Source organism: Eleutherodactylus coqui, chromosome 6 (assembly GCF_035609145.1).
Source record: "Eleutherodactylus coqui strain aEleCoq1 chromosome 6, aEleCoq1.hap1, whole genome shotgun sequence".
In the NCBI taxonomy this organism is placed as follows: domain Eukaryota; kingdom Metazoa; phylum Chordata; class Amphibia; order Anura; family Eleutherodactylidae; genus Eleutherodactylus; species Eleutherodactylus coqui.
Window position 1 is genome coordinate 20,877,934 of NC_089842.1, and position 72,089 is coordinate 20,950,022.

At 45.1% G+C, this 72,089-nt stretch overlaps 1 protein-coding gene across 1 annotated transcript; it reads left to right on the forward strand.

Moving 5' to 3' along the window:
• Positions 1-21,872: 21,872 nt before the first annotated feature.
• Positions 21,873-55,225, forward strand: LOC136631928 (IgGFc-binding protein-like). The gene is made up of 20 exons (XM_066606421.1): positions 21,873-21,931; positions 29,958-31,190; positions 31,279-31,619; positions 31,719-32,292; positions 32,943-33,541; positions 33,649-34,216; positions 34,330-34,925; positions 37,517-38,096; positions 39,685-39,884; positions 40,266-40,407; positions 40,655-40,983; positions 45,753-46,329; positions 48,268-48,869; positions 49,103-49,670; positions 49,778-50,376; positions 50,467-51,040; positions 51,157-51,356; positions 53,233-53,604; positions 53,705-53,988; positions 54,883-55,225. The coding sequence occupies exons 1-20, from the start codon at positions 21,880-21,882 to the stop codon at positions 54,890-54,892; spliced, it is 9,000 nt and encodes a 2,999-aa protein (XP_066462518.1). The 5' UTR covers positions 21,873-21,879; the 3' UTR covers positions 54,893-55,225.
• The last annotated feature ends 16,864 nt before the right edge of the window (positions 55,226-72,089 follow it).

A 72,089-nucleotide genomic window follows, 5' to 3' on the forward strand; every position in this document is an offset into this window, starting at 1 on the left:
TTTGCTATGCGGACGGTTAACGTTTGAGCGTGCGGGTGCGTGGCGGCGTACTTGCGCTTGCGCTCGAACACTTGCGCAAGCGACGGCTGAACGGTGCGCTGAACTACACTGCTGGATGGGGCCGAGGACAGCGGAGATGAGGGTGTGGGTGTAGGCCATGAGGCGGTAGTGCCTGTGTCCTGAGAGGGGGGTTGCATCTCAGTGGCAGGTTGGGGCACAGGGGGAGAGGCAGGGGTGCAAACCGGAGGCGGTGAACGGCCTTCGTCCCACCTTGCGGGGTGCTTGGCCATCATATGTCTGCGCATGGTGGTGGTGGTGAGGCTGTTGGTGTTGGCTCCCCGGCTGAGCTTTGCGCAACAAAGGTTGCACACCACTGTTCGTCGGTCGTCAGGCGTCTCTGTGAAAAACTGCCAGACCTTAGAGCACCTCGGCCTCTGCAGGGTGGCATGGCGCGAGGGGGCGCTTTGGGAAACACTTGGTGGATTATTCGGTCTGGCCCTGCCTCTACCCCTGGCCACCGCACTGCCTCTTGCAACCTGCCCTGCTGATGCCCTTGACTCCCCCTCTGAAGACCTGTCCTCCTGAGTAAGCGTTGCACACCAGGTGGGGTCAGTCACCTCATCGTCCTGCTGCTCTTCCTCCGAATCCTCTGTGCGCTGCTCCCTCGGACTTACTGCCCTTACTACTACCTCACTGCAAGACAACTGTGTCTGATCGTCATCGTCCTCCTCACCCACAGAAAGTTGTTGAGACAGTTGGCGGAAGTCCCCAGCCTCTTCCCCCGGACCCCGGGAACTTTCGAATGGTTGGGCATCAGTGACGATAAACTCCTCTGGTGGGAGAGGAACCGCTGCTGCCCAATCTAAGCAGGGGCCCGAGAACAGTTCCTGGGAGTGTTCCCGCTCCTGAGCCGGTGTTATTGTAGTGGAGTGAGGAGGCTGGGAGGAAGGAGGAGCAGCAGACAGAGGATTCGGATTGGCAGCAGTGGACGGCGCAGAACTGCGGGTAGACGATAGGTTGCTCGAAGCACTTTCTGCCATCCAGGACAGGACCTGCTCACACTGCTCATTTTCTAATAACCGTCTCCCGCGTGGACCCATTAATTGGGCGATGAATGTGGGGACGCCAGAAACGTGCCTCTCTCCTAATCGCGCAGCAGTCGGCTGCGACACACCGGGATCAGGAGCTCGGGCTGTGCCCACACCCTGACTTGGCCCTCCGCGTCCTCGGCCGCGTCCACGTCCTCTAGGCCTACCCCTACCCCTCAGCATGCTGTATTACCAGTGATTTGATTTCACAGGCAGGAAATAAATTGGCGCAAGACTGCAGGCCAAATATAATTTTTGCCCTTTTTGGAAAACGAAAGGCCCCACTGCCTCTAGTGAATGAATTATCTAAGTTTAATAACTGTGCTGTGTCCCTGCTAATGTGTCACAGAACGTGAAGGTAGCAGAGTTATTATAACTCTTGGAGAGCAGGTATTTTTTTCCCAATTAAGGAAAGCCAATGGCGAAGCCAGCAGTAAAGCGTAGCTGGGTGCGTCTGATTTAGCAATGTTGTTCACGCAGCTCACACGTGTCCACCGCCCTTAGGACGGACAGAGGCTGGACAAATAGATTTGTTTTCAGTTTTTTTCCACCAAAAGGCAGCACTGCGTATATTCAATGAACATGAGAAGTTTAATAACTGTGCTGTGTCCCTGCTTATGTGTCACAGAACGTGAGGGTAGCAGAGTTATTATAACTCTTGGAGAGCAGGTATTTTTTTCCCAATTAAGGAAAGCAAATGGCGAAGCCAGCAGTAAAGCGTAGCTGGGTGCGTCTGATTTAGCAATGTTGTTCACGCAGCTCACACGTGTCCACCGCCCTTAGGACGGACAGAGGCTGGACAAATAGATTTGTTTTCAGTTTTTTTCCACCAAAAGGCAGCACTGCGTATATTCAATGAACATGAGAAGTGTAATAACTGTGCTGTGTCCCTGCTTATGTGTCACAGAACGTGAGGGTAGCAGAGTTATTATAACTCTTGGAGAGCAGGTATTTTTTTCCCAATTAAGGAAAGCAAATGGCGAAGCCAGCAGTAAAGCGTAGCTGGGTGCGTCTGATTTAGCAATGTTGTTCACGCAGCTCACACGTGTCCACCGCCCTTAGGACGGACAGAGGCTGGGCAAATAGATTTGTTTTCAGTTTTTTGGCACCAAAAGGCAGCACTGCGTATATTCAATGAATAACAACTGTGTTGTGGCCCTGCCTATACAATTCTTTCCCTGCAGTATCAATGGAGGGTGCAATGGTCTGCAGAGGCGATTTTGAGAAGCAAAAAAAAATGCAGCACAGCTAACAGCAGCCTGGACAGTACTGCACACGGATAAATATGGCCCTAGAAAGGACCGTTGAGGTTCTTGAAGGCTACACTCACTCCTAACACTCTCCCTGCCTATGCAGCACTTCTGTCCCTAATGCCAGGTGCAACGGTCTGCAGAGGCGATTTTGAGAAAAAAAAATTTGCCACTGCTAACAGCAGCCAACACACAGCTATCAGTGGCCCTAATAAGGACCTTTGGGGGGTCTTGAAGCCTACACTAACTACCAATTCTTTCCCTACAGCAGCTCCGGTACAAACAGCACTGTCCCTCATCTAACTCACACCGCATCTGAGGCGAACCGCGGGAGGGGCCGACTTTTATGTTCGGGTGACACCTGATCTTCCCAGCCACTCACTGCAGGGGGGTGGTATAGGGCTTGAACGTCACAGGGGGAAGTTGTAATGCCTTCCCTGTCTTTCAATTGGCCAGAAAAGCGCGCTAACGTCTCAGGGAAGGAAGTGAAAATAACCAGAACACCGCATGGTGTTCATTACGAATAACGAACATCCCGAACACCCTAATATTCGCACGAATATCAAGCTCGGAAGAACACGTTCGCTCATCTCTAATCATAAACTGAACATGAGTTAACAATGTGATGCAGCAGCCAAAAAGGCAAACACAATTCTGGGATGTATTAAGAGAAACATAGAGGTACCTCACGTGAGGTAATTATCCCCTCTACTCTTCCTTAGTCCGACCTCATCTGGAATACTGTGTCCAGTTGTGGGCACCCCACTTTCAAAAAGACATAGACAAACTGGAGCAAGTTCAGAGAAGAGTTACCAAGATGGTGAGCAGTCTGCAAATCATGTCCTATAAGGAACGGTTAAAGGATCTGGGAATGTTTAGCTTGCAAAAAAGAAGGCTGAGAGGAGACTTAATAGCTGTCTACAAATATCTGAAGGGCCATCACACTGCAGAGGGATCAGCCCTATTCTCATTTGCACAAGAAAAGACCAGAAGCAATGGGATGAAACTGAAAGGGAGGAGACACAAATTAGATACTAGAAAAACTTTCAGACAGTGAGGGTGATTGGAATGAGTGGAACCAGTTACCATGGGAGGTGGTGAGTTCTCCTTCAATGGAAGTGTTCAAACAGAGGCTGAACAAATATCTATCTGGGATGATTTAGTGATCCTGCACTAATCCGATGACCCTGGAGGTCACTTCCAACCCTACCATTCTATGATTTAATAGTTTTGCTGGGAATTAATACCCCTAATTGATTAGTGGCGTATAATTAAATATCTGGATATCTCACAGAAGGATATGCAGTAAGTAAGAAGGTTCACAATCTCAAACATGGACACACTGGCATGTATATGGGGAAAGATAAAGGCATAAGGAGAATGTTTTAACCCTTAATCTCCTCTCCTTTTGTGCTCCTGATGCTACAGGGTGGTCTAGGGGTCAATATTAAATAGTGATCATACAGAACGTATTACATTAGATTACTGTTGAATCCCATTTATATGAACAGAATGTGCAAAAAAAAAAATGGCATGTTGATCAGGTGATCCTTATTAATATGATCTAGTGGTTTGATAATATCATCCCTGGTGGTTCAGAGGTTTGATAATAACATTCTCGATGAGCCAGTAGTTTGATAATATCATCCATGTTTGACTGTTTGATAATATCATCAGTGGTCTTGTGGTTTCTTAACAACATCCCTGATGATTTAGTAGTCTGATTATATTAGTAGTTGGATAGTATAATCCATGATGGTCTAGTGATTGAACAATAATAGAGATGAGCGAACGTACTCGTCCGAGCTTGATATTCGTGCGAATATTAGGGTGTTCGGGATGCTCGTTACTCTTAACGAGCACCACGCGGTGTTCGGGTTACTTTCACTTTCCTCTGTGAGACGTTAGCGCGCTTTTCTGGCCAATTGAAAGACAGGGAAGGCATTACAACTTCCTCCTGCAACGTTTAAGCCCTATACCACCCCCCTGCTGTGAGTGGCTGGGGAGATAAGGTGTCACCCGAGTATTGAAATCTGCCCTTCCCACGGCTCGCTACGGATGTATTCTGACATTAGTTCAGGGAAAGTGGTATCGTGTTGGAGCTGCTATAGGGAGAGTGTTAGGTGTATTGTAGGCTTCAAGAACCCCAACGGTCCTTCTAAAGGCCATAAATCGTCTCTATATGCGCTCAGTGGGGCCGGCGGCAGCAGCGCCGACCCCATTGAGAACATATAGAAGACAAATCCTTCTTTTCTGCCACAGCTGTAACAGCTGTAGCAGAGAAGAACGATGTTTGCCCATTGAATTCAATGGAACCAGCAATACAGCAGGTTCCACTGAATGCAATGGGCTGCCGGCGATCGCAGGATGAATGGTCGGGAAGGGGTTAAATATATAACCCCTTCCCTGCAATTCATCCAGAAATGTGATACACTAAAAATATATACCGGCGTATAAGGCGACGGGGCGTATAAGACGACCCCCCAACTGTCACCTTATACGCCGGCAATACAGTGGAGCAAAGAATAAAAAGCATTACTCACTTCTTCAGACGATCTGCGCCGCTCCTGTAGACTGTCACTCCTTCCTGGTGTTCTGCGGTGCTCCTGCAGGCTCTTGCTCCCTCCTGGTTCCCGGCAGAGCATTGCTTTCTCTACGAAAGGCTTTAAATCCACGCCTCCAGAAACACGTGCCTTCAGCCAATCACAGCCAATGACAGTGATGTCATTGAATTGCTGTGATTGGCTGTGTTTCTGGAGGCGGGGATTTCAAGCCTTTCATAAAGAAAGCTTTAGTCCGTGGACCAGGAAGGAGTGACAGTCTGCAGGAGCGGCGCAGATCGTCTGAAGAAGTAAGTAATGCTTTTTATTCTTTGCTCCACTGTATTGCCGGCGTATAAGGTGACAGTTGGGGGGTTGTCTTATACGCCCCGTCGCCTTATACGCCGGTATATATTTTTAGTGTATCACATTTCTGGATGAATTGCAGGGAAGGGGTTATATATTTAACCCCTTCCCGACCATTCATTCTGCGATCGCCGGCAACCCATTGCATTCAGTGGAACCTGCTGTATTGCTGGTTCCATTGAATTCAATGGGCAAACATCGTTCTTCTCTGCTACAGCTGTTACAGCTGTGCCAGAGGAGAACGATCTTTACGCTGACAGTGCGGGGGGGGGGCCCACTCTTGCCGCTATTGTGGCTTAATAGTGGGACCTGTGAACTTGAGATGCAGCCCAACATGTAGCCCCTCGCCTGCCCTATCCGCTTCTGTGTCGTTCCCATCACTTTCTTGAATTGCCCAGATTTTCACACATGAAAACCTTAGCGAGCATCGGCGAAATACAAAAATGCTCCGGTCGCCCATTGACTTCAATGGGGTTCGTTACTCGAAACGAACCCTCGAGCATTGCGAAAATTTTGTGCCGAGTAACGAGCACCCGAGCATTTTGGTGTTCGCTCATCTCTAAACAATAACATCCCTGGTGGTCAAATAGTTTCTGCTGGTAATTTCTTCCACTGATTGCTTGCAGGTTCCTGCTCCCAATAGGAGATTTCATCTCTCTCCATTGAGATCCAGGCTCGCTGCTATTGGTTGTGCATTTCTTACTTCTTTACCATTCTGGGCTGCTTTTGAATATGATTTGGGTCATTATCCTGTCCATAGAACATTTTCCCAGAAGGGTTCTGATTTGTCAGTCACTCTCTTTTATGCCTTTCTTTAAGCAGTCAGGTCCTCCTTCGCATTCACTCATGGAGCCCTGCTTTCTTCAGTGTGAATTCATATGGGACTGGGTGAAGCCGTGACTCCAGATGTTTCCAGCTCATGCTGAAGCTCTTTGCATGTTGTACATGGTTTCTTTGCCACATTTGAAACCAACTTTTGTTGAATTCTCCCATCAATTTTCCTCTTTCTACCAAGTCCTGAAGGTTTTTTGACTATTCCACGAGTGGCAAACTTCTAATGAATACAACTGGGCTTTGTAAGTATCAAAGCAGCCATCCATAGCATAATTGCAGTAATGTGAGCACTGACAAGGTGGGGACAGGTTAGTTTAATTTCTATGTAACTAATCAATCCGTTGGGGCTCAAACCCAGGACCTTCTGGACAACTTTGGACAAATTCCCCTGCAAACTCTAACCTTGTTTCTATGTTCCTCTTAATCAAGTTCCAGCCTCCTGGTTCTGACCCCACTTCTGTCTTGATTGGACTTCCTATCAAAAAAGTTAGGGTGCTACTCTGTCAGTGCATGATTATTCTGCTCCACAGTGTTTGTTCCAGCTTCCCTTCTGCCTGCTATTGCTACAAGATTACTCATTGCTGAGTCCTGGCTTTCTATCCTGATTATGTTACCCGCCTCATCCCTTGTACTGTATACTGTGATTACCCGTTGCTGGCTCCTGGCTTTCTCTCCTGACTATGTTACCTGCCTCATCCCTTGTACTGCATACCGTGATTACCTGTTGCTGACTCCTGGCTTTCCATCTGACTACTCTCCAGTCCTGTGACTGCTACACCTGAGGTTCAACCTTAGTTTCTGAACAGCTACACAATCACAAGTCAGTCTGATTTTGTGGCTATTAATTGTGTCCTGGTATTGTGTTTTCTATTTTGTATCCTTTTTTCCTGTTCACTTTTTCTTTTCTTCTTTTTTGTGTCTTGTATTTTTTTATCAGACACCTGAGTTTCTATATATGTGAGGAGGGTCACTAAGCACTTTATTTTAGAAGATATCTGACATTGTGTACTTAAAGGGGTTGTCCCGCGAAAGCAAGTGGGTCTATACACTTCTGTATGGCCATATTAATGCACTTTGTAATGTACATTGTGCATTAATTATGAGCCATACAGAAGTTATCAGAAGTTTTTCACTTACCTGCTCCGTTGCTAGCGTCCTCGTTTCCATGGAGCCGTCTAATTTTCAGCGTCTAATCGCCAAATTAGACGCGCTTGCTCAGTCCGGGTCTTCTTCTTTTCTCAATGGGGCTCCGTGTAGCTCCGTGTAGCTCCGCCCCGTCACGTGCCGATTCCAGCCAATCAGGAGGCTGGAATCGGCAATGGACCGCACAGAAGCCCTGCAGTCCACCGAGGGAGAAGATCCCGGCGGCCATCTTCAGCAGGTAAGTAAGAAGTCACCGGAGCGCGGGGATTCAGGTAAGCGCTGTGGGGTGTTCTTTTTTAACCCCTGCATCGGGGTTGTCTTGCGCCGAACGGGGGGGGGGGGGGGGGGGTTGAAAAAAAAAAAAAAAACGTTTCGGCGCGGGACAACCCCTTTAATATTCCTGGAGGCCAATAATATGCAACACAAATGTATGAATTGTATATAATGCAAAAAAATTACATTTACAGTTTCAGAGCCTAAAATACTTACTTGCTGCTCCTATTAGTGATATCACCAGATTATGTTACTGCAGGCAGCTGGACAATGTCAGTTTAGCAGATAGGTATTACAGTGGCAGACAGTAACCCTCTCACCTCTGACTGTAGCCAGTAGCATCTCCTGCATCCACTGTGTGAAAGACACTGTACAATCTTCCCCACCATCAGTGTTATCCATAGAGTGTGCACACAAGCCTGGTCCACCTCTTAAAGGGGTAACACGTGCATGCAGTTTTCCCGTTCTCAGCCAATTTGGACACTTGCCTTGCTATGTAAGGCACCCTACCCTATGGAGGGTGTCTGAGCAATAGGTTCCTTTAGATTCTGTTAGTTCTGTTTAACTTCTAGTTTTACCCATACTCATATATGCAGTCTTTTCTTATCCTGGCTTGTGCCTTGACCATGATTTATCTGATTGTCACCTGTCCGGACTTTCTTCCTGTCTCCCCGTTTATGCAGAACTCTGCTCTTTCTGACCCTGAACTGTAATATCGACTATGTTTCTGCCTATCTTTCCTCTATTGTTTTATAGCTCCTCTGACCTGCCCTCGTTAACTGACACCATGCTGAGACTACTCTTGGGGTAACAGCCTTGAAACTCCTGAAGCAAAAACTAGATCTTTCAAAAAGGAGTAAAAGGGTAAAAACCACGGGTCCTCTGCATGCTGCTCTCAGGAGTCACCCAAAGTCAAAACAGTCAGTGGAACAGTGGGTCTACACTCGTTACGTGACAATAGGTTCATTCTTTTTCAAGCATCCTGAGGCAATATCTCAAGTAATAAATGGAAAAAATGATAATAATGTAAAAAAATGACATCTTTCTTGGGGGCAAACAGCAAAATCTGCACATCCTTATCCAGAGGATGCTACTACAAGCACCTTTGCTTATATCTGAAGAGATTTGCACCCATGGGCTAATTTAAATGCACATATAGGCACGCTAGGGATGTAAACCCAGTAGACCCTTTCACAGGGTGATTTGCTGGTCACAGTAGAAGTAGGATTAGCTTTTCAGGGACCCTTCACATGGGAAGGAATTAGTCTGTGCGGACACCTCTGCGTTACAATGTTATCCCTATGGGGCTTCACTTTCGCACCTGTTAAAATCTGCACGTCTTTCCTTTAAAACACAAGATTAAATTACACAACAAAAAAACATTTTGTTGCAGAATTAAGGACGTCTTGTGGAATTGTTGGTGCGGATTTCTAACATGCAGGAGATGTAATTTGATAACTAGCCCTTTCCAATTCACTGTCTGATGTCTTCCTACATTCTGCTTGAAGCTTGTACAGCTCCAATGTCAGAAGATGTCCGACAGGGTATTCTTACCATCTATTTCCAGCCACTATGCTGTCGGAGCCTCTTTGGTGCACACACTGGCCTTAGCCAGCAGATGACACCATTGTATAACAGCAAAAAGAGAAAGTCTTTTAGGAAACCCTGAATCCAAAACTGGATTGGAAAGGGTTAAAGTCTGTATTAAAAAATGTCAAAAAACTCTGGAAGACGTTTCGCAGAACGCAATCCGCAGTTAAAAACACAACAAAATTCTGTCCTGTATGAAAGGTCCATTTGGGCGCGTCACACGAGTGTATTGTAAATTAAAGGGGTTGTCCCGCGAAAGCAAGTGGGGTTATACACTTCTGTATGGCCATATTAATGCACTTTGTAATATACATTGTGCATTAATTATGAGCCATACAGAAGTTATTCACTTACCTGTTCCGTTGCTAGCGTCCTCGTCTCCATGGTGCCGTCTAATTTTCAGCGTCTAATCGCCCGATTAGACGCGCTTGCGCAGTCCGGTCTTCTCCCTTCTGAATGGGGCCGCTCGTGCCAGAGAGCGGCTCCTCGTAGCTCCGCCCCGTCACGTGTGCCGATTCCAGCCAATCAGGAGGCTGGAATCGGCAATGGACCGCACAGAAGCCCTGTGGTCCACCGAGGGTGAAGATCCCGGCGGCCATCTTCACAAGGTAAGACAGAAGTCACCGGAGCGTGGGGATTCGGGTAAGTACTGGACGGTTTGTTTTTTTTATGCCTGCATCGGGTTTGTCTCGCGCCGAACAGGGGGGCTATTGAAAAAAAAAAACCCGTTTCGGCGCGAGACAACCCCTTTAAGCTCACTACTGCGCAACTATTATTACATATAAAATGAGTGTACTTTGCGTGAATGCCTGCGCACAATACTGTGCATGTAAGCACCGCTAGTTCACATGGGTGGTGGGATCACCCCGCTTTGGTTTAAATAGCTATTATGCCAAACAAGGTGCCGTTGGGTGCGAGTTTGCGCAGTAATTAGCGTATGCCCGCCTGTACTATGTACATATTTGTGCAGCTGAAGTAGATATCTATGGTCCTCTTTGGTGCGCAATTGTGCACAACATGGAGTAGGACCAATGAACTGCGTGCGCCAAAAAGGAAGGAGAATGAAGCCATTAAAATCGATGTGTTCTATTCTTTGCGTTTTGTGTGTAAAATTTTTCCGCCTGCAAACACGCACAAAAATACTCCACCCGTATATTGAAGCTTATAGAAAAGGCGCGCTAAACTACAGCAGGACTGTAAGAACGAAAGAGAGAGATAAGAGAAACGAAGAAGAGAAAACAAAAAGAGAATGAAAGAGAGAAAGACAATGAAATAGAGAGAAAAAGTAAACAGAGAGCAGAAAAAACAAACAGAGCACGAAATATAGACAGAGTGGAAAAAAGGGACAGAGAAAGAGGCTAACTTCACTTGGTCATGAATCACGGCCCAATATCACGCTCGCCAACATGCGATTTTCCCATGGATGCAAGGCATTTTTATATCAAAACTGCCACCCGTCAATTCGGGGAAGTAGCGATCCTCTGCTGCGACTGACAGCCACGGCAGAGGATCAGGGAGTGTCTCCCATTGTTTTCAGTAGGAGACCTGGCAAAAAACACTCGGTGTGGTACAATGCTGCCAACAGCTCCATTGAAAACAATGGGCAATGCAAGGGCACACCCAAAGATAGGACATGGCTCAGGTGTAGGACCCAATTGAAAAGAATGGGTTTCATATTTGTGCAATGTTTGTGCATCTCAAATGTACAAATATCACGCAAGAATCTCAACCGTATGAAGTCGGACAGAGAAGGAGAACAAAGAAGAGAATGAAAAAGAGAGAATGGAAGACTAAGGGCTCCCACACACTTACGTTTTTTTAACGCGAATGTCAATGGGACTTTCTAATGTTAAAAACACATCGTTTGTGCTTTGCGATTTTTGTGCAATGCGTTTTTAACATTAGAAAGTCCCATTGACATGCGCAATAAAAAACGCAGCGTTAAAAAACGCAAGTATGTGGGAGCCCTAAAAGAACAAAAAGAGACATAGAGAGCAGGAAATATAGAAACATAGTGGGGAAAAAAGGGACAGAGAGGAGAAGTTCTCGAGTGCCTCTGACTCTGTGTTCTGCCTTCATTCCTAATGGTCCGTTTATATGGGACGATCTGTTGCGCAAATGATGCCCGCAGCTCATTTTAGTGATGCTCGCTCCTGTGCTGTTACACAGGCGTAGGCATCGCTGGCATCATTTCGGCATGGTGGCTTAGCAGGTCGGGGAGCGTTCTATCGCTGCCCACCTCCATTCAGAGAAAGCAACAGTCATTCAAATTCTCTTTCAGTCATTCAGTCGCTACAAACATTTACACACAATAATTATCGTTCCAATTAAGGCCGGAGCGCAGGATTTTAATGATTTTGAATGGTATTCATTGCATAAGGAAGCTCAGTTGATTAGCCACACGGACCAATTGCTAGTAGTGTACCCTCTGGCTCTGTCTCATGATGGTGGCACTGGAGGCTTACCATGGCTTCCTCAGCTCTGTCTTTGGTAGTAAGCAGTTTTGAACTGCTAGTATACAGGCACTGGCGTAACTATAGGCAATGCAGGGGATGCGTTGCACCCGGGCCCAGGGGCCTTAGGCCGGCTGCCCTCGAGCGTGACGGGTTCGCCGCGGAAGCCCGTCACGGCGCCCCCCAGAGCCCCTATACTTACCAGCGGATCCGTCTTCTTCGCGCCCGCATGACGCTTCCCCGCCCACCGCCGCCGCGTCACGTGTCGCGGCCGGCCGTGTCACGTGTCGCGGCCGGCCGTGTCACGTGTCGCGGCCGGCCGTGTCACGTGACGCGCCGGCCGCGTCATATGACGCGGCGGCGGTAGGCGGGAAAGCGTTTTCACACTATCTTCCGCTGTGCTACAGCGGGAAATAGCGTGAACAGACGGCTTCCATTGACTGCAATGGAAGCCGTCAGCGCGGACACCCCGCGGAAAATAGAGCATGCCGCGGGTGAGGACGGGAGATTTCACGGTGCGTAATTCCGCGGTGGAATTCGGCACCGTGTGCCCTGAACTATTAGGTTCAATAGAACCTAATAGCTGCGGGCAACGCAGCGGATTTTTGCCGCGAATTACGCGGCGGAAATACGTTCGTGGGAAGGAGGCCTTAGGGGGCCCATAAGGCCTCTCTTCTCCATAAAGGGAGACTGGTACTATAAATAAAGCATTAAATTTGGGGGCCCTGATACAGGTTTTGCAATGGGACCACGGAGCTTTAAGTTACGCCTCTGTATACAGGGGTCGTGAATGGTGAGCGTAGTGGTGTCTCCCTCAAAGGGTAGAAATCCACAGACTTATTAATTAGACACACCTCCTGGGCCTGGAGTCAGGTCACCGTCTCCCTTGTCTCTTCACCTATCTCATGTGGTTACAGCTTATCAGCTAGTTCTAGGCATCAAAGTGAGGATGGCCTGGTTTCATACCTAGAATTCAACTTTATCAAATAGAATGTAGAGTTGGAATAGTCTCCAGGAATTCCGAGGTACAGCAATTAAACTGTTGTGAATAGCCTCAAACGACCGGTACCAAACAACTTCCCTTGGTCTGGGTTTCCCCTTTTTTTCAGAAAACGATAGAAAAAGTCTCACTGTAATTTTACCTCTGATATAGGATTGTGGAGGTAGAGGAGTTGGAACACCAGGATGCAAACGCTTAGAACACATGCATCTCATTCGGAGGTAACCACATGGTAGCTGCTCACACCAAAGTGGACTCAGGACCACTAGAACACTCCAGCATCTTATAGAGTATCTGAAGATGCCACACTATGGCACAGTCACCCGTAGCAGTGCCAGACATCATGTCTTGCTTCCACTTTGCACCGAACTTCTCTGAAGAAAAGGACACACGTGTTCCCCTCCTGTTCATGCCTGCAACCACCAACCCGGCCCTTAAAGTGATATAACTTCCAATATAGAAGACAATAAAAGCATTATAAAATTACACGCTTGAGGTATTAACAAGAAACCACCATCCCCCTTATAAATACACCAAAAATGGCAGGAGGAGCCAAGCCCTCAGCTGGAGCTTCACTGATTGCACTACTTACGGATTCCCCCACCAGGCTCGCTGCTTGCTGCTGTCAGTGAAGAAGCTTCAAGCATGATCATCCATCTAACAAGAAAATATTTGTTTCAAATATATTAGCCACTGGGTGATGGGGTCAAAATGTGTGAAAGTCAGAAGGAACCAGAGAATGAAGTGAGGAGCCTTGGTTCTCGGGTGAGTCCCAGGAAAACCAGCTGACTTGACGAGCCTGGTACACGTATAAAGGTTTGGATTGGCCTAAAAGGAACAATGAAATTCCTCAATGGGCCCTGAGCCAGGAGAGGACCACCAATTTCCGACATCCAAATGATTGACGCACAGCACAGTACATTCCCTGCAGTATCTCAGACACTGATATGTCCATATAATAAACTGGGTGGTTTATCTATCTATAGACACAGCTCAGCTTGCTGAGATAACATTCAGGCACATTGACAGGCTGGTACCCTTCCTCCTTGGGCCTTGTCTTCTCAACATTGCTAGAAGAGCCTCTATCCCGAATCGTCTTACATCTTTTTGCTGCCGCCTTCAGTCTGGTGCCATGCGAGCATGTGCATCTGACTCACAAAAATAAGAGAGCCACTAGTCCAAAGTAGAAGCCAGGCAACGGGCAACTAAGAGACCTCCAAGACAAAAACAGTCCAACGTAAGGGCCAGATAGCAGGACATTATCGAGAGGGTCCCAGGACAGAAACAGTCTGAGGCTACTATAGGAAACAGTATGTCACCCCTCTTCTACTAGGTAATTAATACCTAGTAGGAGAGGGGTACCCTGGACACTTGACAAACTTGGAGAGCTGGGAGCGTTAAGTGTTGGCTTGTCACGGCGGCACTCACCAGGTTCTCTTCCCAGAGAAATGAGATATAGCCAAGGCCAGAGCAGGTCTGCAGGCCCCCCTCGACACCCCTAGGATAGGGAATGCCAATAAACGGGATGATGGGAGTAGTAGTTGCCACAAGTGATGCCAACTTTCCCACACACCAGTATGCCACACGGTAGAGAATGAACACAGACACTGGTGTATAGTACCTAGGGTCCCCATGAATGGTTAGGGCCTGGTATAAACTTTACTTAAAGTAACTTTGGCAAAACAAAAATTTACAAAAATTCAGGTACAATTCCTCGCAGTGCAGGTAAGAAAGGATATCAGAGGTCAGGGAGGATACACAGGATGAAACCGGTCCTACAATCCACATTATCTGTAAGGCACTGCTCCTGGACTGGGAGCACTCAAGAGGAGGAAGAGGGTCACTTTCACAGACACAGCAATTATTTACTTTATGGATTAGCACCCTGCACTGGGGATGTGTGGGTGTGACTTAGTAGCGTATTTCTACACGTTGGTCCTGGCTTTGGATGGCCGCATAGGAAAAACATGTGGGTCTGAATTAGTACCTCTGCACTGCATCTCTCTATACAGAATTACTTAAGAATGCTCTCTCTCTTACGTTTTGGGCCTCACTTCACTCACATTCAGATCTCAGTCACTACGGGAGATCTTTTCTTTTCCTCCATCTTCACCACAGGGAAGCTGAAGGTGCTTCCATGTGGCTCTGTGTTAGGTGGTAAGCAGTTGGAACTCTCTGAAGATGGACTCCTTTCCTGCTCTCAAACACTCTTATTTATACCTTCACACATACCACATGACATGACAGACTGATACATTTACATGCAGGCAATGATTTTATTGAAGTTAACCTGTTAATCACTGCAGCTGTGCAACACACACACTGGAAATGATAAGACAAGTTTTGCACAGTGCATCTACATAGGACAAACATGTATGACATTTATGGAGGGGACCAGGATGATGTACTGGGCCACTACAGTTTCCCCCCTACTTAAGAATAAACCGCCCCTGGCGCATCAAAAACAGAGTGGATACATGTGAGCAGCGGTGACAGATGGAGTTGCTGGTGTGGAGGTGACAGAGGCAGAGGTTGCACATTTTTACAAAAAACAAACTTAACAGAGATAATTACGCCTCATAGGAGGTCACTTGTACTTGAACGTTATATTAGAACATTATTCCTCATCACATAAAGTTATGTTCAACATTTGGGGTCCATCACCTTTACACTTCATTCTGAACAGGGATGCAACAAGTCACCTGCTGAGCATATCTATTTCATGTGTCTAAAGCAGACTAAATTCCAGTAACCTAGACCTACACCACCCCATAGGGGCTGCGTCTTTAGTCATGCCCCAACTGTGCGATGAATGAGAATTCAAAAGCTTCTCGTCCAACACTCAGTTTCTGCATGCAGAAGACTGAATGATGGACCGGCCCAAGTAAACAGGCAGTATCACTTATGAACAACTGCCTGTTTATTGTGAATGGAGGCAGGCAGACCAGAATTATCCCCAGTCCCTCCATCTCCATTTACTGAGTGATGCTCATTCCTGTGTAAAAGCACAAGAACGATTATCGCTGGGACGACCTGTTGGACATCTGCATCCAACAGGCTGTCTCATACAAAAGTCCATTACCTACTCTCCCAGGAGAGTTGGAGGTCTCCCTTCTTTCTGAGAGTTTCCCACATGTTCCGGCAGAGTTGGCAAGTATGGTATACACTGTATACATGTTCCTACACAAAGTTTTGGGGGGTTGATCAAATTTATATACCACTCCAGAACCCAGGGTGATTGGAATGGGATGCCACTCTATGGTGGGCACTTAATTGGAGACCATCAGTGGTTGCCAGCGGCTCTTATTTCCACCTTGTTATTTTTTAGGAGTTATTTTTCCACCTGTGCCTCGTGCCTCCGCCTCACTCACCTATAATGTCAAAGAGCGAACTTTGATTCCAAAGAATCCTCATAAAAGTTATTTTCAGTGCTGACGTCATCCGCCAATCAAGTCTATTCTTTAAATATTTCTTTAGTACGCTCTATCTAATATTTAGCTTTTTTCCTCTATTCCTTCCATGGAAATCCCTTTGACACCCCACCCCGCCCTTGTGTACCATTCTCAGTGCTTTACTGTACAGTCGAAGTGCCCGGCTACACCTGTTCTTCAGGAATGCAGCTTCTCACCTATTGGCTTCTGCCCTCCCAGGACAGTATATAAGGCGCTGGCCGTGTGCAGCCACCATATCCAGAGCAGTCTGCAGGTATGTAATCATATGTGCCGTGTGTATGTGTGTGCTGGACGTACATTCCTGGGCTTCATTGTACAGATGAAGCAGAGATGAGATTGACCGATGCAGCAGAGCTGAACCCTGATTGTTATATAGCCCAATTTATGAATATATAATCCACAGCTTTACATGGGACTGCATCTGTCATGCATGAGAGGAACTGTTCAGTAACATATTGGGCTCTGCTACATCTGAATTTGGAAGGCATAATGTATTTGCTTTCTGTTATCAGTACAGCTATACTTTATAGAAGCTATTGTGGGACTTTGCAAATTTTCTCTATTGATGATTGACAGATCATCAGTAGGTGATGAGTGGAGACCCACCGCTCGGATCCCTGCTGATCAGCTGATTGATTCCTGGTGCCATTATGGTCAATGAAGAATGCAGAAAGCGCTGACGAGCTTATGATGATATATGAGGCAGCTTTTACATGGGACTGCACAAAGTTAATGTTTTTGCTTTCTGTTATCAGTTAAGCTAGAATGTAGTTTGAGGATTGCTGTGTTCTCCACTTGCAGAGAACCTACCCAAAACTACTGATATATGTGATGCCAAGAAGGTTTTTTTCACAGTTTTTTTTCTTTGTGTTCCTAAAGAGACCCTAAACATGGGGTCGGAATTACGCTGCAGATGCAGCCAAATCCACAGCTGCAGAGTTCAACCTCAAAATCTGCAGGTCTAAGGGCTCAGTCAGACGAGCGTGGTTTACACGCTACTATAGGAACCAATGGTTGTTATGGAAGTGCTCACACGGACCCTCGGCTGTCAGCTCCGTGGTGCGCTGTACAGGGTGCTTCCCATAGGCTCCTATGGAAGCAGTGGAAGCATGCAGCCTGCACCACAGATGTGTGACTGGGCTGCTCCATGGAGATAGAAACAGATCGATCGTGCAATCTTTTTCAGGATGACAGCAGCGTGGTTGACATGTTGCTTAGCAGCGTTTAAACCAAGCTCGTCTGACCTCGGCCTAACTGCAGATTTCGATGCAAAATTGAAGGCAGGTTTAAGCAATTTTCAATTCCGCATCAAAATCCGGAGGTAGCCTGCGGATTTTGGTATGAAATTTACTGTGGCTCGCAATGCGTCATGCGGCCTATCCAGTTAGCTGTGAAAGGTCCCTAAAGGGTATTCTGGTATTTTTAACTGATGACCTATGCACTGGATAGATCATCAGTAGTTGATTTACAAAGGTGGACTCACCTTTAAACTAGTGTCAAGTGCACCAAATTCTGTTGCAAGGTGCTCACTTCTTAATAAATGTGGTGCATCTTGAGCCGTCCCGAGGATAGAAAATTAAATGTGAGACACAGATTTCTGCTACTATTTACACAAATTTTTGTCTTTAGTAGTAATAAATCTGCTGGAACGTTGCTGGCTACATCCTGGATTAAAGGGGTATTCCATCTATGGAATCCTAATTCAATGTGTTTGAAAGTACAAAACAATGCTCTCAGCCATAAGATGTTTATTCCCATGCTTATTCCCAATGCTCCGTTCTCCACGTACTGCAGCTATTGATTCCTCTGCCCTTCTAGTTGTTTACTGCTCATAGCAGGGAAACAGACCACCTCTTCTATGGAAAGAAGTAACAGAGAACCGCGGTAGCTGGTGGCCGGGCCAAAAGTTAGTGCGCATGTGCTTCTCAGATCCCGGGCCATCAGATTTATATGAAAGAAGTGTGCAAGCGCCGTCCTCCTCTGCTATTTCTTTCTATAGAAGAGTTACCCTGTTTCCCTGACAACAAGCAGTAAACAACCAGAGGACAGAGGAATCAATATATATAATATCTGGAGAACGGAGCATTTTGGAAATAAACATCTAATGGTTGAGGGCACTGTTTTGTGATTTTGAACACATTGAGATAGGATTCCTGAGATGGAAATACCCCTGTAACTCTTCCCTGTTTTGTCAACTGCTGAGAAAAGTTGCAACTCTGATGCTAGTGTTACTATTAGGTCTCTCTCACACGGGTGTATTGTCATTGTGCATCGCATGTACAACATGCGATGCCAATAGCCCATTGATTTATATGGGGCCAGTCACACTTGTGTTTGTTTCGCGTGTGTATTACGCATGCCAAGATAGTGTATAGGGAATGGCAGCAGCAAGTCTTTCTGATTGCTCGCACGCATATCTCTTGTGTGTGGTGGGCAGCTGCCTACGGCTGTATGAGCACGGCCTTAGGCTACCAATGACTGAGCCACCACACCTTGTAATGCTGGGGTTCTAGGTTCACATCCATCTATGGACAAAATCTGCATGGAGGTTGTATGATCTCATTGTGTTTTTTTTTCTCAAGCACGGTGGCTCAGTTATTAGCACTGTTGCCTTGCAGTGCTGTAATTGCAAATTCAAATCTGACCAAGGATGATGCCTGTATTGGCTCTTTATGTTCTCTTTGTGTTTATTCTTCTTGCACTTCTATTTCTCTAGCAATGAAAGAACAAGCGGGGTGGCTCAGTAGTTAACACTATAGCCTTGCAGTGCTGAAGTTGTAGAGAGATGACTGTATGGAGTCTTTCAATACTGATGTTGCACTTGATGAGGTTTGAACCTAGGACCCAAGCACTGCAGGACAACAGTGCTAACCACTGAGCGTTATTCATTGAGGAGCCACCACAACCACCAGGAGGGAAATGGAAAATGCACAAACTGAGGACCTTCGGCCCCTGTGCAAATTTATGGGATGGAAAACAGAAATATTTTCTTTCCGTTTTGCTGCTCTGACAACGGATATGCAAAAATTAGTGTGAAAAGTCCCTTACTGTTACCTTTCCTGTCTTGTTGTTCTTTATTGTGTCCCTGTCAGTCTGCTGGCTACCTATAACCTGTTACTTAAGGATGCAGGTATTATGGGATTAAGATTAAGGCTCTGTACACAAGCCAACATCTTGCACTGTAATCACACACTTCAGAATCAGATGCCATGATTAATCCCGTAAACCACATGTTAGTTTTTCCCAGACACCCCCCATCTATTAAAGGGGAATTACAGTCAAAAAGGCCTCTGTGGGGTTAGGGGCTCAGGTCACCACCAAGTTATCTACAGTTACATCAGTAGAAACCTTGGAGACCCTCCTGTCTTGGACAAACAAAGACGGCCACATCGCTTCTCTTACTAACTGATGTACACTGTGCATAAGTATGCACCATCAGTCCAAGACACAACATGCTTTGATTGGTCAGCACTTGCCAGTCAGTGGAGAATATAATGACAGTGTACTTCGGGTAGTCAGAGAAGTGGTGCGGCCATCTTTGTTTGTCCAGGACTGGAGCGTCGCTTTAATAGGGTTGTACATATTAGAAGAATGTGGCTCATTTCCTTTCTAGTAACAGTGCCACATCTGACCACCTGGCTGGTGTTATAACTCAGCTCCACTATAGTCAGTGCAATTCAGGTGCAATACCACCTACAACCCAAGGAAAAGTTTGGCGCTGTTTTTAGAAGGAAGCAGCCATATTTTCTAATTCTGGTCGACTTGCAAAAATCATCTTAGCCCCACCTTAGGCTCCATTTAAACCTACCGATTTCTCCTTTGTACGAGCAAATGGTCTCAGGGTTCGCTCGTATGGTCTGTTTATACTGCAAATACACCGTTGGCTCATTCAAATGAGAAATTACTCAGTTGCTCACATTCGCCTTATAAAGTGACTGAGAACGACTGAACCATCACTACTTAAACCTGAACGATTAGTGAACGAGCCAACCGTGATTTTTATGCCTGCATATAAAAAACAATGAAGGAAAAGCAAATAATTTATTGTTCTTCGCTCAATCATTGGCTGCGTTTACACTGAAGATTATTTTTTCAGTTTTGAACAATTTTTCGAATGATAATCGTTCTTTGCAAAAGGGTTTTTACACCAGGTAGTCTGTGCGCCAATTTATCATAGTGACTATTAGAAAAAAACTTTCTGAAAGTGAGGGTGATCAAAGAATGGAACAGGTTACCACAGGAGGTGGGGAATCTCCTTCAATGGAAGTTTTCACTGTAGAAATTCCTATAAAACTTAACTTTTAATAATATGTACGCTAAAACAAACAAGCTAAAAAGGACAAACGCACATGTAGAAGAGACTCTTATCTCTCCCTCTTGGGTCACAGATGTACTCGAGAATTATCGGTCTAGATATTCAACCAATATCCCATCCAATGTGTGTCTCAAGACCCAAACTAGAGAGAAGTGGTCCACAGAGACAAACAGGATATCAAGATGGAGGTTCTGAAATAAAGAACCCAACCCACTTAAGTAGACCAGGGAATAGATATTGTCAGGGCCATGCGCTGACTAATAATGTCATTAGCTCAGCACCTAATAGTCAGCATATCCACTGGAGAAATAGATTACGCAGACTGAATTCAACGAGTAACTAGTCTCAGGGTTTCACTGGACATGATATTCACTAGAGTAGCGTTTACTGTCTCAACGCGTTTCCACCATATTAGCGGCTCATCGGGAACCCTAGTGAACCCAGTTCTGTAATCACTGTAACACAGCCAGACTATTATGAATGTCACCTTGAAAATGTCACCTGATCGGTTCAAATACTCAAAGAATGATTAAAAGTTAAGTTTTATAGGAATTTCTACAGTAAATACATTGAATATAAATGAATTCCTCTGCCGCAGTGAAAAGTATTCCTTCAATGGAAGTCTTCAGAGGCTGGAATGAGTTTTGAGCGATTATCTTTAAGTGTAAATGGGATTTTATGTGTATTGATTCTCCAAGCTTTGGGACAGTGAGGGTGATTAATGAGTATAACAGGTTGCCACAGGAGGTGGAGAGTTCTCTTTCAATGAAAGTCTACAGAGACTTGGCAGACATCTGTCTGGGATGATTTAGTGACCCTGCACTGAGCAGGGGGTTGGACCCGATGACCCTGGAGGTCCCTTCCAACTCTACCATTCTAGGATTAAAGAGTTAGGGCTCTTTCACACAAACGTAAATACGCAGAGAATTACACAGCAAACAAAGTCCATTGATTACAAGGGCTTCATTCACAGCTGTGTATTTTTCATGTGAATTTGGGCATTTAACCTCCCCCCCCCCCCAAAAAAAAAACACTGCATATTATAGCTTGGTGTGTATTATGCACTGAAATAGCCAAATGAAATCATGCGTTTTCTGTCTGTGCGCCAAAGAAAACTGCCTATAGGCAGAAACACACAGGGAATCAGCATATTTTGGTCCGTGAATGCACTGTGTACTCACTGACCAAAATACGCAATGCGGCCGTGTGAAAGAGGCCTTAATAGGATTGTCTAATTGTAAACTATCAATGGCCTATGCTGTTCGCAGAACGTCCGAGTTATGGAAAGTGTAGCTTGCTGCTCTCTTTGCATATCTCATAGTGTTCTGCCAACATATACTGTTATGTCCATGTGAAAAAGGCAATCAAAACAAACAAGCAATTTGGATCAGTTTTCCGATCCACGGATTGTTGTGCATCGGGCAATAATCAGTAGCAAATGTTTGAACAAATGATCATTCCGGTAATTATCGCCCCATGTAAATGGGTTTTAACATTAATTCTTCTCAGCAATGTGCAGCCACGTTTCTCTGACAGCAGAGGTATTAACAAGCACCTTGTCTTCTCTCTACAGCCATGGGTGGGGTGACCATCCTGCAGTTGTGGACTCTCCTGGCTTTCTTATGTGGTGAGTACAGACTAATGATATGATTTCTGCCTGCAGACAATAAATCCGTCTCACCATTTGGTGTCAGATATTAGCCTGTCCTGCCAGGCTCCTTCAGTCCAACAACCCCCAAGCCCATGCCCCATTATAGAAAAATGATTGCTGTCTAACTGTATGATATCCACAGATAAAAGCTGATGCTAGGTGATCAATAAACCAGTAAATGGGTATTTCCAAAATCACATTTGTTGCCCGGTGGCTCTGCAAATACACTTTTTCTTTTTTAAATGCACCAATCCTGACTTCTCAGGACCAGACGTCCTGATTTAGGCGGGCAGTCCCACTTTGCTACCCTGTGTCCTGCTTTCTGCCAGGGTCCAGCGGGATAGTCATTTGTCCCACTTTTGTCTGGCTTTCGGGACGTCTGGTAACCATTAAAGTGATTACCAGCTGGGGTGTCTCAGTTCCCTGGCTGGTAATCACTTTACGGCGCTGCGGCCAGATGCACACACTGCCATCAGTGTGTGCCTCCAGAATATTCCTCCCCAGACCTCTTCTCCTTAATTCCGCAGGAGAAGAGTTCAGGGGATCAGGTGGACACACTTTCGTCCGCAGCAATGGGGCTCTGAAGATCAGGGGCAGGTAAGTATGTGGGTTTCAGGGGGGTTCTATTACTACTGGGACTACTGCGCGGGGTCACTGTTACTACTGGGATTGATATAGGGGAAACTATTAGTAATAGTGTCCCCTATATCAACCCCAGTAGTAATAGTATTAGCACTAAGGCCACTGTGGGGGTCACTTCTATTACTGAGGCTACTGTGGGGATTGGCATCACTACTGGTGCTACTGTGGGGGTCAGCATTACTACTGAGGCTACTGTGACAGTCACTATTACTACTGAGGCCACTGCAGGGGTCACTATTACTATTGAGGCCACTCTAGGGGTCACTGTTACTACTAAGGCCACTGTGAAGTCACTATTACTACTAAGGCCACTGTGAAGTCACTATTACTACTGAGGCCACTGTGGGGGTCACTTTTATTACTGAGGCCACTGTGATGGTCACTTTTACTACTGAGATTACTGTGAGATCACTATTACTGCTGAGGCCACTGTGCAAGTCACCATTACTACTGAAGTCACTGTGGGGGTCACTGTTACTACTGAGGCCACTGTGGGTTTCACTATTACTACTAAGGCCACTGTGGAAGGTCACTATTATGACTGAAGTCATTGTGGGGGGAGGTCACTATTACTTCTAAGGCCGCTGTTGTGGGTCACTATTACCACTGAGGCAACTGTGGGGCATTACTCTTACTGCTGAGGCAACGGTGGGGCATCAGTATTACTTCTGAGGCCACTGCTGGGAGTCACTATTACCACTGAGGCAACTGTGGGGCATCACTATTACTACTAAGGCAACTGTGGGGCATCACTATTACTGCTGAGGCCACTGTGGTGGGTCACTATTACTACTTAGGTGACAGTGGTGGTCATTATTACTTTAGCCACTGTGGGGTACACTATTACTACTGAGGTCACTGTGGGGGAGTCATTATTACTACTGGGGCCACTATGGGGGTCACTATTACAATTGAAACCACTGTGGGGTCACTATTACTACTGAGGGTCACTATGGGGGTCACTTTTACTACTGGGGCCACTGTGGGGGGTTACTATTACTACTGAGGCTACTGGGGGTCAGTATTACTGTTACTACTAAGGGTCAATATAGGGGACACTATTACTACTGAGGCAACTCTGCAAGTGGCATCAAACTTCAAGCCAACTTAGGGGGTGTTTACATGTGGCAGAAATGCCCACAGCAGAAATTTCTGCAGCAAATTCTGCAGCATTTCTGCGTTCAAAAAACAGTCAAAATCCATACCATCGGTGCAGATTTTGACTGAAGATCAAACACATACCAGCAGCTTATTTTGTACTGTCAGCGCTCCCCGGCAGCCTGGTCAGGTGCAGCGTCGCTGGTCAGGTGAGGCCACTACAGGTTGCTGGGAACCGGAAGCTGGGCGTTCTGTAAAATTGTGTACATTTTTGATATCTATCTGGCACATGAGAAAACAGTTTTCCCATGTGCATATTTGGAATTTATAGGCATTACTATTGATAGTCCCACTATGGAATTTCTTTTACCACAAGACAAATTGCAGCGACTACGTAATCTTTTGAGTACGGTACTACGTTGTAAAAAGATTATGTTAAAAGAACTATAAACTTTCTTAATGCAATTGGTTGCTATGGAAGCTGACACCTTGGGTTTTAATGAAGAAGCAATATGAAAGATTGGACCATGAGAGATTCTACACTTTTTAGGCTGTATGTTTGGCTAAATTTGATAATTCCTTAATTGATTTTCCTTTTTTGAGGTTGTAGAATGCTTTATTTGGATAACTAGCCAATCCTTTATTTTTGGGCCGAGAGGGGGGCTTCGGAAAGAAATTACACTGAGAATCTGGGACTATATGGCTCTAGATTTCACATTTTTGGGGGCAGTGTTTGTGGTTTAAAATGGGATTGCGAGTAAAAGGGGAATTTGGCCTGACCCTGATTTGAATTTTTCATGCTGGAGGGAATGGGGTTGGCAAGGTTAATGTCTTAGATCTCATTTGGAAAATAAAAAGAGACTTTAGAAATCATAAAGCTATTTTTCCACACATTTTAGAAACAACTAGTAATCACTTTTAAATGCCTCAACCAGAGGTACCTGTCAGTGTTCAGCCACGCTAGCCGCTGCTAAACTTCCTCCCCCTTCTTTTTCTGATGGCTCCCATAGACTCCAATAGTCTATGGAGTCTCCAGTGTTATTCAGTCCAAAGATAGGGCAGGACCTATTTTTTTCAGCCACAGGAAGGTCGCTAAATTAACGCACTTGTGTGCTATAATTTTTGGTCAAACACTTTTACGCACCAAAGAAATCGTTCATCTAAATAAATATATTAGAAACTAATGCTTTAGATGGTCATGATTTCATTGCTAACTTAGCCACATTATATCGTCTGTGTGAATAAGGGCGCCTTCAGACGACTATATATCGGCCGTATATTCTATGCGTCCCGACTAGAGATGAGCGAACGTACTCGGTAAGGGCGATTTCGCAATCAAGCACCGCGATTTTCGAGTACTTCTCTATTCGGGTGAAAAGTACTCGGGTGCGCTGTGGGTGAGCGGGGGGTTGTAGAGGGGAGTGGGGGGGAGAGGGAGAGAGAGAGGGCTCCCCTCTGTCCCCCGCTGCTACCCCCCACTCCCCTCTGCAACCCCCCACCCCACAGCGCACCCGAGTACTTTTCACCCGAGTAGTGAAGTACTCGAAAATCGCGGTGTTCGAATGCGAAATCGCCCTTACCGAGTACATTCGCTCATCTCTAGTCCCGACACATGAATAATACAATAGCAATAAGCAGTAATAAATACACAAACCACACAATTTGAATTATAAAAGGCCACGGTATTTAGTTTATTAAAGGGATGCACAACTTTAATTAGTAATCAATATATATATATATATATATATATATATATATATATATATATATATATATATATATATATATATATATATATATATATATATATATATATATATATATATATATATATATATATATATATAATGAAATCTGTAACATATAAAACACGTAACCTCCAGAGATTTAGCCATGCAGACTTAAGGCCTTAGGGCACCTTCAGATGACCATATATCAGCCGGGTGCTGATATACGGCATCCCTCTCTGCAGGGGGAGGAGGCTGGTAGACCCGGGAGCAGTGCTCTGAGCTCCCGCCCTCTCTGCCCCTCGCCACTATTTGCAATGGGAGGGGGTGAGGGCGGAGCTAAGTTCCAGAACTTATCCCCACCCCCACCCCGCCACCTCCCATCAGCACCCGGCCGATATACAGTTGTCTGAAGGCACCCTTAAGTCCTTAAGTCTGCATGACTAAATCTCTGGAGATTACATGTTTTATATGTTACTGCTTTAATTATATATATATATATATATATATATATATATATATATATATATATATATATACATATATTTATATTTATTGATTACTAATAGAGATGTGCGAACGTACTCGTTTCGAGTAATTACTCGATCGAGCACCGCGATTTTCGAGTACTTCAGTACTCGGGTGAAAAGATTCGGGGGACGCCGGGGGGCGGGGGGAGGCGTGGCGGCATGGGGGGTAGCAGCAGGGAACAGGGGGCAGCCCTCTCTCTCTCCCTCTCCCCCCCACTCCCCGCTGCAACCCCCCACTCACCCACGGCGCCCCCCGAATCTTTTCGCCCGAGTACGGAAGTACTCGAAAATCGCGGTACTCGGGCGAAAAAGGGGCGTGGCCGAGTACGTTCGCTCATCTTTAATTACTAATTAAAGTTGCGCATCCCTTTAACTAAATACTGCGGCCTTTTATAATTCTAACTGTGTGGTTTGTGTGTTTATTACTAATTATTGCTATTTTATTATTCATGTGTCATGACGCATAGAATACTATGTCATGTATGTCACGTGGAGCTTATATAGTCTGTACGCCCTTTATCCCCCCCGTGTATATGAATGCATGACGTCCAAGTATGGTATCCTTGTGTTTTCTTAGTCTGTGTACTCAGGGTTGTCCCTCCAAGCCCAATTCCCTTAACTAACCCTGTGAAACATTCAGCCCAAGCTTAAGTTGTATTTACTGTACCCTTAAGCTAATTTCAAGGTACACAACCGCCTCTGTAGACCGGGGTCTTGGATTGTTGGCCATGTGTTCGGTTATTACTAGTGAACTCATTACTTTCTGTAAATACTATAGCATTACATAGAGGAGCTTAGAAGAACCTTGAGAAGTAGCAAATATAGATGATTGCTGTCATCTATATATATAAAGACGAAAGCCCTCACTGACTCACTGACTGACTGACTCTCCACTAATTCTCCAACTTCCCGATGTCATAGAAACATGAAATTTGGCACAAGCATAGATTATGTCCAAAATAGTAAAAGTAAAGAGGTCCCAACTCGAATATTCAATTCTAGCGCAAAAGAATCAGCATCCAAATTTTATGTACATAATCTAAATCTCTCACTTCCCAATGTCATGGAAACTTAAAATTTGGCATGAGCATTGATTATGTCATAAATAGGAAAATCTAATGGGTCCCAACTCGATTATTCAATTCTAAGCGCAAAAGAATTAGCGTTCGAATTTTACGTACGGAGTGTAATTCTCTCACTTTCCCGTGTCATAGAAACTCGAAATTTGGCACGGGCATTGATTATGTCATAAATAGGAAAAGCGAATAGGTCCCAACTCGATTATTCAATTCTAAGCGCAAAAGAATTAGCGTCCAAATTTTACGTACGGAATCTAATTCTCTCACTTCCCGGTGTCATAGAAACTCGAAATTTGGCACGAGCATTGATTATGTCATAAATAGGAAAAGTTAATTGGTCCCAACTCAATTATTCAATTCTAAGTGCAAAAGAATTAGCGTCCAAATTTTACGTACGGAATGTAATTTTCTCACTTTCCGGTGTCATAGAAACGTGAAATTTGGCACGAGCATTGATTATGTCATAAATAGGAAAAGTTAATAGGTCCCAACTCAATTATTCAATTCTAAGCACAAAAGAATTAGCGTCCAAATTTTATGTACGTAATCTAATTCTCTCACTTCCTGATGTCATTTTATATAAAGGAAACGTCACATGGTTACCTCCACATGGTGTTTCCTGGGTAACTCAAAGAACCATGCAAAATGGTGAACATATCTTTTTCCCGGTATCTCTAAAGTAACCACGACTTCATAAGATTTTCCGTGTGAACACCAGATAAACACCAGTACCAAATTAACTCGGGCGAAGCCGGGTATATCAGCTAGTTCTAGAGATGAGCGAACATACTCAGATAGGCACTACTCGTCCGAGTAATGTGCCTTATCCGAGTACCGCTGTGCTCGTGCTCAAAGATTCGGGACGCGCTGCGGAGCGGGGAGCTGCAGGGGAGAGCGGGGAGGAACGGAGGGGAGATCTTTCTCTCCTTCTCTCCCGGCCGCTCTGCCCCGCTCCCCGCTCCGACTCACCTGTCAGCAGCGGAGCGCCCCGAATCTTTGAGCACGAGCACAGCGGTACTCGGATAAGGCACATTACTCGGACGAGTAGTGCCTATCCGAGTACATTCGCTCATCTCTAGCTAGTTCTAAATAACCCTAATTTTTATAATCTCTCTGGGCACTGTAGTTCACCCTTTCCATTCTTTTTACGTTTAGTTGCCGACTTCAAACCCAGACTTTGTCTGTCTTGTGTTCTGGTGCTCAGTGCTATACACAATATTCAATGTGTGGTCTGACCAGTGATTTTTAAATGCTCTCATCATGTGCCCCTAGACCTCTTTTGATGCCCCCTATGGTCATATTTGTCTTGGCAGCAGCTGCCTGACACTGGTTGCTCCAGTTAAATTTATTCTCAGCTAAAATGCACAAGCAATTTTCCAATGTAATGTTTTCCCCAGTGGTCTCGTATGTAGAATGTAACCTTGACATATATTTTCCCTGCCTATATGCATAACCATATCTTTATCAATGTCAACTCACATCTACCACTTTTCTTTCCATGCCTTTAACTTATCCAAATGCCTGTATAAGTGTACAGATCCATATATAACAGTGTACTATCCTCTTTCGTATCATCACTTTACTGTTCATCCTCTGCAAGTATTGATTTTGCTGTACAATCCTTCTTTGAGCTCATTACTAAATGTATTAAAAATAATAGGGCCTGGTACTTCTCCCTGCAGTAGCTCACTAGTAGTGATGACTCCTCAAGTACTACCCTGATCTTACCCCAAAAGTAACTGTGTGGCTCCTCCAATACTGACTCTTGTAGCACTGAATTAGTAATGCTAATGTTACCTTCGTATGGGCTAATGAGAACGGGGCCAAAACGAACGTGACCCAGAATGCTAGGCAACAGCAGATGAACTACCACAGATAAACACCTGTCCCTAACTTCTACTAGAGTAAGTGACACAGACCTACCTGAGCGGGGACATTGCCCCAATAAAGGGCAGCCCAGCGGTCTTCGGATCTGGGAACTTGTTGCTCCAACGAACCCATACAGCATGGATAGGACACATACACATGCCACCACCGATAGGGACAATGGGACAGGATAAGATGACACAGAGCCAGAAACTCACCATTCAGCAGCCAAATAGATAAACACTAGTAGAAGATGTTAATGCTATAAATGCCAGGTATTAGTTGACATTTTGATCAAAACATGGAAGCTAGTGGGCCACTTCATGACTCCTGGCTATATTGCTAGTCCGTACATTAACCAGGAGTCCAGCGACACAACCAAACAAACCACACACAGACAGGAGAAAGACCAGCAACCTCTAGCAGAGGAGCTGGTATATACACGAGCACAGACCCTGGGAATTGGCTAACTGGGGAAATTCACACCCAGCCAGCTTAAGCTGTGGATCTGTGCTGCTAGAGACCTATGTAGTACAATAAATTAAAGACAGCACAACCCTTACAGTACCTCCCCTTAAAGAGGGGCCTCTGGGGATAGAGGTGCCTAACAGCTGATCCCCTCCAATATGGTACGCCACTACTAACTGTGACACTTCAAATACTCACTTTGTGGTGCACCACTGGTAAAAATGATCCCCCCAATACTGACCCATGGTACTCCAGTAGTAACAGTGACCCAATCGGAGTATGTACTATGTGGCTCCTAAGCTGTTGGCATTCTTGTGCTGTGCTAGCACCAGTGAGGTTTTAGCATTATGAGATCTTGACACCAGGTATAAAGCCAAATCACCGGCAGTAAACACCAGAGTTGGAGCCTCACGGTGATCATAATTTTGGTAGGCTTTTCCATTGTATTTTCACATGGCCCCCAACCTACAAAATATTGTGGACATCTAGTTTGTCTAGAGCAAAGAGTCTTCTCAGACCCTTTCCCCAGTTCATTTTGTAAGGTGTTACATCAAGTTATAATTTTCCGCCATGTTTTGTGCTCTCTTTACAGGAACCTCTCTGGCTGGTCCACAGGGCCAAAATTTCATTACTGTCTTTATGCAGAACTATAAACTATCTTACAGTACAGCAGACCTCCAGCTCTTCATCACTGGGTACAGTCCTTCTACTACTGTAACAGTGTGGATAAACAAGTCCAGCTTCAAACTAGTCTTGACAGTGGATGATCGGTCAACCATCACTGTCCAGGTTCCTGCATTTGCAGAGTTACCTGGTACTACCATGTCATGCAATGTGATTGGCATCAAAGCCGATAAGCCTGTCTCAGTCCTAGCTCTAAATTCCAAGTTGCAAAGTAGTGATACCAGCATTGTGTATCCCGTTGAAGACCTCGGTACGGACTACTATGTGGTGACACCTTTAGATGGTCCTAGTGATGCATATAAAGAGTTTGCTGTGGTCAGTTATGATGTCAATGTTGCTGTTGATATCTATTTGAAGGGAGCAGTTTCCTACCAAGAAAAAACCTTTGCAGCTGGTAGTAAGCTCTCTGTCCTCCTACAACCGTACAGTGCTCTTCAGCTCCTCAGTAAAGATAACTTGTCTGGAACTCATATATTATCTCGGACTCCTGTGGCAGTGTTGAGTGGTCACACATGTACATGGAAGAATACCAAGTGCAACCATGTCTATGAGCAGCTTCAGCCTGTACCCAGCTGGGGCACCAGTTTCATCATACCGCCAATATACTTCCAACGTAAACCTGATATTGTATTTGTGGTAGCTGTTGTTGCAAATACAAAAATTAATTATCAAGTCGGAGCTCAGAAGTCAAGTCAGACATTGAATACAGGTCAAGTAATTCAGCTACAGATTCCTATGAAAACCCCCATTTATCTCACCTCCAGTGCTGGAATCCAAGTTATATACTATTGTACTGGCTGGCAAGATTCTTCTTCTATACAATATGACACTACTCTCATCACAATTCCTCCAATCAGCAGCTACTGTTCCTCTTACTACATCTACAGCCAGGCAAATTTTGACAACTATGGCACCATAGTAGCCAGAACCATAGACATCTCAAAAGTCACCTTCAATAAAGGTCCCGATGCAGCCTTGACTTGGAGTCAGATTCCAGGGACGGATTATTCTTGGTCGACTCAGAGATTAGGGAAAGGATTTAGTATGCAAACCCTGGAGAACTCATATTCACCCTTCATGTTGTTGTCCTATGGACTTGCAAAACTGAACAATTATGGATCCCCAGCCACATGCATCACTGGTGAGTTTTTTCTGTTGTCTGGATAGGGTGGGGGGGAGCTATTTGCTTTATCATTTTTTTAAGGATTAATAAAAGTTTTGTTCTTCAGTCAATACAGGTCCATCTTGTGCCACAGTAAAATGCAGAGCTAAAGAGATATGCCAGCTGATCAATGGGAGCCCGATATGTGTGCCAAACTCTGTAGTCTACTGCTATGCAACTGGTGACCCTCACTATCGCACCTTTGATGGTCGTTTGTTTGACTTCCAAGGAACCTGCACGTATACCATCGCCAAAACTTGTGGTAATGATAGCAGCCTCCCAGTTTTTAATATTCAAGCAAAGAATGAAAACAGGGGAAATACTCGAGTGGCCTATGTCAGCTACGTGACCATCCAAGCGTATAATCAGTCTATATCATTAGTGAGATATGAGTATGGATTTGTGAGGGTAAGATTCTTTTGAGTGTCATTATGAATGCTGTTTCCTTTAGAATTGCCTCAGAATGAAAAGATGTGATATGCAATATCTCGCCTTCATTTTCTTCAGGTAAACAACCAACGCCAACGTCTTCCTATTAGTCTGAATGGTGGTCAGGTCCGCTTGTACCAATCTGGCGGCTCTGTCGTCATTGAAACTGAATTTTCCTTAAAGGTATACTACGACTGGATCTCATTCCTAAAAATATACATCTCCAGTAGCTTCTATGGAAGTGTTTGTGGATTGTGTGGCAACTATAATGGAAACCCTTCGGATGATCTGATGACACCAGCTGGTACCCAAACATCTAGTTTAGTGGACTTTGGTAAGAGTTGGAAGGTTGTTGACGGAGATCTATTCTGCTGGGATAACTGTAATGGAGTATGTCCGACGTGTCCTCTTGCAACTCAACAAATCTACTCAAGTGAACAAAGCTGTGGCTTGATCTCTAAGGCTCTTAATGGACCATTCAGTCAATGTAACGCTGTCATAGATCCCAAACCATACCTAGATGACTGTGTATATGATCTGTGCATGTATGGAGGCTTCAAGCAGATCCTATGCCAGAGCATAAAAACCTATGTTGATGTTTGTCAAAGAAACAACATCTCGATTGGAGACTGGAGGCAACTTTCTGGATGCCGTAAGTTGATAACTCAGTGTTTCTTTGTTTTTAATGTATATAATAATGGGTGGTTTCACACGGGCAAGAAAATTGCGATTTTCAATCCATGCGATTGTAAAAAAGCAGTTTAGGAAACCAATGATTTATGATGGTTTCCTTCCCATCAGCAATGTTTTCACTGATGCTATGTTGAGAGACAAAAATATCGCAGCATGCTCTATCTTTCTGCAATGTGCGATTTTTAAAATCTCCCATGTCTCCCTATGGAGCCCGCTTTTTTATTGCATTGCAACGCAACGAACATGTGTTGTGATTTTGACATTAGAAGGTCCCATTAACTTTTGCGATACAAAATTTGCAGAATTTTATTGCAGTGTAAGCAATGCGATGCAAGATTGTTCTAAAAAAAAAAAAGCATCGCTGATGCTCAAAAGTACCAGTGAGCAAAGATGCAGAAAAATTGTGATCGCCCGTGTGAACCTAGCCTTAGTGAGACTAAAGGGGTAGTGTGAGTTTTGGAAAATAGATCTGTTCATTAATCTTAGCACCACTCTTGTCCGTTGTGACTGGTAATATCCAGAAAAACAAGGCAGACTTTTTATTTAAGTCTCTTATTGCTATCATGTATATTTTACACATTTTGTTCACTGTATTTAATGTCTCCTCAGCAATGCAGTGTCCTGACAACAGCGAGTACATACTGTGTGCTAAAGCATGCCCAGCCACATGCAATGATAACGCCATTCCTTCCATATGCTCTGAATCATGCGTGGAGTCATGTCAATGTAAGTCTGGCTATGTCCTTGATGGAGGAAATTGCATACCCAAGTCCGGTTGTGGATGTGTCTACAAAGGCCTATTATTTGCTCCCAATGAAAAGTTCTGGGGTGATAACAAGTGTCAGACACAGTGCATTTGCAACCCTTCCACCAGGCAAGTTGAATGCAAAGCCACCAATTGTAAGTCCTCAGAACAATGCTCCGTTGTAAATGGAATCCAGAATTGTTACCCCATATCTTATGGCAATTGCTCAGCATCAGGAGATCCCCATTTCATCACCTTTGATGGCGTAAGATACGATTTCCAGGGTACATGCATCTACCAGTTTGTAGGACTTTGCAAGAAGTCAGATAACTTAGTGGACTTCCAGGTCAATGTACAAAACGAAAATAGAGGCAGCAAAGTTGTGGCATATGTCTCAGCAGTCCAAGTCAAGATCTGTGACTTTGATATTGTCATCGACAGGAGGTACAAGGACAGAATTTTGGTAAGTTTGTATCATCATAGATTTCCATAATAGACACCCTACCGTTCATGCTTTGTATGTTTGTTGATGAGTCTTTCCTAATAGTAGTTAATGGTTCTATTTTGTAGCTAAATGGACTCCTAACCAACCTCCCTTTTGTTGTTGACAATGGCAAACTCTCAATCTACAAACAAGGCAACTTTGCCGTTGTCCATACAAGCTTTGGTCTAACTGTCACTTATGACTGGAAAAGTCGGGTAGCCGTTACCCTTCCAAGCAGCTATGCTGGAGCTGTCTGTGGTCTTTGTGGTAATTTTGATAATGACAAGACTAATGATTTCCTCATGAGCAATAACCAGTTGACCACGCAAGCGACTGTTTTTGGAAAAAGCTGGAGGGTACAAAATGTAACTGGTTGTCATGAAGAAGACACACCAAGTTGTCCAAAATTAGCACAGATGCAGCTGCTTTACAGCAAGAGCAATGATGGTTGCGGAATCCTTAGAGATATCAATGGACCGTTCCGTGAGTGCTTTGCCAAGATCAACCCAGAGGAGCAATTTCAGAACTGTGTATATGATGCTTGCTTTTATGAAGGTAGACAAGATGTAATTTGCGAGCTAATAGCTGGCTATGTCGCTTTATGTCAAGAGGCTGGAGTTACCATATATCCATGGAGAACCAAAACTTTTTGCAGTAAGTTTGCTTGAGACTATTCACATATACTGAACTAACTTGATACAGTCTGTTTATCATATGGTTGTATATTTCCAGTAGACATGTAACCTTCATGATATCTTCAACTACAGGTCCAGTTTGCCCAAGGAACAGCCACTATGAAATATCTGCCCCTGGGTGTGCTCCAACCTGCCTTTCACTGTCTTCTCCATTGGGATGCGCACCTGGATATTCAGAGGGATGCGTATGCGACGGCGGCTTCATCCTGAGTGGTGGAGACTGTGTTCCCCTCTCCCAATGTGGCTGCAGCTTTAATAATAAATATTACAAGGCAGGAGAAATATTTTTTCCCAACAGTTTCTGCAACCAGAAATGTGTATGCACAGACAGTGGAGTAGTCCAATGTGTAGCTTTCAGCTGTGGACCCAACGAAGAGTGCAAAGTTGTAAATGGCGTCCAGAAATGCCAAGCGGTCGGTTCTGCTATTTGTTCTGCTTCAGGTGATCCGCACTATATATCATTCGATGCTGTGTACTTTGATTTCCAAGGTAACTGCACCTACACCCTCACCAAGACCATTACACAGATGGACAATTTGGTACCTTTTGTTGTCAATGTTAAACATGAGAAGTGGGGGAATGGAAAGGTTACGGTCACTAAAATGGTCTCTTTGGAAGTTTATGGAAACAACTTGATTCTTCAATATGGAGTTAAAGGTAAAATCTTGGTAAGTAATTATTTTCCAGATTCCTTGAGAGAACAGAGGACATGTCTGCAGGGCAAAAATGCATTCTATGAGTATTTCAGATGGTTACTGATATCAAGGATTACAAAAACTTTGCCAGATTATTAGAATTTCCTTCTTAATTTCCACAAAGCCCTTAGGCACTTGAAATATATTTTTACAGGGGTTGTCCAGCATTAAACGATTGATAGGCTAACAAGAGTAGATCAGCAGGACTCTGCAACTCGGGACCTATGAGGATCAGTTTTGCTGCATAGAGCCAGTAATAGACTATACTTTTCCCTACTGCAGTGACCCAGCTTAGTATTACATTCACTTCAATAGGACTTGGACCGAACTACCAACCCAGGCCATTGCAGTAGAAATTGAGCCATCTGCTTCCTGCAGAAATCTGCTAACCTACTGACAGGCCATCAATCATTTCAAGGTGGACACCCCCCTCTTAGGAATAAGGATCAAGAGGAGACCTATATGATGAGTTTCTTGAAGCCTACTCCTGCTCTACCTAGGACAGATTGACTATGAGGAACTGGCTGCTCTTACATAGCATTGCCAAAGCCTTTGGTCAAATTCACCTTCACTCACAGTTGCCAGGGTATAATTAGAAGCTCCTAAGCCCCAATGTGACAATGGCACTCCCCGCAGGCAGAGGATCACGAAGCTCTCCGATTGGTTTCAGTTGGAAGCAATAGGATGCCGGCACCCTCCACAGTGATTTTAAATATAAGCCCTTCCATGAAAATCAATCATAGTTGTATTAAAAATAGAAAAAAATATATATACTTACCTCTCCGCCGATACTGGGGCTCAGGTGCATCTAGCCGCTTGTTCTTCCAGCACTGTAATGAAGTTCTTTCAGCAGGTGGGGATTTAAAATCCCTGCCTACTAAAAGGGCTGCATCTGATTGGCTTAGCGCTCAGCCAAACACAGGCAGCGCTCAGCCATTCAGTGAATTCAATTCAGTGCTTAGCCAATCAGACGCAGCCCTTTTAGCAGGCGGGGATGTTAAATCCCCATCTGCTGAAAGCACTTCATTACAGTGACGGAAGAACAAGTGGCTGGACGAGCCTGACGTGAGTACATTTTTTTTATTATTTTTTACACCAGATGGGAATGATTTTCAGGGAAGGGTTTATATTTAAAGCCCTTCCCTGAAAATCACTGCAGGGGTTGCCAGCAGCAGCCACGGCCCCATTGAAAGCACTGCTGCATGGATCTGCATTCAAGCGTGTTTGTGTACGTACGTGGGCGCGCCGCTTTGTGCACACCTATGTATCCACCCGCACACGTTCGTGTGAATGAGGCCTTAGGCTGCATTCACACAGAGGATTTATATTTTGTGAAATCTGTCCACCTGTGATATGCGTGGAACTTACGCATGAAAATGAATGTGTTTATTCACATGAGCTATTTTTCTTACTCAGCAATGCGGTGAAATAGAGTAGTAGTTGCTCCATGTTCTATTTTGGTAAAGAATTGCCCATTATTTTCTGTGGGATTTTAAAAAAAACAGAAAACATCACGCTCTCAAGCTACGCGATTTACATGTGTGTGTGATGCGTTTTTTGTATTTTAACTATAAAAAATCCATGTGTTTTTTTTTTTTGTAGGCCGCCTGCAGACGGCCGGGTCGGATCCGGCTGCAAGAATTCTCACAGCGGGACCCGACCCGAGCGCCTGCAGAGAGCACGGCGGACTTACCCGCTTCCGCAGCTCCGGCTCTTTTATGTACCGGCTGCCGGGCAGCCGGCGCATGCGCAGAGCAGAGCCGGCGGCCGGTGAGTGACGTTTCTGTAAGGGGCCAAATCGCGGCCGTCTGCATAGGATTGCGTTTCTTAACGCAATCCTATGGCAGCTTCCAGGGGCGGAAATTCCACGGGAAATCCCGCCGCGGAATTTCCGCCGGTCTGCAAGCGGCCTTACAATGATGCGATGCATCTTTAGTCAAAGAATGCTTCACACTCTCTATAATATTGCAGTTTTTAGAGCTTGATATCAGTGTAAGTTTCCCGGACCAATATCGCACTTACAGCCGTATATCCAGCCTCAGACACCAGGACCAGGGTTTGACTGCTAGGTCTGCACCACTGCCAGAAGAATGCACTGAGCCTTTCCATCATCTTCCAAGTCTATAGGTGGTTTTACAAAAATGAATAAAGTTCAGATTCCCGCGATCCAGGTAGAATCTGAACGATAATCGTTCAGTGTAAATGCATGCAGCGACTGAATGATGAAAGAGAAGTCTTTCCCTTCTCATTCGTCATTCAGTTTCTGCATGCAGAAAACTGAACAACGGATCATTCAGTGTAAACAGGCAGTCATTCACTTACTGCAAATGGAGGTAGGCAGGCCAGAGCGATTCCCGTCCGACTCCACCTCAATTCAGTCAACGATACCCATTCCTGTGTAAAAACATTGTAACAACACTCTAAGATACCGATAATTTACAGTCTGGAATTTTAGACTTATTCTTGTATTCAGAAGGTATTACAGATTGTTCCATGCTCTGCTGTGGTCAAAATAAAGGCCTCTCAAAGTTGGTTCTCAAATGCTTGTTGGAATTTCCACACAGGTTAACGGTGTTTACTTCAACCTCCCCGTAAATTTGGAAAACGGAAAGATCCGCGCTTATCAGCATGGAGTAAGAGTCCTTATAGACACTGACTTTGGTGTTCGGGTCAGTTACGATCTTGTCTATAGCGTCCTGGTCACCGTTCCCGGAAACTACAAGGGCCAGTTGGGTGGCCTATGCGGTAACTATAACGGTGATAAAAAAGATGACTTCCAGCTACCTGACAGGACAGTGACCACAGATGCCACCATATTCGGAAACTCCTGGGTGGTCCAGATTCCTGGTGTATATTGTGATGGTGGTTGCGGTGGCAAAGGAAATCCTTGTCCAGCATGCGATGACAGGAGGAAAACAATCTTCAAGACTGAGAATTATTGTGGATTCCTTGGCAAGTCTAATGGTCCACTGAGTGCTTGTTATGCCACGATTGACCCTACTCAATACATCAACAACTGCATCTATGACTTGTGTGCTGGAGGTGGTGATGGAGACATTCTGTGCCAAAACATTCAGAGCTATGTGGCCGCTTGCCAGGCATCTGGGGTCACTGTGCAACCATGGAGGACCAACAACTTTTGCCGTAAGTCTACTTGCTTGAAGAATTAGTAAAATTCTTCAATTGTACAGATAATTTTTTTTTGCAGCGTGCAAACTTAGGTAACTTGGGAAATCTATTCTTGGCACTGGAGGGAAAAACATGGAGGGAGCTCGCCTTTAGGGTCGCAGAGGGTTGTGAATGACTAAATGGCTAACAACAACAAGAACAACATTCCTGGCTTATGGGGGTAGCTTGAGCTGCAGGTGGGATTGTAAAGGGGTTTCTGCCTAAATGAATTGGTGTTGGTTTGTCGTGACGCAAGTGTCTTGACAATGTATTCCCTTAGTGGAATAAGAAGACAAGTCAGTTGGTGGTGAAGTAAAGCTGAAGGTACTAAGTATATTTAAATTTGCAAGATGAGCGCAATTCACACAACACTTGGTAAAGCAACCAGTAAAATCCAAAATATATTCACACATGACAATGGAAAATGACCATTAGCTTCTTAGCAATCACTGTATAATAAGATAATGTTGAAAGACTGAGTATGACACTTACTGGACTCTGGTGTTACTCTCCCAGCTGAAACTAGCATTTTTAGGAAAGGGTTTATTTGGATGCTTAACTTCTTTGCGAGATGTGAAATATGGTGCAGGCATTCTTGAGGGAAAGCTAAACATTGACTGTGCAGGGACTTCTTAAACTCACAGTTGAGGTGTCCAGTATCTTTACGGCTTACACAAGGGTCTTCCCTGGCTCACATGTTTCCTGGCAGAGTTGAAATAGACGGCTCTCCCACTCTGGGCTCTTTCCTCAGCCAGGCCTTGGCTTCTACTCTTCACAGCACTTCCTTCTCTGATCCCTTCTCTCCACTCCTGCGTACTGCATGTGCTTGATTCTGTCCTCCTACTTGCGCTTCCAAACACAGGAGCTCTTACAGTTTTTACTGTGAGTCACATTGCCAGTTTTCCCCAGTCACATTAATTATACCATAAGAAGAGGCTGGCCAACCCAAATATTAGCTGGAGGCAGCCAATCACCAGAGGCAATGTTGCTAGGCAGATTTAATTTAACCCTATTGCTTGGGATAATATGGTGTTCCCCCTAATAATTCATAGCGAGGTCCCTAGAATGTATTAACTCTAGAATTACCCTGTAGGACCCTCTGGGTCACTACTCTAATATGCTCTGTTAAGGCATATGAACATTATAAGGTGGGATCCTCTGCTCAGGGCACCCTTCCTCAAAGTCTCAGAAGAGATGACCACTTAGTAAGAGCAGCTTCTGTCCTGGCAGATCTTTTGCTATCCCATAATAATACATTTCCAAGGTCAGGATGGCCATGGCTTCTACTGGCAAAATCAGCTGTTTGCTGGAGGTGCTTAAAGGGGGGTCGGGGGGAGTTACTGATCAACAAGAGCCAAATAGTCTTTTGGCACACCCCCTTTAAATTAAAATATGAACTGTTTCAAAAGAGAATTTGGAAGCAAGGCTCTACAAGAAAACAAATGAAAATGCTTATCAAAATGTCAAAAGCTCATATTGCCAATTGCATTTCACTTTCTCCACTGGTAGGTACAGGTTGAGTGACTGTACACTAATTATTTCTTTGTCTCTTACCTATGATTAGCATTGAATTGTGCAGCAAACAGTGAATACAAAGTGTGCGCCGATGTCTGCTCTGTAACGTGTGCCGGTGTCACCGATCCTGACAAGTGTCCCGAAACTTGTTCTGAGGGCTGCGAGTGCATTGATGGATTTTTCTTTGATGGACAAGGCTGTGTGTCCATGGATAATTGTGGTTGCTTTGAAGATGGAATATACTACCCGGTTAGTTTGGTCTATTTGGTTATCAGTTCTCAAACCTTTCCATAGATGTCAACCCAATGGGCAACCTAAGATAGATATAGGAAAACTATGGTGAATTTGTGGTGCAGTTATGGTAAAAGCTTTACTTAAATGCATAACCAAATATCAAAATTTCCCAGTAAAAAAAAAAAAAAGACTTTGGGAATAAAGCTGAGAAAAGTGGCAAAATTGGATGGTGTCCAATGGCTTGAGTCACATGTTTGGTCTAATTTCTAAAATTTTAAAAATGTGGTTACCCATTGGGTCATAATTAATCAAAGCATTAAGACTTGAAACTAATCTGAGTGGCTGCTTGTGGTCAGGCCATGCTCACTTTGATGTCTTTTTCTTCTGTTTCAACAGCCCAATGTAAATGTTCTATCCAGTGACTGTAAACAAGCTTGTACCTGTAGCCCAGTAGGTGGACTCATGTGTGAGAATACCACATGTGCAGCTGATGAGACTTGCCAAAATACAAATGGCGTTATAGCTTGTGCTCCTAAAGGTAAGATTTACTGGATGGGTTAAAGAATATGAATTAATTTCAGTTAAAATGGAAAGTCACTAAAATCTGTCTTCCAATTGTCTTGGACTCCCTACAGTTGCTATGCTAAATGATCATTGTGCTTTAGGTCAAGTGCACTAAATTTTTTGGAAATTCTTCCCTCTATACTAGTTCTATAGTTGTAGATACTAGATCTAGTTGTATTATGCAGAAGCATCATCTATTACATTCCTGTATCTCATCACAGATCTGTGCAAGACCATGAACTGTAGGATCAAGGAAACTTGCAAAATACAAGGTGGCAATCCAGTCTGTGTTCCAAATTTCTCAGGCACCTGCTGGGCATGGGGTGACCCCCATTTTCACACTTTTGATGGGTACAACTATGACTTCCAGGGAACCTGCACGTATGTCCTGGCACAATATAGTGGTGGAGATAGCGGACTGGTTCCATTTACAATTCAAGAGAAGAATGATAATCGAGGAACCCAGGCCGTGTCATACGTCAGATCTGTAGACATCTACATGTATGGACAGAAGATTAGCATTGTGAAGGGTGAATTTGGCAAAGTTCGGGTGAGTTTGGGAATTGTTTGGAATGGTATGATAATTCATAGAATGGTAGAGTTGGAAGGGACCTCCAGGGTCATCTAGTCCAACCCCCTGCTCAATGCAGGATCTCTAAATCCTCCCAGACAGATGTCTGTCCAGCCTCTGTTTGAACACTTCCATTGAAGGAGAACTCACCACCCCCCGTAGTAACCTGTTCCACTCATTTTTCACCCTCACTGTCAGAAAGTTTTTTCTAAAACCTAATTTGTGTCTCCTCCCTTTCAGTTTCATCCCATTGCTTCTAGTCTTTCCTTGTGCAAATGAGAATAGGGCTGATCCCTCTGCATTGTGACAGCCCTTCAGATATGTGTAAACAGCTATTAAACCTCCTCTTAGCTTTCCTTTTTACAAGCTAAACATTCCCAGATCCTTTAATCATTCCTCATAGAATGTGATTTGTGGTAACTGTAGCCTGAACTTCCTCCAGTTTGTCTATGTCTTTTTAAAAATGGGGTGCCCAGAACTGGACATAATTTGCCAGATAAGGTCTGACTAAGGAGGAGTAGCGGGGGATAATTATCTCACGTGATCTAGACTCTGTGCTTCTCTTAATACATCCCATAATTGTTGTTGCCTATTTGTCTGCTGGATCATATTGTTGACTCATGTTCAATCTATGTATTTTTCACATGTGCGGCTGCTTAGCCCAATTCTTCCCATTCTGTGTTTTTTTTTTTCATTTTTCTTGCCCAGATGTAGGATTTTGCATTTCTCCGTGTTAAATACCATTCTGTTAGTCGCCAACCACTGTTCAAGCTTTTCTAGAGCTTTTTATATACTCTCTTTCTTCCCTTGTGTTAGCTATCCCTCCTAGCTTTGTGTCGTCTAAAAATATGATCAATTTCCCATCAATTCCCTCCTCCAGATCATTTGCAAAAATGTTGAACAAGACTGGGCCTAGGACAGAGCCTTGTCGTACCCCACTTTATACATTCTTCCACTTGGATGTGCAGCCATTAATGACCACTCTTTGAGTACAATCACTTAGCCAGTTGTGAATCCACCTAACAGTTGCCTTGTCAATCCCATATTTGGTACCTTTTTCAATAAGGATGCTATGAGATACTTTGTCAAATGCTTTACTAAAGTCAAGATATACTTTATCCATTGCATTTCCCTGATTAACCTAGTCGGTGGTTCTGTCATTGAAGGAAATTAGATTCGTCTGGCCTGACTTGTTTGTTACAAACCCATGCTGGCTCTGGTTAATTACTCCATTTTCATCAAAGTACTAGCATACATGCTGTTTAATAATTTGTTCAAAGATCTTTCCCAGTATAGAAGTCAGGCTCACAGGCCTGTAGTTTCCTGGATCCACCTTCTTCCCTTTTCTGAAGGTAGGGGCAACATTTGCCCTTTTCCAATTTTCTAGGACTTCTCCTTTTCTCCAGGAATTTTCAAAGATTATGGCGTGTGGTTCAGTAATTACCTCTGCTGCTTTCTTTAGTATCCTAGGATGTAATTCATCTGGACCTTGAGACTTGAATTAATTTAGGTTAGCTAAGTGTTCCATCACCATCTTTCTGCTTATAAATAGCTTGCTTCTTTTATTCCCCCAAAAACATAGGGAAGATCAGTTGATGTTTCATCTTCTTTCTGAGAGAAAACAGATACAAAATTGAAGTTCGGCCTTCTCAACATCATTCTTAACCCATTCACTATTTTCATCTTGTAAGCATCCAATAGCATCTTTGACTTTTCTTTTGCTTTTGACATACCCCCCAAATCCTTTTTTAATGTTTTTGGCCTCTATTGCAAGCCTCAATTTATTATTAGCCTTAGCTTTTCTGACACTTGCTCTACAGTTTCTGCAGACCGCATTATATTCTTCTTTAGATATTCCCCCCTCTTTTCATTTGATAAACATATTTTTCTTATTTTTAACATATGTGCAAGTTCTGTGTTCATCCATCCTGGTCTTTTTAAATGCTTCCCTTTCTTCCATCTTTTAGGGATTGTTAACGATTGTGCTTTGAGAATCTCATTTTGCAATATTTCCCAGCCTTCTTGGACATTTACTTCCTTAAGAACATCCAGCCATTGGATTCTTCCTACCCTCTTTCTGAGTTCATTAAAATCTGCCTTTCTGAAATCCAACCATGAGGTTTGCAATTTCTCAGGTCTTCCTTCCCTTTTTATCCAAAATTCAAGGATAGCATGATCACTGCTTCCTAAGGACCCAACGACCCTTACTTACTCAACCATTCCCTCCCTGTTGGTATGAATTAGGTCCAAGATAGCAGACCCCCTTGTTTTCTCTTCTACCTTTTGGAAGATAAAGTTGTCAGCAAGAGCGGATAAGAATTTGTTGGATCCATTACTTTTACCTGAGAGAGATTCCCAACAAATGTCTGGATAGGTAAAATCTCCCATGATCACTATGACATACTTCTTTGAGAGCTTCACCATCTGATGTAGAAAGAGTTCATCCATATCTTCTGCTTGCCCAGGTGGCCTATAGTAAATGACTACAATAGTGTCCTTTCTGTTGTTTTCTCCTTATATTCTTACCCAGTTTCTACAGAACTACTAAGGCTCTGAAGATTGAATCTCAGTGAAGATGATTGTTTTCCTAACGTACAATGTAATTCCTCCTCCCCTTTTTTTTAGGTCTGTTTCTTATAAATAAGTTGTATCCTTCATGCCTTGTATTCCTATCATGTATATCATTCCACCAAGTTTCCCCGATGCCTATGACATCATATTTCTCTTCCTGTGATAGGAGCTCCAATTCTCCTTGTTTGTTTCCCATGCTCTGTGTATTTGTGTAAAAATATGTTAGTTTGTGATCATTGTCTCTTGCTCCTCTACTTTCCTTTTGAATTTTTTGTCTTTCTTTCGACTTCTATTAGCGTCTCAGATGTATTAATTAGGTTTACATATTTTACCTGGCCTTTCCCTTCCCTTCCCATATTGTTCTAGTTTAAAGCTCTCCTAATGACTGAAGCAAGGCACCCACCAAATATACACTTACTTGTTTTTGTAAGGTGCAACCTTTATTGAAGGGTTATCACTTGTGAACAAAATCAACAAATCTTCTATCAATCCATATTAATGCATGTGAATGGAATTTTTGGAATTCCACTTGCAGGCACCAGAAAAAAAACCTGTGCAGACTTTTGCCCATACCACGAGGGAAAAAATCTTGCCTTCAGACTTGCAAGAAAATCACAAGATTTTTGAGCAACGCGAGAGTGAGTGAAAACTCAGAATTATGAAACCAATGATTTTCAATGGTTCCATTCCAATTTGCGATTTTTTTCACTCATGTAATGTGGCATAAAAAAAAATCACACCATGTTCTACCTTTCTGTGTTTTGCCTTTTTTTAATATCCCATATTTTCCTATGGAGCCTTTTATTGCATCGATTTTTATGCGATGCATTTTTTAACATTAGAAACTCATATTATCTTTCAAAATCACAAGTGGCAGCGAGGCAATGCGCAATTTTTCACAAGAAAAATCATCGCTGACAATCAAAAATTGTGATTTTTCCACGATTTTCTCGTGGCAGAATCGCAATCGTCAGTGTGAAGGAGCCCTTATGCTAGTTTCACACAGTCCATCAGAATTTTGCCATGAGGAAATTGCGGCAAAATGGCATCTTTGTTCCCACGATTTTTGTGTGTAAGCAATCCTTTTTTTTAGAAGAATCCTGCATCACTTCGCTGCCGCCCACGATGAAATTGCATGTTTTTTTTTTATTGCAGTCAATGGGTCTTTCTAATGTTAAGATTGCATCGCAACGCAGCAAACATGCATTGCAATTTTAACATTAGAAAGTCTCATTGACCTTTGTGATAAAAAATCGCAGCGATGCAATGCAAGATTTTTCTTAAAAAAGCAGACTCAGACTGCAAGTACTGATGTTCCTCTGCCGAATGTGCCACTCCTCCCACTCTCTTCACTTTTTATCTTTAAAGTCTAACACCCCTTTTTATTCAAATTTATCCCCAGACTGGAAAATGCATCCCCTTCTTAGCCTTAAAGGTTCCATTCCTCCAGTACATGGCCATTTCCTTAGGTACTTTATATCCTTTCAGCATATGCACACAGGGGTCAGTTATATTCTCCTCAGTATATGCACACAGGGGTCAGTTATATTCTCCTCAGTATATGCACACAGGGGTCAGTTATATTCTCCTCAGTATATGCACACAGGGGTAGTTATATTCTCCTCAGTATATGCACATAGAGTTGAGGTAGCTGCTGTCAGGATCAAGGTGCAACAGCTGCTAAGAATCTCCAGCTGTTGTAACTTAGAGGCAAGAGAGTGAGGGGGAAGACATGATATCTGGACAACTTTATCTAATGCTCCTCTCCATATCCCTACCTCACTGCACCCCCTTCGCTACATCCTGAGCCTTATAGTTTGTATAACAAAGGAATCTAAATAAAATTTAGTCACTGTACTGATCTGGTGTTGCATCTAATACTCCAGAGCTGCACTCCCTCTTCTGCTGGTAATCATATGAAACAGACAAAAACCTTGCGGACTGATAAACCCCTAATAACGTAGCTGTTCTCCACTAATGCATGGGGCACGTTATTTTTCCTGCATCATTTATTGTACTGAGGTTGGGTTCAAGACCACACTGTATAAGCAGGAAGTGGTAAGAGATTGCAAATCTGAAGTCTGCAGAATTCTGAATGCAGCTCTGAAGAATAATAGAGACTAACTGTATGTTATGCTGCATTGTAAATGTAAATTCTCAATTCACACCCAAAACAGGTAAATGATGTCATCACCAATCTGCCCTTGACACTGTTAGATGGAAAGATCACAGCAAGTATTAGTGGTCTTAATGCGGTGGTCCGTACAAACTTTGGCCTCCAAGTGACCTATGAATATAAATGGTATGTGGTGGTTACACTCTCTAGCAGCTACTATGGCCTTACACAAGGCCTCTGTGGAAACTTCAACCAAAATATCAAAGATGAGCTGATAACTGCAGACAAGAAAGTGGTCACATCCATTGTAGAGTGGGCGAAGAGCTGGAAAATCAATGATAGAGATCCCTTCTGCTTCGACAGCTGTCCTGGACTTAAATGTCCAACCTGTAGTGATGCTAAGAAGAACCTGTATGGAGGAGACAAGCTATGTGGGCTTATTAGCAATACAACAAATGGACCCTTCAGAGAGTGTCACTCAATAGTTAGCCCAGACGCTTTCTTCGATAACTGCTTGTATGATGTTTGCATTAATGGCGGTGCTAAGCAGTTCCTGTGCCAAGCACTTAATGCCTATGCCAACATCTGCCGGAAACAAGGAGCTAAAATTTATGATTGGAGAACACCATCAGGATGCGGTAAGTGAGGCAAACAATAGAAAGACATGGTATAGATGGAAGGACTTCTCTGTTCTGCAAGAGTGTATGCTGTGAGAGAGGAGGAGGGAAATCAAAAGTAAAGGAAGAATAGAGGCAGCTGCAGTCTCTCTATCTCTGTTTGTTTCTCTTCATCTGTCTCTCTCTCACACTTTGTCTGTCTTTCTATCTCTCTTTCTTTGTCTTTGTTTGTCTGTCTCTCTTTCGCTCTTTCTTTCTCTTATTCTTTTCATCTGTCTCTCTCTCTCTTTGTCTGTCTTTCTTTCTGTCTCTGTCTGTTTATGTGTCTCTTTTTCCCACTACATGCTGTGAGAGTGAGTGGAAGAGAAGTGGGGATAGAGGAGGGGGATGCAGCTGCAGTTTCTAGTTTGTTAGACTGCATTCTTTGAGAAAGGAGGAGGAGAGGAGAAGTGGGGATAAATGCAAGGATGCAAAAGCAATTTCTATTTCTCAGATAGAAAGAAATTAGGATAGAGAGTAGAGATGAGCGAACGTACTCGTAATGAGTACTTACGCACCCGAGTACCGCCATTTTCGAGTACTTCAGTACTCGGACGTAAAGATTCGGGGGGCGCCGGGGGGCGGGGAGAGGCGCGGCGGTGTGGGGGGGAGCAGCGGGGAACAGGGGGGAGCCCTCTCTCTCTCCCTCTCCCCCCCACTCCCCACTGCTACCCCCGTGCCGCCACGGCGCCCCACGAAACTTTACGCGCGAGTACCGCTGTACTCGAAAATGGCGGTGCTCGGGTGCGTAAGTACTCGTAACGAGTACGTTCGCTCATCTCTATTAGAGAGGCATGCGGGGACAGTTTTTCTGTCTGATTGCAAGACAACATAATAATAATCTTTATTTCTATAGCGCCAACTTATTCCACAGCACTTTTGAGGCTCATGAGGAAACAATATGAAATTACAGAAATTACAAGAGTTATATGTGGTATTTAATTATTTGGAAACAAAGGAGTTTGGGGTAACAGAAGGTACAGGGGCAGGCGGTGGAGCAAGGGGGAACACAGCAATGTGACTATAATGTGATGTACACTGTATTTAGAGCACAAACAGAGTTGGAGTAGTACAGGACATATGGAGCAGGAAGTGTACATGATAGGCAAAAGTGGAAAGCCATTTGAAGAGGTGAGTCTCTAAGGCGTATCTGAAATTCCGTGCATTCAGAATTGTCTGCATGTTTTGGGGTAGAGCGTTCCAGAGGATTGGTGCTGCTCTAGAGAGGTCCTGGAGGCAGCATGCAAGGTTTGTATCACAGAGGTGTTTAGTCTGAGTGTTAGCAGATCAGAGCATGCGGGCTGAGTGATACATGGACAGGAGGGAAGCGATATATTGTGGTGTGGCGCCATGGAGAGCATTGTAGGTGAGGGTGATGAGTTTGAATTTGGAAGCGGCAACATGCTGCGAAAGGAGAGGACTACATTCTGAGAGTAAGAGCAAAAGTTAAAAGACATCTGTTTGGCTCAAAATAGTGTACACTTAACTATGGTTTAGGGTCTAACTGGGCAAACATCACATTAAAAAAATCTGTTCACTTAAGTTATGCAAAGAAAAGTTATTTATAGGAGTCATGCAAAGGGATGGAAAAATACTATAAATGTACTGTTTGCAGACATTTCATGCTGCTCTATATCTTGTACACATCTCTACCTGAGTAAGAAAAGATTGGGAAGGATGCATCTGGGACTCTCGCCTATCAGGAGTACCTCTGAACGGCAATTCTGTAGAATCCAAGGAAGAGGTGCCTCCTCCCAATTATGTCTCCAGGAGTTAAGGAAAGAGTTTAGCAAGCAGCACATTGCCACCTCCCCACTGAATGCCATAGAGACAGCAGTGGCACAATTATGCTGATCTCACTTTGCTATCATGTAGAGGTAACAATCATATATTTATGCCCTAATGTTATTTTCTCTACAGTTCTGCCATGTCAAGCCAACAGTCACTATGAGTTCTGTGGAAAATCATGTCCAAATACTTGTACAGATCGCTCTGCTGCAGTACAATGCACGGATAACTGTGTGGAGACCTGCCAGTGTAATGATAGCTATGTCCTTAGTGGTGACAAATGCGTGCCTATATCGGAATGTGGCTGCACTTACAATGGTGCCTACTACCAAGCTAACCAAGAATTCTGGGCTGATGAGAACTGCCACACGCTTTGTAAATGCGATCCAAGTGTTGGCATGGTGGTCTGCAATGCAAACAGCTGTAAAACCAGTGAAAGGTGCATGATAGTTAATGGAGTGAGAAGCTGCCAACCCATTAGCTTTGACATATGTGAAGGCTCTGGAGATCCACACTACACAACGTTTGATGGCAAAAAATTTGACTTCATGGGTACCTGCATATACCAACTTGTTGGCGTGACCTCCACCAACTTACTACTGCCTCGGTTTAACGTCACAGTCCAGAATTACAACCGTGGTGGCAATAAAGCTGTATCATATGCCAAAGTGGTCACCATGGAGGTTTACAATATAGTTTTAACTCTTAGCATGGACTACCCTCGCCGTATTTTGGTAAGTAGGGGGGAGAAGTTTTTCATATAAATACTATTTGGATGCCTCTTAAAATAGAATTTACTGACAGAGTATTTGGCTTTTAAGGTAGACAAGATTAGCTGGAATTTGGTATAATGCGGGTAGGACCATCCTTTCTAAGTGGCTAGTCATACAAGCTTTAAGTCGTTAAAGACGTTACACTTGTGATATTCCAGATTAGGACTAAATTTTGCATTGGTCTTATTTTTCAGGTCAACGGAGTGGTTACTTCTCTTCCATTCTATTACCAAACTAACAAAGTTGTAGTGTACATCAGTGGCAAGCGTGGAATTGTAAAGACTGATTTTGATGTCACTCTCACTTATGACTGGAACATGTATGTAGCAGTGAAAATACCCAGCACTTATCGAAATGCTGTTGGTGGTTTGTGTGGCACTTATAACAAGAATGCCAGTGATGACTTTACCATGAAGGATGGAAATTTGGCACCCAATTCTGTTCAGTTTGGTAACAGTTGGAAAGTTGGTGATGTTTCTGGATGCTCTCCGCAATGTACTGGAAACTGTCCTGTGTGTTCGGATGCTCAAAAACAAGCTTATGCATCTGAAAACTACTGTGGGCTGATCAAAAAACCCGATGGGCCATTTAGTCAATGTTACAAAGTTGTGAACCCAACCCCATACTTTAATGATTGTATTTTTGATGCCTGCCAATACCAAGGATATTCAGCATTCTTCTGTGATGCTATTGCTCTCTATGTGGCTGCTTGCCAGGAAGCTGGTGTCAACTTACAAGAATGGAGGTCGTCTTCTTTCTGCAGTAAGTTCTTTGCTCACACAGTGATTTGTTATTTTTGCCATAGACTTGTCTGTTTCTAACACAACATTCTGTATAGTGATTCTGACTTCCATTGACTTTACTTCTAGGCCCATCCTGCCCACCCAGCAGTCATTATGAATTGTGTGGAAACTCCTGTCCCATCACCTGCTATGGGTTGTCCTCACCAACTGGTTGTGACATGCTATGTAGTGAAGGTTGTTACTGTGACGATGGCTATGTAATGAGCGGCGACACGTGTGTTCCGATTGCCAACTGTGGTTGTGTATATCAAGAAAAATATTATCAGAAGAATGAAATCTTCTATCCTGAGGGGGTTCAGTGCAATCAGAAGTGCCAGTGTGGTGCTGATGGCATTGTAAGGTGTAAATCGGATTCCTGTGGACCTGATGAAGAATGCAAATTAGTCAATGGGGTTTGGGCATGTCAAGCAAAAGGGTGTGGCAGGTGCGTGGCTTCTGGAGATCCACATTACATTTCCTTTGACGGCCTCCGCTTCGATTTCCAAGGTACTTGTGCTTACACTTTTGCCAAGGTTGTTGCAGATGATCCACATCTGGAGAAGTTCTCTTTTGTTGTTGAGAATGAAAGCTACGGAAATGGTAACGTTGCTGTGACACGACGCGTGCTGATGCATGTATATGGTTACAAGATAGCCTTTGAAAGAAACATGAAAGCTACAGTCAAGGTCAGTATCGTCATTCAGGGCAAAGTAGCCTGTTGCCTTCATGGCTTCATTTTTGAGAATTCTCTTCATCAGCTTTTCTCTGTATCTTAGGTTGATGAAGAGCTCTTCAAACTTCCACTGGTGTTAGGCTATAACAATATTGTAGTGAATCAAGAAGGAAACAATGTCGTCTTGCAGACAGACTTTGGGCTGAAGTTTCTTTTTGACACCTCTTACTACATGGTCCTTAGTATTCCAAGTAGTTATAGTGGCAAGATGGGTGGCCTCTGCGGCAATTTCAATGGTGACACAAAAGATGACTTCCAGCTTCCCAACAAACAGGTTGTGCAGCAAGTGAATGACTTTGGCTTGTCCTGGAAGGTTAACATTACTGGAGCTAAGTGCAGTGATGGTTGTAATGAGGGAGAATGCCCAGTATGTACGGACGCTAAACTTCAGCCATTTAAGGCCACATCATCTTGTGGTATGCTCACAAACCCATCTGGACCCTTTGGATCATGTCATTCGACGATAAACCCAGTTGATTATTTCAACTTCTGCATCTATGACTCCTGTGCTGTTAATGGACAAGTTGACACTCTCTGCAAGAGCCTCCAGGCCTATGCAGCTGCTTGTCAAACTCTTGGGGTTACTATTGGCTCTTGGAGAACCTCAACATTCTGTTGTAAGTATAAAGTAAAAGATATTGGAATTTTGTCCCATCTTAAGCTCCATCATTTGGAGTTTGCTCGATTTTCCATAATTAATAGCCTAAAACTATTATATTATTTTTGCTTCTAGCCATGTCCTGCCCAGCAAACAGTCACTATGAACTTTGTAACAGAACTTGTGAACAAACTTGCTCAGGACTCACAGCACCATTGAGATGTACAACCCGATGCTTTGAAGGCTGTGCATGTAACACTGGATATGTGCTGGATGGAGAGAAATGTGTCACAATGGACAAATGTGGATGTGTATACGATGGAAAATACATGAGTGTGAGTATTATCATAGAGAGAGGTAATCATTACACATGATAAGCAGCAACGCTCCTAGATCAGTAACTGACACATTTTACTAAGAAAAACTTGTACTTTTCTTGGTAAAGTTTTTTTTTATAACAGATCAACAGATTTCTGAGCTACAGTTTGTTTGCATGGGTTTAGCTCTCAAAAGGGATAGACTTACAATGCAAACCCCTGTTCATATATTGTATTTGGGAATATAGACATCATAGAGAATTCATGTGCTGGACCCTCTTTAAGGACACTTTCGCACCAGCAGATGCCAAATAAGCAGAAGTTGGTGGTCATTTAACTTGTCTATTACGTAGGCCAACATAAGAGATTAATTATCTTTCATACTTGAACTCTTTTGGGGGTGGCTCTTTTGAGTAATGCACTTATCCAGCTCTTTGAAGAAAAGCTCAAATTCCATCTGCCAGTCAATCATATGACTACTATACTGAACACAAAGTTGTGTGGTCCAAAATGTCCAGGAAGCACAACATTAGTGTTCAGCCTAGTGTTTACATGACGAACCAGTGAACGGGATTGGAGCATTTCTTCAATAGAGTGACAGTAACTGGAAGCTTACAGCCTGCTGGAGTGCCTTTTAATCATTCTGAGCATCACATCTCTGGTTTATAAAGGGAGATCTGCTACTGCCAAAAATAATTTTGGGCAGCATGAATGACCCAATTGATAAACGAACAGGGATTTGCTTGTTTTTTAGCTCATTATGTGCAGCTTCATGTGCGTTGACAATCAGGCAAACCTGCCTTTCAAAGAACATTTGCAGGAGCTTGAAAGGGTCTTGAGAGCAGCTCCCAGCTTGGCCAAGCCGGTGTGGCCATGCATTGCATGGATGGTCATTAGAGATGAGCGAGTATACTCGCTAAGGCTATGTACTTGAGCGAGTAGTGCCTTAGCCAAGTATCCTCCCGCTCGCCTGTAAAGATTTGGCTGCCGTCGCGGGTGACAGGTGAGTTGTGGCGGTGAGCAGGGGGGAGCAGGGGGGAGAGAGGGAGAGAGATCTCCCCCGCCGCTCCCCGCCCCCCGCTGGCCCCCGAATCTTTAGAGACGAGCGGGAGGATACTCGGCTAAGGCACTACTCGCTCGAGTAGTTAGTCTTAGCGAGTATACTCGCTCATCTCTAATGGTCATTCATTTGATGTAATGTGACATTTCCGTGGTTTGACTTCCCCAGCTGATTGCCAATCAAGACTTAGAGAAACCCAACCTATAAGGATTTATTTATGAAAATGTGCTGTTTTTAAAACTGTAAGGCCAATAAGTAAGACTCAAAATCTTTACATTGAAACGGCCAACTCTCAACCTGCAGTCCATGATACCAGGCATATTGCAAAAACAAGGAATTTTGCAAGCTTTACATAAATTTTAAATTTCTTCTCCAATAAACGTTTTACTTTAAAACACTCCTCCTATTTCAGCATGAAATTCTGTCCTGGGGCTGGAGTAGGAGGGAGATATATTAACTGCTGTTATTCTCTCCCAGGCTTCCAATTTAGCGGTTCTAAGTCCCATTTTGGGTCATCTAAGATGGTTGGCACAATCTTCAGATTACCTGCTTCCCAGAATGCATTGGTATTGTTAGGACTCTTTCATTGGTTGGAGCTTCTCATGTGATCAGCACTGGCCAATCTGTACAATGCAGAGTGGGCATTAGGTACTCAAAAAATTACTGCAGTCATATAAGACTTCCAAAAACATGGCTAAAAATTGGAGGGTTGCTTTAAGTACCAGACTTGGACATGTGACTACTAACAGTATTACTGTCAGTGCTAAAACATCTATTAGTACAATTTGTCGTGCAACATGTGAGTCACATTTTAAAATACTTTTTGCAATTTAGGTAGGCGATTCTTTCATCACATTGGGTTGTACCAGGAAGTGTTCATGCCAGGCTGCGGGTGTAACCTGTACCCAAGTAAGCTGCAGTGACAAGGAACGATGCGATGTAGTGAATGGAGTCCGTGGTTGTTACAAGGTGGAAGGTGAATGCTCCATGAACTCTCAAAATTTCTCCACTTTTGACGGCCTCACAGGAGGACCTGTTGGAAATGGCCCTGTAGAGGTAACATCTCTGTGTAATAATGACACTCGCAGATGGTTCCGAGTTATTGCTGATATCCAGAATTGTGGAACGACACCAGCATTAGTGGCCAGACTTCATATTTTCCTCGCTGGTTCCATAGTGACCATCTCCAAAGACAATGAAGCATGGGTGAGTTTTATTTTTGGATGTCATACTAGAACTATTTTCCAAATATAAAAAAAAAAACCTTCATGAAAAACTACTAAAACTTATGATCTGCTTTGTATAGGTGAATGGGCGCTTGGCAAGTTTCCCTATTGTTTCTGGTGTTTTGTCAGCCAATGTTGGGGGCAGCTCTGTTTCTATTCAGATTGGTGCTGACTTGAAGATTGAGTTGAGCAACAGTGGTAATCTTGATCTCCATGCCTCAGAGAAATTGTCAGATACAGTTTGTGGAGCTTGTGGAAACTTTAATGGAGACCTTTCTGATGACTTGCAGTCTCCGGAAGGAAATCCTGTAACTAATGTTTTACAGCTCATTGCATCTTGGAGAGCTCGGGACTTTACTAGTTGGTAAGTGAATGGAATGTACTTATTCACCTCAAGCCTTGACTTATAGAGAAAGAGTCTAAACAAAGTTCATGGGAAGCTATTTAAAAGTGATGATCCTACTGAACAACCCTTGTTCCTATAGAATAAATGAGGATTCCCTACTTGGCCAGAGCAGAGACTCACTGCAAAGATCAGCTCTGGCTCCACCAGGTTCAACAGAACAACAATTGCATTGTGTTTAATACTGCATTTCCCATTCAGGAAATGTATGGACATCCAAGGCACAACTGATTGTTAGTAGTAGATGGGCCAATAGTGACACGCTAATCTCTGAGGTGACAACCCTTTAGTATGCTATGCTTATATACCTGGAGAAAATCCACACAAACACTAGAACATACTAACCAAATGCACAAAGTCAGTGGTGCGCTAAAGCTCACTCTAGAAGATACATAAGCAGACAAGCATGCAGCCCAGGGGTGTTGGCAAATGATGAAGATACCTGGAGTACCATGGTATAGGTGGAATATGCCGATACAACTGAATGTGATGCTTGCTACTGCCAGGTAGCCTAAGACACTGGAAACAGGACTCCAGGCCATTGGCCCTGTTAGCAACACCAGTACTGCAACCTGTTGGTCCTTCCTACCACCTGCATTATATCTGAACCCTTGGCGGCAAAAATGTAACCTAAAATAGGATAAAAATGCTGTCACATTTTAAGAAAATCTATTTGCTCATTTCCTCCTGTTACATCTTTCTGAGAAGGACAGATGACAACTAATATGACTGCTTTTTGATGTCCCAAGGGGGTTGTCACCCAGCTGCCACAGTCCCTGTTCTTTAATAGGCTAGTTTGTACATCTGTACTACCTATTGATCACATATTCACCTTAATTATCTTTTCTATTTTAGTAATGCATAAACTAAAGGAGAAACCTAGAAAGTCCCCGAAACAGATGCAAATTTTATGAAGGATAATAATGCACATAATGACCTTCACAATCTTTAATGCATGGAATACAAAGCTGCAGGCTACAGTATATACATTGCTGCTTAGAAGGGTTAAACCAGAATTACTGGACAATGAAGAAAACAGAAAAATGCAGAAAGTCATCCATACATTGGGACCATAAGATACATATGTATATACTGGAGAGCTTTAAGTAGGTGGATTATCCTGCTTTTTAAGTATTGTCTGCTCTAACCCCATTTGCAATGGCTAATGAAGGTCAATAAAGGTCTATTGGATACTCTATACTGTTGTACTGATTCCATGTTTCTTATTGCAGCTTTATGGAAAGGAGTCTGTTATAGAACCAAGGGAAACAAAAAGTGGACCAGTTCCTGTAAGAGCAATCAATCTCATTCTAGAAGTCATGTCTTTTAGGCGTAGTTAAGGCTATAAAGGTCACATCCATTTTAGTTTCTTTGCAATTTCTGCTCCACATTTGAAGTGTTGACAGGAGATTCTGCCAACGGTACAACTATATTCTCAAATATACAGCTTGTATAGTAACTATAAGGAACAAACTATAAGAGGTTCTGGTGCTTTAAGAAGCCGGACTTCCCAGTTACTCTAGATAGTTGCAGATGGATATTAGATGTGGTAAAACCAAACATTCTATGTAACCTTTTTTAAAAATAGGGAAAATAGAAAATTTAGAGGCAGCGCTCTGATTATTACATGAAAACATAGGTATCTGTGTCTGAATGTTTGGAGTAAAGTGTTTACCCAAATCCACCACAAAGGAGGAGAGCATACACCAAATTAAGGAAGCACCAGAAGGCATAAACATTAAGCCCACCAGGGAAAAGGTAATGAAATGAAAAAGAGTGATCGAGTGTTTGCAGGGTAAAGTGTAACTAAGTGTCTGATGGAAAGGCACTTACGCGTATAGGAGGTCTCACACTTAGAGATCCTCCCTGGAACGATAAGAGAATTAATCCAAATGGTGTTGTATATGGGACTTTATTATTCAAAACAAAAACAAGTACAAAAGTGACAAAAATATGGTCCAAAAGTTGGTTTTGCAACGTGTTTCGGAGCCATCAGTTGCTCCTTTGTCAAGCAAATCCTGGGTGATTTCTTTCTTGTGTGACCTTTTTTTAAAAAAAAAACCTAATTTTCACCTGCATTTCTGCAGGGTCAGCAGGAGTCTTTGTGACATAAAGATCTGTGCTCAACACTAGTGATGAGCGATTGTTGGAATACTCGGATTTGGAGTGATACAGCAAACTTTTCAAAAATAATTGTTAATCGGAATGACTTGATCTGATTTCTTTTAAAGTCAAAATGAGTACAATTCAGGTTCACTAATTTGGGCTCCAAAAGGTCCCTAATGCAGCTAAATGCTTCCAAATGACATGATAATACAGCCACATATCTGGAGAAGACTGTGCTTATCATACAATTGGTAAACATAATGTATAGTGTTGTAGGGTTAATCCATTAATTGTTCATCACTAGTCACTAAAAACACAGGGGTCTGATTCACTGAAAACAAAGGCAGGCAGGCATGGTGCTTTTTGCACTAAAAATTAATTTACAAAAGAGAAATTTATGCCTGGTGAAGAGAAGACCCAAACACTGGCCTCCTTCAAGGAAAACCATTAGAACCAGAACTCTTTTGCTTCTTAAAAACTTTTGTTTTGGGAGGAAGGGTAAGCAGTAGAGATAAGTGAGTACCAAAATGCACGGGTGCTCGTTACTCGAGTCGAACTTTTCGTAATGCTCGAGAGCTCGTTTCGAGTAATGAACCCCAGTGAAGTCAATGAGAGATTCGAGCATTTTTCAGGGTGACCCATGCTCCGCATAGGGGAGGTTGTGGGAATCACCTGAAAACATCAGAAAATCACAGAAGCACCACAGAAACAGATAGGGAACAGCAAGGGCAGCAAGTATGGGTACATCTGAGGCTCCCAGGTTGCACTATTAAGCCAAATTGGGGGCAAGAGCCTGGTGGTCACCCCCCTAACAATTTACTTGGGACAGACCATAAGCAGCACGGCACACGCGCTGGCACATCCTAGCTAAGCACCACACTAGGTGCCACTAAGGCCAATTACTGCCTGCGGGTGACACCGCTGCCTCTTCTCCCACCCCCCCACCTGACCCTGCATCCACGGCGCACACAAAATTTTCCCTGTGCAGCGTTCAGCTGGCCTCATGCCACACGGTCGGTTCATAGCCACACCACCCTCATGATTTATAAGTGCGTCTGCGATGAGGAGGAACCGGAGACACACACTGCAGAAGGTTGGCAGGGCCAGGCAGCGACCCTCTTTAAAAGTGTGGGCGATATCCCACAATGCTGATGAGAATCGATGATAAATTGATGTACGATCATCATTCCAATCCCGTGCCACCTCCATCACAAAATTGGCAGGAGCCTCAAACATGGGCATAAACGGGACTCAGATGCCAGCACTTCTACACATCTCCACAATGCAGTAGCGCATACTAACACCAAAGATTGGTTTGAAGCAGGAGGTGTTGCCCAAGTAGCCATCACAGGTATACGGTGACCCTGTGAAAGTCTTATTAAATCAGTTGCGCTTACTGTGAACGCTTCAATCCGGTATCTCGGATAATTGTGGTAACACGAAACACGAGAAATAATAAATGCTAACCAGCGCTGACCCCCAGGGATGTGTGTGTTTATTACACCTAAACCAATCCGTCTGTTTACCACTCATTATACGTCAACGGAAACCCAAAAACAGGCAGTGTACAATAAGTTGACCTTTTATGCAGCCGGGATGCTTGTGAAAGCCTACTGCTGACTACTAGGCATAACAAATGTGTGAACTGCTGTGAACGGCTCATTAATTCATTAACACTTCTTTTGATTGGTCCAAACCAGTGTCTCAGATAACTGTGGTAATATGAGAGCAAATACATGTCGACTAGTGCTGATCCCCAGAGCCCAAGCCAGAGGAGGAGGTGGCATAATAAGCCCGAGAAAGCGTGACCAGGTAGGACCCGCTATCCTCTGTGTTAGAAGCACGTGAACAGGCCCAGGGTCAGACTCTGTGCCAGCCTCCACCTGGTTGACCCAATGTGCCGTCAGTTACATCGCAACGGGAAACCTGTATGTACCCACACAATCCATTCGGTGTATGTGTCAGATAGCTGAACACAGCAATGGGAAACCTTTGTGCACCCACAGCATAGGCAAACCCATAGACTGTATTAAAAATGAAGAAATTAGAGTGCCCAAACATGGAAGAGTTGCACCCCCCACCAGAAGCTCATCCTCTGCCAACACCCTCAACAATGGTGGGCATGCGGACTCGGATGCTAGTAGTGCTGTGAACGATTCCTTAAATCAGTTACTGTTCCTTTGATCGACCCAAAGACTGAATGAACCATCAAAAAGTTCCAGAGGCCAAACCTGGCACAGTTGCATGGCCGCCCAGGACCCCGACCTCTGCCCACACCCTCAACAATGGTGGACATAAGGCGGACTCGGATGCTAGAAGTGCTGTGAATGGTTCATTAAATCAGTTACAGTTCCTTTGATCGACCCAAAGACTTGATGAACCACGAAAAAGTTCCAGAGGCCAAACCTGGCACAGCTGCATCCCCCCCCCCCAGAACTCGGCCTCTGCCCCCACCCTCAACAATGATGGGCATAAAGCAGACTCGGATGCTAGTAGTGCTGTGAACGGTTCATTAAATCAGTTAGGTTCCTTTGATTGGCCCAAAGACTGGATAAACCATCAAAAAGTTCCAGAGGCCAAACCTGGCACAGTTGCACCCCCCCCCAGGACTTTGGCCTTTGCCCACACCCTCAGCAATAGTGGGCATAAAGTGGACTCGGATGCTAGTAGTGCTGTGAACTGTTCATTAAATCAGTTACGGTTCCTTTGATCGACCCAAAGACTGGATGAACCATCAAAAAGTTCCAGAGGCCAAACCTGGCACAGTTGCACCCCCTTCCCCCAGGACCTCGGCCTCTGCCCACACTCTTAGCAATTGAAGGCATAAAGTGGACTCGGATGCTAGTAGTGCTGTAAACGGTTTATTAAATCAGTAAGGGTTCCTTTGGTCCACCCAAAGACTGGATGAACCACAAAAAAGTTCCAGAGGCCATATCTGGCACAGTTGCACCCCCCCGCTCCCAGGACCTGCATGAAGCGTAAAGAAATTTAAGCGTGAAGAACCCCTCAAGCATTGCTGTTGCAAGAGTATAGGTGAACCCCTGAAACATTTGTGTACCAAGAGTATAGGCGAACCCCTGAAAAAGTGGTATACCAAGAGTATAGGCGAACACCTGAATTTTTTTTTTACCAAGAGTATAGGCAAACCCCTTAAACTTTTCCGTAGCAAGTGTATAGGCGAACCCCTTAAACCTTTCTGTAGCAAGTGTAAAGGCGAACCCCTCAAACGTTTCTATAGCAAGTTTATAGGCGAACACCTAAAAACATTTCTGTAGCAAGAGTATAGGCGAACCCTCAAAACTTTATGTAGCAAGTGTATAGGTGAACCCCTGAAACATTTCTGTAGCAAGAGTATAGGCAAACCCCTCAAACCTTTCTGTAGCAAGTGTATAGGCAAACCCCTGAAACAATTCTGTAGCAGGAATATAGGCAAACCCCTTAAACCTTTCTGTACCAAGTATATAGGCGAACCCCTCAAACCGTTATGTAGCATGCGTATAGGCGAACCTCTCAAACCTTTCTGTAGCAAGTGTATAGGCAAACCCCTGAAACAATTCTGTAGCAAGAGTATAGGCGAACCCCTGAAACATTTGTGTACCAAGAGTATTAGCGAACCCCTGAAACATTGGTGTACCAAGAGTATAGGCGAAGCCCGAAAAAATTAGTTTGCTAAGAGTATAGGCGGAGACCTGAAAAATTTGTTTACCAAGAGTATAGGCAAACCCCTTAAACCTTTCCGTAGCAAGTGTATAGGCGAATCCCTCAACCCTTTCTGTAGCAAGAGTATAGGCGAACCCCTCAAAACTTTATGTAGCAAGTGTATAGGTGAACCCTTGAAACATTTCTGTAGCAAAAGTATAGGCAAACCCCTCAAACCTTTCTGTAGCAAGTGTATAGGCAAACCCCTGAAACAATTCTGTAGCAAGAATATAGGCGAACCCCTCAAACCTTTCTGTAGCAAGTGTATAGGTGAACCCCTCAAACCGTTATGTAGCAAGCGTATAGGTGAACCTCTCAAACCTTTCTGTAGCAAGTGTATAGGCGAACCCCTGAAACAATTCTGTAGAAAGAGTATAGGTGAACCCCTGAAACATTTGTGTACCAAGAGTATTAGCGAACCCCTGAAACATTTGTGTACCAAGAGCATAGGCGAAGCCTGGAAAAATTAGTTTGCTAAGAGTATAGGCGGAGACCTGAAAAATTTGTTTACCAAGAGTATAGGCGAACCCCTTAAACCTTTACGCAGCAAGTGTATAGGCGAATCCCTCAAACCTTTGGCCCGCAGAAAAATTGGCAGTTTAGCGTGATGACCTGCTGTTTGAGGAGGAGGAGGAGGAGTAAGATCCGAGAGGGATAAACCAAGCTACTTCTCCCCTTTTTTGGGGTGATAGAGGATGCATATTTCTCCTGTTGCAGCTAAAAGAATCTTTACGATCTGTTGCTTTCCACCGGTGGAGAAGAGAAGTCTGGGGAATCCAGCATTTGTTCATCTTTAATGAGTGTAAGAATGTCGGCGCTGTCAGTTGACAGGCAGGTATGCTTATCCGTGATCATCCCTCCAGCAGTACTAAACACCCTCTCTGACAAGATGCTAGCGGCAGGGCAAGCCAGCACCTCCAGGGCGTACAGTGCAAGTTCGTGCCACTTATCCAGCTTTGACACCCAATAGTTGTATGGAGCAGAGGGATCACAGAGGACAGTTGTACGATCAGCTACGTACTCCCTCCTCATCTTTTTACAGTGCTCCCTCTGACTCAGCCTTGACTGGGGAGTGGTGACACATTCTGGCTGGGGAGCCATAAAACTGGCAAAGGCCTTGGAGAGTGTTCCCCTGCATGCCCTGGACATGCTGCCTGATCCCCGCACCTCCCCTGCTAGTTGGTCCACTGAACTGCGTCTTCTACTGCTAGCACTGTCAGATGGGAACTTTAGCATCACTTTTTCCACCAGGGCCCTGTGGTATTGCATCACTCTTGTTCTCCTTTCCTCTTCAGGAATGAGAGCTGAGAGGTTCTCCTTATACCATGGATCGAGAAGGGTGTACACTCAGTAATCTGTGTTGGCCAGAATGCATCTAACGCGAGGGTCACAGGAAAGGCATCCTAACATGAAGGCCGCCATGTGTGCCAGAGTCCCAGTATGCAACACATTGCTGTCCTCACTAGGAGGATGCTCCTCCTCCTTCTCCTCTTCAGCCCATACACACTGAACAGATGAGAAGGAAGCAGCATGGGTACCCTCTGCAGTGTGGGCAGCAGTCTCTTCCCCCTCCTCTTCCTCCAAAATGCGCTGAGATAGAGACGTGAGGGTGGTCTGGCTATCAAACGACATACTGTCACTCCCCGTCTCCTGTTGTAACCGCAAAGCGTTGGCCTTTATGCTTAGCAGCGAACTTCTCAGCAGGCAAAGCAGGGGGATGGTAACGCTAATTATGGCCGCATCGCCACTCACCATTTGTGTAGACTCCTCAAAGTTTCCGAGGACCTGACAGATGTCTTCCATTCATGCCCACTCCTCTGTGAAGAACTGCGGAGGCTGACCACCACTCCACCGGCCATGCTGCAGCTGGTATTCTACAATTGCTCTACACTGCTAGTAAAGCCTGGCCAACAGGGCACCAGGGTACCAGTACGCAACACATCACTGTCCTCACTAGGAAGATCACTTTCCTCCTCCTCCTCCTCATCCACAGGCCATACACGCTGAACAGATGTGAGGCAAGCAACATGGGTACCCTCTGCAGTGGGCCCAGCTGTCTCTTCCCCCTCCTCCTCCTCCTCCTCCAAAATGCGCTGAGATATAGACATGAGGGTGCTCTGACTATCAAGCGCCATACTCTTCCCCCATCTCCTGTTCCGACCGCAAAGCGTCAGCCTTTATGCTTTGCAGCGAACTTCTCAGCAGGCATAGCAGCGGGATGGTAACGCTAATGATTGCAGCATCGCTGCTCACCATCTGGGTAGACTCTTCAAAGTTTCCAAGGACCTGGCAGATGTCTGCCATCAAGGCCCACTCCTCGGTAAAGAATTGGGGAGGCTGACTCCCACTATGCGCCCATGTTGGAGTTGGTATTCCACTATAGCTCTACGCTGCTCATACAGCCTGGCCAACATGTGGAGTATAGAATTCCATTGTGTGGGCATGTCTCACCGCAGTCGGTGCTCTGGCAGATTAAACCGATGTTGTAGGGTCCTCAGTGTGGCAGTGTCCATGGTGGACTTGCGGAAATGTGCGCAGACACGGCACACCTTGCCGAGCAGGTCTGACAAGTACGGATAGTTTTTCAGAAACAGCTGAACCACCAGATTGAAGATGTGGGCCAGGCATGGCACGTGTGTGAGGCTGCCGAGCTGCAGAGCCGCTACCCGGTTACGGCCGTTGTCACATACAACCATGCCCGGTTGCAGGCTCAGCGGCGAAAGCCAGAGGTCGGTCTGCTCTATCAGACCCTGCAACAGCTCAAGGGCCATGTGCCTCTTGTTACCTAGGCTGAGTAGTTTCAGCACGGCCTGCTGATGCTTGCCCACCGCTGTGCTGCCGCGCCTCGCCACACCGTCTGCTGACGACGCTGCTCACATTTCTTAATTGAGAGGTAGAGGTTGCGTAGGAGGAAGAGGAGGGGGAGGGTTTAGAGGAGGTGGCATAGACCGCCGCAGATACCAGAACCGAGGAAGGACCTGCTGTTCTGGGTGTGGGTAGGACGTGTGTGGTCCCAGGCTCTGACTCGGTCCTAGCCTCCACCAAATTCACCCAATGTGCCGTCAGGGAGATATAGTGGCCCTGCCCGCCGGTACTTGTCCACGTGTCCGTGGTTAAGTGGACCTTCCCAGTAACTGCGTTGGTGAGGCACGATTGATGTTGCGGGAGATGTGCTGGTGTAGGGCTAGGACGGCACACCGGGAAAAATAGTGGCGACTGGGGACCAAGTAGCGTGGGACCACCGCCGCCATCATGTTTTTGAAAGCCTCCGTTTCCACAAGCCTGTACGGCAGCATCTCCCGGCTGATCAATTTGGCAATGTGCATGTTTAATGCTTGAGCGTGCGGGTGCATGACGGCGTATTTGCGCTTGCGCTCCAGCTCTTGCGCTAGCGACAGCTGGACGCTGCACTGAGAGACATTGCTGGATGGGGCCGAGAACAGCGGAGGTGAGGGTGTGGGTGCACGCCGCGAGGCGCTCGTGCCTGTGTCCTGAGAGGGGGGTTGAATCTGAGTGGCAGGTTGGGGCACAGGGGGAGAGGCAGTGGTGCGACCCGGAGGCGGTGGACGGCCTTCGTCCCACCTTGACCATCATATGCCTGTGCATGCTGGTGGTGGTGAGGCTGGTACTGGTGGCTCCCCGGGTGATCTTTGCGCGACAAAGGTTGCACACCACTGTTCGGCGGTCGTCCACGCTCTCACTAAAAAACATCCACACCTTTGAAGATCTAGGCCTCTGCAGGGTGGCTTGGCGCGAGGGGGTGCTTTGGGAAACAGTTGGGGGAGTCTTTGCTCTGGCCCTGCCTCTACCCCTGGCCACCCCACTGCCTCTTCCAACCTGTCCTGCTGCTGCACTTGCCTCCCCCTCTGAACACCGGTCCTCAGTTGGCTTAGCGAACCAGGTGGGGTCAGTCACCTCATCGTCCTGCTGCTCTTCCTCCGAATCCTCTGTGCGCTCCTCCCTCGGACTTACTGGCCTTACTACTACCTCACAGATAGACAACTGTGTCTCATCATCATCGACCTCCTCACCCGCCGAAAGCTCTTGAGACAGTTGCCGGAAGTCCCCAGCCTCATAACCCAGACCCCAGGAGCTTTCCAAAGGTTGGGCATTTATCACGACAAACACCTCAGGTGGGAGAGGAACCATTTTTTCCCAATCAAGGCAGGGGCCGAGAACAGTTCCTGGGAGTCTGCCTGCTCAGCAGAATGTGTCATTTTCATGGAGTGAGGAGGCTGGGAGGAAGGAGGAGCAGCAGCGGCAGGACTCAGAGTTGCAGCAGTGGACGGCGTAGAAAACTGGGTGGTCGATACATTGCTGGATGCATTTTCTGCCTTCCACGACAGGACCTGCTCACACTGCTCATTTTGTAATAAAGGTCTTCCACGTGGACCCATAAATTGTGATATGAAGCTGAGGACCCCAGAAACTTGCCTCTCTCCTAATCCCGCAGCAACCGGCCGCGATTGACCTGGACCAGGAACTCAGCCTGTGCCCACACCCTCACTTGGACCTCCGTGTCCTCGCCACGTCCACGGCCACGTCCTCTAGGCCTACACCTACCCCTCAGCATGGTGTATTTTGAATGCAGCAGACACAGAGCGTTGTAAAAAACTAGGCGATTATTGGCCTGCACTTGGAGGCTGACAGCGGTACTGTAACGCACACTGTAGGCCGAAAAAATTATACGCTTGCCTGCAGAAAGCCCAGCTGGCTAATAGTGAGCCACTACAACTCCTAGCTGTCACACAGTAAACTGCACACGCGCACAGGTAGCCCTAAGGAGGATTTTTTTTCAGATGTTTTTGAAAAAACCAGCAGCCTAGATAGCGTGTATATGTCTTTCTCTCTATCAGCGGCTATGGCAGTACGCTGTGCGGGAAGTTGACGGGACGCACAGAGTGGTGTACAAAATTAGGCGATTATTGGCCTGCCCTTGGAGGATCACAGCGGTACTGTAACGCACACTGTAGGCCGAAAAAATTATATGCTTGCCTGCAGAAACCCCAAGCTGGCTAATAGTGAGCCACTACAACTCCTAGCTGCCACGCAGTAAACTGCACACGGTCACAGGTAGCCCTAAGCAGGAGCTTTTTGGGGGTACTTGTTGACAGGATTCTACACTTGCACTGTCCCTGCCTCACCAGTACTGCCCCTATACTCTGCATAATTGGCTGCAGACTGAGAACGCAATAGTCTGCAGAGCCCAAGATGAAAAAAAAAATAAAATTGGTGCAAAACTGCTCCCATCAGCCTCCACAGTACTGCACACGGTAAGATGTGGCCCTAAGAAGGACCGTTGGGGTTCTTGCAGACGCGAACAGTAGCCTAACACTCTCCCTATAGCAGGAACAGCACTCTCCCTAATCTCTGCCAGCGTGTGTTTGAGGCGAGCCGCGGGCGGGACCACTTTAAATACTCAGCGGTCACTTGGTCTAACCAGCCACTTACTGCAGGGGGGTGGGATAGGGTCGGCACGTCTCAGGAGGAAGTAGTAATGCCTTCCCTGCGTGTCTATTGGCCAGAAAATGGCGCAAAACATGTAGGGAAGAAAATGGAATTGACTCGAGTACCGCGTGGTGCTCATCTCGAGTAACGAGCGTCTCGAGTACCCTAATACTCGAGCGAGCATCAAGCTCGGACTAGTATGTTCGCTTATCTCTTATTAGCTTCACATATATGCGATTTGCTGCACTGCATCATTAGAAAAACGCATGAAACCAGCCTTACTTGGATATGCAAAACGTCTTCCGAGTTATTTTATGTTAAAGTGACACGTCAGATTTCCAAAATTTGGCCTGGTCATTAAGGTGCAAACAGGCTTGGTCACTAAGGGGTTAGGAACTCTGGAAAATTCCATTAGGGGTTAAAAAGTATATAGAAATTTGGTGTTGCCGTCAGTATATTTCCCAGCGCAATGAAGTCAACATGTCATTTTACTGCACTATGGAGGCTAAAAAAACGTAAAAACAAATAGTCAGAATTGCTTTCTATTGCTAATTCTACCTCCCAAACAATGAGGGAAAAAAAACACAAAAAAGTCATCTGCACCCCAAAATGTTACCAGTGACAACTACCTGCTGTCTTGAAAAAAAAATAAAAAAATAAAATATATATATATATATATATATATATATATATATATATATATATATATATATATATATATATATATATATATTATGAGTCTTCTAATGCAGGAACAGAGAGATGATTTTTTTTTTTTTTTTGGAGTGAGCAGACAAGAGATTCATCTGCAGACTTCCATTATGTATGTACACAAACATATTTTCACCTCTGCTCGGTGTCTGGGGGCAGTCACAGTGGTTGTGCATTATCCTTATATACTGTAGCTGAAGGGTCGACCCCAAGAATGATTTCCTCAACTCAAAGTCCTGATAATCTAGAACAGATGACAAATGTTGTAGCTGCATTTGAAAAATGACTTTACATTTTCATGTACATTGGCGCCACCTAGAGACAACAGATTATAATTACATGTGAATGTTTTTTTCAAGTAGAGACAGACTTGTACTAAATAGCAGCCCTGGCAAACAAACTCCAACAGCCCACATACAATATCGCAACTTTTCACCTCCGTTCCACAAAAAGAATTGCAGAAAAACAGTAGCACACAATGTGAGCTGTGGTTCCTTAGAGGGGCTATCCCATTGAAATCATTTATTGCCTATCCATCGGATGGGCGAAAATGTTTTGATCAATAGTGATCCAACTTCTTTAAGCCTCCAGGAATCACGAGAACGGCACACCCTAAGACCGCAGGTAGAATGGATCCGTAGTGCTTATGCTTGGCTATCACTCATTCACTTCCACGGGATTCAGGGAGATAGCCAGTAAGGAACAAGCTAAGTGTTCAATGGGCACGGAGCTATTTGAAGTTTCTGGACCACCGCATTAAAGCAAAGCTTACTACATAGATACAATACCAGTACTAAACTTACTACATAGATATGATAACAAAACCCAGCTTAATACATATATACAGCAACAGAACTGAGCTTACTACATAGATACGGTAACCAAACAAAGCTTACTCTGTTTCATAGTAAGGCACAGCTTGTAAATTGATTATTATTAGCTGTGCGGTTTTGCAGGTAAAACCAATGTTAACCTGTAGAGATGAGCGAACGTACTCGTCCGAGCTTGATACTCGTTCGAGTATTAGCGTGTTCGGGATGCTCGTTACTAGAGGCGAGCACCACGCGATGTTCGGGTTACTTTCACTTTCATGTCTGAGACGTTAGCGCGCTTTTCTGGCCAATTGAAAGACAGGGAAGGCATTACAACTTCCCCCTGCGACGTTCAAGCCCTATACCACCCCCCTGCAGTGAGTGACTGGGGAGATCAGGTGTCACCCGAGTATAAAAATCGGCCCCTCCCGCGGCTCGCCTCAGATGCGTTGTGACATAGCTGAGGGACAGTGGTATCGTGTTGGAGCTGCTGTAGGGAGAGTGTTAGGAGTTAGTGTAGGCTTCAAGAACCCCAACGGTCCTTCCTAGGGCCACATCTAACTGTGTGCAGTACTGTGGAGGCTGCTTTTAGCAGTGTTGCACATTTTTTTTTTTGGTATATCGGCCGTGCAGAGCATTGCGCCCTGCAGTAATACTCCAGGGACAGAGGTGTGTAGGCAGGGCCAGAAGACAAATATTATAGTTTGAATATACGCAGTGGTCCTTTTCCAAAAAATATTGGCAAAAAATCTATTTGGCCTGCCTGTCACTGTGCTCAGTGTTCTGGGTCCGTGTCTGCCGTCCCAGCCCTGCACGACCACGTCTCCCGCAACATTGTACGCGCCCTCACCAACGCGGTTACTGCCAAGGTCCACTTAACAACGGACACGTGGACAAGCACAGGCGGGCAGGGCTACTATATCTCCCTGACAGCACATTGGGTGAATTTAGTGGAGGCTGGGACAGAGTCAGAGCCTGGGACCGCTCACGTCCTACCCACCCCCAGAATTGCGGGCCACAGCTCGGTGGTGGTATCTGCGGCGGTGTATGCTTCCTCCACTAAACCACCCTCCTTCTCCTCCTCCTCCTCCTCCAACGCAACCTCTGTCTCGCAATAAAGATGTGTCAGCAGCAGCACGTCGCCAGCAGTCGGTGTCGCGCGGCGTGGCAGCACAGCGGTGGGCAAGCGTCAGCAGGCCATGCTGAAACTACTCAGCTTAGGAGATAAGAGGCACACGGCCCACGAACTGCTGCAGGGTCTGACAGAGCAGACCGACCGCTGGCTTGCGCCGCTGAGCCTCCAACCGGGCATGGTCGTGTGTGACAACGGCCGTAACCTGGTGGAGGCTCTGCAGCTCGGCAGCCTCACGCACGTGCCATGCCTGGCCCACGTCTTTAATTTGGTGGTTCAGCGCTTTCTGAAAAGCTACCCACGCCTGTCAGACCTGCTCGGAAAGGTGCGCCGGCTCTGCGCACATTTCCGCAAGTCCCACACGGACGCTGCCACCCTGCGCACCCTGCAACATCGCTTTAATCTGCCAGTGCACCGACTGCTGTGCGACGTGCCCACACGGTGGAACTCTACGCTCCACATGTTGGCCAGGCTCTATGAGCAGCGTAGAGCTATAGTGGAATACCAACTGCAACATGGGCGGCGCAGTGGGAGTCAGCCTCCTCAATTATTTTCAGAAGAGTGGGCCTTGTTGGCAGACATCTGCCAGGTCCTTGAAAAGTTTGAGGAGTCTACCCAGATGGTGAGCGGCGATGCTGCAATCATTAGCGTCACCATTCCTCTGCTATGCCTCTTGAGAAGTTCCCTGCAAAGCATAAAGGCAGACGCTTTGCACTCGGAAACAGAGCCGGGGGAAGACAGTATGTCGCTGGATAGTCAGAGCACCCTCCTGTCTATATCTCAGCGCGGTGAGGAGGAGGAGGAGGAGGAGGAGCATGAGGAGGAGGGGGAAGAGACAGCTTGGCCCACTGGTGAGGGTACACATGCTGCTGGCCTGTCATCCTTTCAGCGTGTATGGCCTGAGGAGGAGGAGGAGGAGGAGGAGGAGGAGGATCCTGAAAGTGATCTTCCTAGTGAGGACAGCCATGTGTTGCGTACAGGTACCCTGGCACTCATGGCTGACTTCATGTTTGGATGCCTTTCTCGTGACCCTCGTGTTACACGCATTCTGGCCACTACGGATTACTGGGTGTACACACTGCTCGACCCACGGTATAAGGAGAACCTTTCCACTCTCATACCCGAAGAGGAAAGGGGTTCGAGAGTGTTGCTATACCACAGGACCCTGGCGGACAAACTGATGGTAAAATTCCCATACGACAGCGCTAGTGGCCGAAGGTGCAGTTCCGAGGGCCAGGTAGCAGGGGAGGCGCGGAGATCAGGCAGCATGTACAGCACAGGCAGGGCAACACTCTTTAAGGCCCTTGACTGCTTTATGGCTCCCCAGCAAGACTGTGTCACCGCTCCCCAGTCACGGCTGAGTCGGCGGGAGCACTGTAAAAGGATGGTGAGGGAGTACGTAGCCGATCGCACGACCGTCCTCCGTGACGCCTCTGCCCCCTACAACTACTGGGTGTCGAAGCTGGACACGTGGCCTGAAGTCGTGCTGTATGCCCTGGAGGTGCTTGCTTGTCCTGCGGCTAGCGTCTTGTCAGAGAGGGTGTTTAGTGCGGCTGGGGGAATCATCACAGATAAGCGTACCCGCCTGTCAACCGACAGTGCCGACAGGCTAACACTCATCAAGATGAACAAAGCCTGGATTTCCCCAGACTTCTCTTCTCCACCAGCGGACAGCTGCGATACCTAAGCAATACGTAGGCTGCACCCGCGGATGGAAGCATCGTTCTGTATCCCCATCAAAAACAGGGACCTTTTCGCTTCATCAATCTGTGTATAATATTCCTCCTCCTCCTCCTGCTCCTCCTCCTGAAACCTCACATAATCACGCCGAACGGGCAATTTTTCTTAGGCCCACAAGGCTCACTCAAATAATTTTTCTAAACAATTTTTATACGTTTCAATGCTCATTAAAGCGTTGAAACTTTCACCTCAACCAATTTTTATTTTAACTGGGCTGCCTCCTGGCCTAGTTACCAATTAAGCCACATTAACCAAAGCGATTAATTGGTTTCACCTGCCCTCTTGGTTGGCCATGGGCAATTTTTGGGATGTACATTAGTACTGTTGATACAGCAATTTTTGTGGGCCCTCGCCTACAGTGTAATCAAATTAATTTTTAGCCCACCTGCATTACAGCTGACGTTACATCAGCTGTGTTGGGAACTGCAATGGGATATTTTTATGTACCGCCGGTGGCTTCCTGGCACCCACCCATGCTGTGGGTCCACAGGGAGTTGTAAATGCATCTGTGTCCACTTCTAAAGAACCCCAGTCTGACTGGGGAATGTAGTGTGGGCCGAAGCCCTCCTGCATTAAACATGACATTACTACCTCAGCTGTGATGGGCAATGCAATGGGATATTGTTATGTACCGCCGGTGGGTTCCAGGGAGCCACCCATGCTGTGGGTCCACAGGGAGTTGTAAATGCATCTGTTTCCACTTCTAAAGAACCCCAGTCTGACTGGGACATGCAGTGTGGGCCGAAGCCCTCCTGCATTAAACATGACATTACTACCTCAGCTGTAATGGGCAATGCAATGGGATATTGTTATGTACCGCCGGTGGCTTCCTGGCACCCACCCATGCTGTGGGTCCACAGGGAGTTGTAAATGCATCTGTGTCCACTTCTAAAGAACCCCAGTCTGACTGGGCATGCAGTGTGGGCCGAAGCCCTCCTGCATTAAACATGACATTACTACCTCAGCTGTGATGGGCAATGCAATGGGATATTGTTATGTACCGCCAGTGGCTTCCTGGCACCCACCCATGCTGTGGGTCCACAGGGAGTTGTAAATGCATCTGTTTCCACTTCTAAAGAACCCCAGTCTGACTGGGGCATGCAGTATGGGCCGAAGCCCTCCTGCATTTCATCTGACGTTAGCTCTGCTGTCCAGGGCACTGCAATGGGATACATTTATGTACAGCGGGTGGGTTCCAGGGAGCCATCCATGCTGTGGGTGCACACGGAATTCCCATTGCGGAGTTGTACCTGCCTGTGACTATTTATAAAAAACCGCGGTCTAACTGGGGCATGCAGACACCTTGACAGAATGAATAGTGTGTGGCACATAGGTTCCCCATTGCTATGCCCACATGTGCAGCTCCAGATGGAGGTGGCACAGGATTGGATTTCTCATTGCTTCTGTACAGCATTGTGGACTATCGCCCCGCCCCTTTTAAAGAGGGTCGCTGCCTAGCCGTGCCAACCCTCTGCAGTGTGTGCCTGCGGTTCCTCTGGCAGACACACTTATAAATAGACATGAGTGTGGCGTGGCATGAGGGCAGCTGAAGGCTGGGCAGGGACAGTTTGGTGTGCGCTGTGGACACTGGTTCGTGGGGGAGGGGGGTTGGGCAGCATGTAACCCAGGAGAAGTGGCAGCGGAGTGTCATGCAGGCAGTGATTGTGCTTTGTTGGAGGTAGTGTGGTGCTTAGCTAAGGTATCCATTGCTAATGAGGGCTTTTCAGAAGTAAAAGTTGTTGGGGGGGGGGGCCACTCTTGCCGCTATTGTGGCTTAATAGTGGGACCTGTGAACTTGAGATGCAGCCCAACATGTAGCCCCTCGCCTGCCCTATCCGTTGCTGTGTCGTTCCCATCACTTTCTTGAATTGCCCCGATTTTCACAAATGAAAACCTTAGCGAGCATCGGCGATATACAAAAATGCTCGGGTCGCCCATTGACTTCAATGGGGTTCGTTACTCGAAACGAACCCTCGAGCATCGCGAAAAGTTTGTCTCGAGTAACGAGCACCCGAGCATTTTGGTGCTCGCTCATCTCTATTAACCTGCAATGTAGTGCAGCCATTTAACATTTAATATGAAAAGGCACCAAAAAGTATCTTAGCACATTTCTCAGCTGTACTCGACAGTATGGCTTTATGGCCATACTCTAAATCAATATTCTTATCTTTGTTAATTTCAGCTGCAACTGCATAATATCCTCCAATGTGCCTTCCACAGTGATATTGCCCTCCTCTGTGCCCCCACAATGATAGTGTCCCCCTATGTGCCCTCCACAGTGATAGTGTCCTCTGTTGTGGCTTCCACAATGACAGTGTTCTCCTATGTGCCCCCACAGTGAAAGTGTCCTTCTTTGTGACTTTCACAATGAAATTGTCCTCCTATGTATCCCCATAGTGATAATATCCTCCAAT

Excerpts from the sequence above, each read along its gene's own strand:
- LOC136631928 (XM_066606421.1), top strand. The coding sequence starts at position 21,880 with ATGGGTGGGGTGACCATCCTGCAGTTGTGGACTCTCCTGGCTTTCTTA. Across the intron at positions 32,293-32,942 it reads GAGGCAACTTTCTGGATGCC|CAATGCAGTGTCCTGACAAC; the intron begins GTAAGTTGATAA and ends ATGTCTCCTCAG. Across the intron at positions 33,542-33,648 it reads GGTACAAGGACAGAATTTTG|CTAAATGGACTCCTAACCAA; the intron begins GTAAGTTTGTAT and ends TCTATTTTGTAG.